The sequence below is a fragment of the Camellia sinensis genome, chromosome 4 (assembly GCF_055761805.1).
Source record: "Camellia sinensis isolate YWXY chromosome 4, ASM5576180v1, whole genome shotgun sequence".
Lineage (NCBI taxonomy): Eukaryota > Viridiplantae > Streptophyta > Magnoliopsida > Ericales > Theaceae > Camellia > Camellia sinensis.
This window is the reverse complement of record NC_138964.1, coordinates 54,820,926-54,893,014: the sequence shown is the minus strand read 5'-3', so window position 1 is coordinate 54,893,014 and position 72,089 is coordinate 54,820,926. Positions and strand designations below refer to the sequence as shown.

The 72,089-nt window shown below is 33.4% G+C and overlaps 3 protein-coding genes across 33 annotated transcripts; 1 reads left to right on the top strand and 2 right to left on the bottom strand.

Moving 5' to 3' along the window:
- Positions 1-3,138: 3,138 nt before the first annotated feature.
- Positions 3,139-7,243, bottom strand: LOC145823769 (uncharacterized). Its single transcript, XM_082923286.1, has 3 exons — positions 6,952-7,243; positions 4,164-4,216; positions 3,139-3,612 (listed from the first exon to the last, which is right to left on the bottom strand). The coding sequence occupies exons 1-3, from the start codon at positions 7,241-7,243 to the stop codon at positions 3,139-3,141; spliced, it is 819 nt and encodes a 272-aa protein (XP_082779412.1).
- A 10,409-nt stretch (positions 7,244-17,652) lies between these two features.
- On the top strand, positions 17,653-43,807 carry LOC114261297 (uncharacterized). Of its 30 annotated transcripts, none has more exons than XR_014366498.1 (15): positions 17,653-17,935; positions 18,846-18,921; positions 34,302-34,574; positions 34,654-34,863; positions 34,949-35,041; positions 35,122-35,236; positions 35,318-35,769; positions 35,874-36,130; positions 36,220-36,294; positions 36,380-36,594; positions 37,130-37,193; positions 37,309-37,404; positions 37,488-37,584; positions 40,766-40,937; positions 43,553-43,807. XR_014366498.1 is itself a non-coding variant. In XM_082924945.1 (14 exons), the coding sequence occupies exons 8-14, from the start codon at positions 36,059-36,061 to the stop codon at positions 43,624-43,626; spliced, it is 693 nt and encodes a 230-aa protein (XP_082781071.1). In that variant the 5' UTR covers positions 17,653-17,935; positions 18,846-18,921; positions 34,302-34,574; positions 34,654-34,863; positions 34,949-35,041; positions 35,122-35,236; positions 35,318-35,769; positions 35,874-36,058; the 3' UTR covers positions 43,627-43,807. The 30 variants fall into 30 exon arrangements, 27 of the variants coding, with proteins under 27 accessions (XP_082781071.1, XP_082781074.1, XP_082781082.1 ...); XR_014366499.1 differs by lacking the exon at positions 43,553-43,807 and adding an exon at positions 43,046-43,344; XM_082924945.1 differs by lacking the exon at positions 40,766-40,937.
- A 7,425-nt stretch (positions 43,808-51,232) lies between these two features.
- LOC114261260 (uncharacterized) lies at positions 51,233-61,923 on the bottom strand. Of its 2 annotated transcripts, XR_014366496.1 has the most exons (3): positions 59,039-61,923; positions 56,391-56,501; positions 51,233-51,364 (listed from the first exon to the last, which is right to left on the bottom strand). XR_014366496.1 is itself a non-coding variant. In XM_082924928.1 (2 exons), exon 1 carries the CDS (start codon positions 61,509-61,511, stop codon positions 59,067-59,069), a length of 2,445 nt encoding a protein of 814 aa, XP_082781054.1. In that variant the 5' UTR covers positions 61,512-61,923; the 3' UTR covers positions 56,241-56,501; positions 59,039-59,066. The 2 variants fall into 2 exon arrangements, 1 of the variants encoding a protein (XP_082781054.1); XM_082924928.1 differs by lacking the exon at positions 51,233-51,364 and having other exon boundaries at positions 56,241-56,501.
- Positions 61,924-72,089: the final 10,166 nt, after the last annotated feature.

Here is a 72,089-nt window from a genome sequence, read left to right as displayed (position 1 = left end):
AAAATATGTAATAACACAAAGTTTTGTACATACAGGATCATTCAAGTCATGGTCAGCCAATCAAAACTATATACAACTGTAATCCAAAGTTCTCACCAATATGACAAAATATAACAAAATAGCAAAAGGGTGAAAACAGGTCTCGTACGTGAGACGTATGGGTTGACTCATCAAAACCTTGACCGTTCCTCACATACTTCACTGAGGCTGGGTTTGGACCTCCCTTGGCTCACCTACAGACACATGAATGAGCATGAGCGAAAGCCCAGTGAATAATATCGAATAAAGAAGATACACGAACGATATTTAGAACAATATACATTAGACAGCCTTGGGCCCAATTCATATTTTTATTTAGTGCATATATATATATATAGGTCAAGTGACTGCGGTTCCAAACACATCAAACGGCCTTGGGCCCAATTCATTCATATCCAACGGCTTTTGGCCCAACCATTCCTGTCCGACGATCGTTGGCCCAATCATATGTGTCAGATGGCCTTCGGTCCATTCATTCATGTCAAACGGCCTTTAGCCCATCCAATTGTATCCAACGGCCTTTGCCCTAATTCATATGGCATAACAGATATTTGTCCCCAATTCAATTTAACAAACTTATAAGACTTACATGGAAGTAGGCAATTGGACATGTAACACATTTCAAATATCTTTATTACGATATTACTTACAGTGTTCTGCCGGTGGATTCACCCTTGAGCTCGACCCTACACATTACATAACACATATGGGTCACAAACGATTCAATCCATTCTTAATTCATATATCCCTCTTAGGCTTCTTTCTTATTCTTTTAATTCATTCATAATGCTCAATGCATGCCTAAGAGTAGTTAGAAGTGAAAGAGAACGGAAAATGAAACACAGAACATTTTTTTAAAATTTCTAAAACAAGGGTCCGCGCTCGAGCATGGCTTTGGCCGCTAGAGCAGACCCCTTGGGTCTGCAAAAATACTGGTTGCCTCATTTTTATGCTCGAGCGTGAATTCGAACGCTCGAGCTGAAAGTCACACTACATGGCTTCTCGCTCGAGCATGAATATCCCCGCTTGAGCGGACATCACTGACTGCAAAACTGCTGGGAGCTCGCATTTTACGCTCGAGCGGCGGTTCCCCCGCTCGAGCGGACTTCATGAATTTTGGGTTTTCCAGAACTGTTCTTGAGGCTCAAACTTGCATTCACACTCAAATAACTTGCATACCATGACTTATACTTCACATGCAAACCTTCTAACATGATACAAATGCTAGATTACAACATTATGAAGCTTAATTTCCATGAATTACTTACATACACACACGATTCATATCAAACCCATCATCAACACTTCAATTTCATGCATCCAACACTCATGCTTCTATGAATTGGACTTGCAAGTGAATTACAACTACCATTTTCAACTTAGATGATACAAATGATGATCAAAAGCATGACGTTTAACCACAATTCTACATGGATCATATTTTTCATGCTCAATTACACAACTTCATGGCAAATTCTTGCATGCATGTACATATAAGCTTTAAATTCTTCAATTTCATTTCAATTCATATTCTTGATTACCCAACTAGCTTGAATACACAAATTTACAAACTTATACTCATAAATCCATGCTCAAATGCTCACCTAGAGGTTCAAATCTTCCAAATTATAGCTAATTCTTGAGTTACACCCCAAGATCTTCAAGCTTCTTGAGCAATTCAACAACTTGAGCTCCCGCTCTCTCTGATCGACCCTCACTCCCTCTCTTTAGAGTGATTTTTAGCTTTGAGCTCAAAAACAAATGCATATAAGTGTATTAGAGCCCCTTTTATAGTCTCTTCCTAATCACATTTGATTGAGGTTAATAATAGTGCTTAATTAATCATTCCGAATCTAATTATTCTGACCCAAATCAATTTTTCAATTAAATTTCACCGTAGGCTCCAAAAATTATGCTAATCACAAAAGCGTAATCAATTTCGATTTCTATAGCCAATAAGGCCTACAATTTTCAGTTTATAACAGTAAGTTGAACAGATATTCCTACGGTGAACAGATAGAAATTTAAAACCACATATATTCATATAAATGGCACCCAAAATCGTATCAAACACATAATCACAATCATAATTAAGATTAATTAACATAATACGGGACAGGGTTATCATAGTACCCCCGTTAGACGTCCGACTGATTAAGTTAATGGTTATATACAGTGGTATACAAGTATCACACATCTGTATATCCAAAACCCCACACATCGGTCTAGTTTTGACCCATGTGCACAGGAGAGTTGATATGCTGTGTAGGATGCTGAGGAATGACAATATTGCTCACACATTGTTTACATTTTTTTAAAACGTTTAGCTAATTACAATTGTATTTGTTCTTGATTCAACGTATTGATCACACACTACAAATTGCGTATCCTATCATTGATGTGGGCTATGATGCTAGTGTTTGTGATCCAGATAGGTTATATGAGGCCATTAAGAGGATGGCACATGTTCTTAAAGTTTAACAGATCGATGAGGCTGGACCTAGTTCTATTCTATTGAGAACATATAGTCGTAGGAGACGAGTAGATGATAGGTTGTAGGTTTTGTGGTAATGTTGTTTTGTTATTTTGTAATGAAAGAGAAGTACTCTTTTAATGTTTTTGTTGTTTTATAATGAACAAAAGTACTCTATCAATATTTTATAATGAACAAGTACTCATGGTTTGTATATTTGGCAATGAACAAGAAGTATTAGAGAAATGCTTTTGATACACCGCAATGAATAAGTAGTACCATGTGCATTAAATGAACTCAAAATGTCAACCCGCAAAAAAAATGTATCGGTAACTATTTCAATTACATAACTACAACTCAACTCGCACACATCATTACTCATCAAGGTTAATACAATTAGATGTCTCTCTAGTAGCTACCTTTGAATGAACAACTTCTTTAAAATGCTCAATTCGGCGACTATAGGCACTATCTCATCTAGCCGCACAAGAATGATGAAACTTACACCAATTAGTAGCTATCGGTAGAATTGGATGACCTGGTAACATGAACACCTACATTGAAAAAACTGTAAGTATGAGATCGATGCAGTACAAAATCATAAATGTATTAAACAAATCATAATGCTATACTTGGAGAAAATGATTCCCATTAATGAACCCAATAGCAATCTCACGCTGTTTAACTTGTGATATTGGCACTGATCGTAGGGGGAGGAATGTAAGGCATTGTTGTGCAGATAAGTGGTACAATACCACTTTATAACATGATGCAATAAGATGACCCATGTCAGGCATAGTTATCCAACGGTCATATCCGAGATTTGGCTCAAAGTATGATAAAATATGGGTCAACTCTTCAATCCTGTTATGTGAACCATATAGCTGAGTGTAATGCACTCTGTGTGTGTGCAATTCCTTTAGGAGATGACGTCTGACTTGACCCCATTCAGCCTCTGTAAGCCCCATCAAGCCAACAATGGCCCTAAAACCACAATTGTCATCTTCATCTACATCCTTGATAAGACGTATGTACGGCTTCAATCCAACTGAGAGAGCATCAACATATGAATAAGTAGTAGTTATACGAGTTCGATATACCTATTCAACAAGGAGGGGATCAACATATGAACAACAAAACACGTAATTTATCATCAACAAAAATGTAAGTAAAAAATGATTACATGTACTTTCTTTTTGGCGGGCCGTTTTTTATGTACTTTGAGAGAATCCTGTGTAGGGATCTGGGTGCCCATAGGTGAGTGGCTATCATGTCCAGACTGAACTTATTTAAATGCACATGGGTCTTGACGCATAGATACCTAAATCTTCTTGTGTCCCTTACCTCGAGGGTTGGGCTTTACATTCGGCTCAATGAGAAAAGTACTTTGCAGATTTGCAATCTTTCTTAACTTATGTAGAATTTCCAACTTCATAGTATAATTAGATGCATTCAATCACTTAAGTATGAGATCGAACTCTAGTTCAAAACTGAATTCCACTTTATCATTCTTCAACTTTTGTACTATCTCAAGAGTCCTTCAGTGCGGATTAATGCTATTAAGTGGTGTTGGATGACCCTGTCGAATGTAATTCGCAATCTCATGGGCACAAGGTAACCCGTGTATTCGTTGAACGACACATCCACATACTGAAACATCAATGCCAACATCATCCACTAGCTTATTCTCTGCCAAGACAAGCTCTAATGCAGTAATACAGATATTGCCTCGAAACTCTATAAATGGGATGGTTTTATAGCAATCTCGGTTTTGACCCGACCTTTGTTACATTCTGGACTCGGGTTTCGTGGTTTAATTTTGTATCTATGTCTTGTTTTCCTCCTTTAACTCTTTGAATTTGAGTTTTGGAACATGTTGGGCGTGTTTGGAACTAGTTGGTTGTTAGTTGGTCTAGATTGTTGTTGCCCAGATTTTAGCTTCTTCGCTCGAGCGAGGCTTCTTGTGCTTGAGCGAGCCTTCTGAAATTTGCTTCTTCGCTCGAGCAAGGTTTCTTATGCTCGAGTGAGATTTGAGAGTTCTTAGGTTTCTTTCCCAGATGTAGAAATTATGGGAAGGTGAAGTTCTTCGCTCGAGTGAGGCTTTTTGCGGTCGAGCGAGCGTGTGCATTTGTAAAACTTCTAAAGCTTTGCATTCTGCGCTCAAGCGACTCCTCTTGCGCTCGAGTGAGGTCATTTGTTGTGTCTGGTCGCTCGAACGACAACTCCTTCGCTCGAGCGAAGGTCGTGTATATTAGTTCGTAACAGAGTTTTATATCACTTTTTGATTTCCTTTTTGCAAGAAACCCTAATTCGGCACCCTCTCTCTCTCTAAAACAGTCCCTCTCTTTACAAATACTCTTTGATCCAAACACTACTACCCTACTTCCTTTGAGAAAAAGGTGGAGCATCTTGTGGGCTTCCATTCCATCTGAACCAAGCTTGGTTTTGTGGCACTTTTAAGGATCTCCTTTTTCTCCTTTAGGCTTCTACACTTGAGGTAGGGACATTTTACACCTTGATATGGTTTTTAACCTAGGCATTTGCTATTTTGTATAAGTGGTGGAATTTGGGAGGATATGGGGGAAGTTAGGGTTTGGGTCTAAATTTTAAAAGAGGGATTTTTACATTGGGTTTCATGAATATATATATGGGGTATTGAATATGGAGTTATATGGGTTAAAATGATGAAATTTGGACTTGGGATTGATATTTGGAAAGGAGGAAAATTGTCCTAATTCGTGTTAAATAATTATTTTGTATAAATAATAAAATTGATATGGGAAATATGAAATTGAGAGGATGTGTGAATGAATGGTGTAGTTGGATATGAACAATTTGATAAATTATCTGTTTGATAAATTGTACATCTGTTTAGAAATATCTATTTTGGGCTATCGGTGGAGGATAACTATGATTGTCGTAGAAACTGTATGAAGACTAGGTAAATTGAAATTGATCATTTGAATTATGTCATTGAATATGACGGTTTGACTAAACCATTGGATATGTGATTTAGATAGTCATTGTATATGATAACGCTTTTAAATACATTGTATATGTATCATTATTTGGGATGAGATAAGGGATGTACTCCATTATTTGGAAGGAGATAGGGTATGAACTCCATTTTAAATTAAGTTGGCCGGAGTGTCTAGGGTGAAAGTCCTGAAATCTTATATGTGTATACTTGGGTGCCGATTCTCTCGGACGAGAATCCGTAAAATAACAAGAAGATTAAAATGTTTGAATCATGATTATTATTGAATTGTGAACGAATGCGTTGTAGTCTCATTTGGGATTGTTTAGATGATAAGGAACTACACCTATGTATTGATTTGAAATGAATGAATGGAGATGGATTAAGATGTGGTTATCAATATTGAATGGTAATGGGGAGAATGTAAGTTAGCCTTGAGTATTGGACTTTCATCTGACATTTATATCTTAGTTAAATCTCATATATTGTGTTAATTTATCTCTATTGGGTTTTGGCTCACTCTACTTGGGAAACCATTTTTAGGTACAGGTAACATGCCTCCTCCAAGGACGTAGCTTGGAAGGACTTAGGGACTGGAGGCTTTGTTTTATTACTTCTATGTTAAATGTTTATTCAAGCCAAGGGCTTTACATGTATGGAGCCTAGGACTCTTTTTGTTGTAACCAAGTGATATCTTGGAAAGATGCAAGTCCGTAGGGCATTTATTTTGTTGTTATCAACTAGTGTTACATGTTGTAGTTTCAGAATGAACATTTATGAAAGTGTAATGTATGTAATATCTCTTGTAATATAAACTCTGATGAAGGAAAGTATAACATTTTTTATTATGTTCATGAATCTCATGGGATGGATTATTCACTTTATTTTGAGGGCGTTACAGGTTTGAACTGGTGTTGTACAACGGTTAAACTCTTCTCAAATTGTGCCTTAATATCAGTGTGTTGCAACTCAAGCAAGCTATGGATCTTGGTCCAAGAACACTCAAAATTGACTTGGTTAGAACCAAGTTGCCGTTTAAGTTTTGCATGTGCACTTTTAACCCTATGTATAATGGAAACAATTAACATAATTAAGTTTAAATAATCAAAATCATAATGATTAATAGTGTAAGGTAGACAAATATATATTACCTGTTGGTTGTAACATTCTCGAAGTGCATACAACTATCGGTCCATAAGGTAACAAACTTTTCCTTATATGAAATTAACCAACTTTGTGACACGTATTGCACTGCCTCAGGATATGTATCAAAATTCGTAAGTTATAACAAGGCGTTCATTGTATTCAAGCTCAGTCGAGGAGAGTACTAAGAAATTCCATGAAGAGATAAACTTGTCCCATTTCTTCTTACTCTTAAACATTTTCTCGCATTTCGTCAGTACATTTCTACTAATATGCCATCGGCATAATAAATGTTGAAATGTAGAAAATATCCTATCACTAGCATTCATCAAAGCAAGCTCACTATTTGTGACAATCACCTCAGGAATAGCAATGTCATCCAAGAGACTACGCAATGTAATTAACACCCATACGTAGTTATCAATCCGCTCAAAATAGAGATATGCAAAGGCTACGAAGAATGACATATCAGTGGATGTCACACCAACTATCTCAAGAAGAGAAAGACAATATCCATTTGTCTTAGTGCAGTCCATGATCAACACCTTTGGAAATAAACGGAGCAAATCTAAACTGACAGGATGTGCCCAAAACAAGTCTGTGACAGCCATCGTGTTGTTGTCACACCTATGCCACTCAATATAATTATGCTTTTCCAATTCACCCAACAATTGTTGCATCTGTGATCTCCCAGCTTTCTCAATTACAACTTTGCTTTGTTAGAGTTTTCCAAAAACACTTTTTAGAAAATTCTACTTTCTTGTTTTCCATTTTTTTTTATTGAATTTTTTTAATATTTTAAGCAATTTTTTTAATTTTTAGACATACCTAACATAAATATACCTAAAAAGTAAACAATTTGTGAAAAAACCTTTTAAAAATTCACTAAATACCAAAACACACAAAAAAAAAATACGAGAATTCAGTACATTTTTTTGTATTTTTATGTATTTATTAATTTTTCAAAATATTTTTTCACAATTTTTTTTTTTACTTTTTAGATACATCTAAGTAAGGTGCATTTAGAAAAGTAAAAAAAAAATGTTTAAAATTTTAAAAATATTCACTAAAAACAAAAAAACACAAAAACCAAAAAACTTAGTTTTCAAAAAAGTTAATCCAAAAAAACTCAAACCAAACACACTATTCCTATGTCGTACATTGTAAATGGTTTTCATAGTGGTTACATTCACAGCATTCTTTTGTTTCAAGGTAACCAAAATTGCATCACTACCTTGTTGAGTCCTCGGAAGGCCCACAACAAAATCCATCGTGACATGTTCTCACTTCTACGCAACTAGGCAAGGGTTGTAACAAACCCGCTGGCCTTTGATGCTCGGTCTTCACTTGTTGACAAGTAAGGCATCTCGATACAAACACGGCTACATCCTTCTTCATACCTCTCCACCAAAACTGGCGACTAAGGTCGTGATACATCTTTGTGCCTCCCAGATGTATCGCAAGGCGTCAATGGTGAAAATTTCGGAGTACTTCCTCTCGGCAAGACTCTGGTACAAAAAGACAGTCACGGTATCTAACACTTGAGTCGGAGTACACATTCAAGTTTCTGTTTACCTTTGCATTGGAGATCTTCTCCTGGAGGGATTCTACCTCAAAGTCACCCTTTTGTGTCTCTATCACTCGGTTCACAAGTGTAAGTTGTGCAACTATCGAAAACAAGGCTGCAGACTCAACGGATTAGCCAAGATGCAAGTCAAACTCACCGATATCACCTAACATCTCCCATTCCCAGATAACAATACAAGCCGCACTACCAATGGATTTCCTATTGAAAGCATCACCCACAACATTGGCCTTCCCCGGATGATAATGTAACTCAAAATCATAATCTTTTATAAACTCCATCCACCGCCTCTGCCTCAAATTCAAATCTTTCTGTATAAACAGATACTTCAGACTCTTATGATCAGAAAATACTTTAAACTTCTCACCATACAAGTAATGCCTCTAAATCTTCAGGGCAAAGATCACCGCCACTAACTCTAGGTCATGAGTAGGGTAGTTCCTCACATGTGTTTTTAACTGTCGCGAGCCATAAGCTACTACATTTCCTTCTTGCATCAACACACAACCAAAACCTTCCCATGAGGCATCACAATACACTGAATAATCAATACTGGAGCAGTGGTAAGTCTAACCTTAAGCTCTTAAAAAGACTTCTCACAAGTCTCATTCTATACAAACTTAACTCCCTTCCTCGTCAGTCTAGTTAACGGTGAAGCTAATCTAGAGAAATTCTTCACGAACCGATGATAATACCCGGCCAATCCCAAGAAACTACAGATTTCAAAAGCATTCTTAGGTTATTTCCAATCTTGTACTATCTCTATCTTGAATGAATTTAAAGTCACCCCTTCCCTAGATACCACATGGCCTAAGAACTTAACTTCCTTCAGCCAGAATTCACATTTCCCAAACTTGGCATTCAATTTATGGGCTCTAAGCAACTTGAGCACCACTCGCAAGTGTTCATCGTGCCCCTTTTCAGAGAATGAGTAAATCAAGATGTCATCCACAAAGATGACCATAAAACGATTTAGGAACTCACGGAAGATCTGGTTCATCAAATCTATAAACACAATCGGTGCATTAGTTAGCCCAAAGGGCATCACTAGAAACTCGTAATGGCCATACCTCGTACGGAATGCCGTCTTCGGGATATCTTCTTCCCTTACTCTCAACTGGTGATAACTCGATCTTAGGTCTATCTTAGAGAAACAACAAGACCCCTTCAACTGATCAAACAAATCATCTATACGAGGCATTGGGTACTTGTTTTTAACAGTTACTCGATTCAACTTCTAGAACTCTATAGAAAGTCACAATGCATCATCTTTCTTTTTGGCAAAAAGAGCAGGTGCTCCCCAAGGTGAAGTACTGGGGCAGATAAAACCTTTATCTAATAATTCTTGGAGTTGAATCTTCAACTCACTCAACTCGGCAGGTGCAAATCTATACGGTGCCATAGAAATCGGTGCCGTGCTAGGCACTAAATCAATAGAGAACTCGATGTCTCAATGAGGTTGTAAACTAGTAAGATCCTTGGGAAAAATGCCCGGGTATTCGCAAACCACCCTTGGCAACTCAACTCGGACTTCATCACACTCGTTACGCAATAAATTGGTAAGAAGACAACTAAGTTCACTCTGCCCATGCGGATCATATACCAGTGATAAGACTCCATCAACCCAGTCCTCTGAGAAATAAAAACAAGCACCGCTCAAGGTACATACAGTAACTTTCTACCAATAGCAATCTATAACAGCCCGATATGATGACAACCAGTCCATACCCAAAATAACATCGAAACTAGACATGTTAATCAACACAAATGCAAAAGAAAGTCGGCGACCGGCAACCTCTATGTCACAATCCCGACACCCCTGCTTCAAAACAATCTCATCACTAATAGGTGACTCTACACAGAGAGGAGATACTAATTGAGCCAACTCTAAGCCCAAAATCGATGCAAATGCAGACGAGATAAATAAATGGGATGCACCCGTATCAATCAACACATTAGCAACTGAATTGCAAAACAAGAAGGTACCTCTCACTATTGAAGGAGCTTGTACTAGGTCTAGCGCGGTAACAGTAAGCACATGCCCTGTAGGTCTTTGCTCAACCTACTTAGCCCTCGGAGCATAAGCCTGATGCACCAACTAAGCTGAAGAGGCTCCCTAATTGGCCCTCGAGGCCTGTGCTGACTGTGCCGGTTAGCGGCTCTGTGTTTGCCTCGAACTAAATGCACCAGGTGTGCGACCCAATTGTGGGCAAAACCTCTTCATGTGCCCTGCCTACCCACACTGATAACAGGTGAGCGACTGGCCTCTTATTTGACTCTAGCCTGAGAACGAGCTGAAGACGATGCAGATCGTTGCCCTCCTCCTCTCTGCGGGCAAGCTAGAGACTTATGGCCCAACTGGCCATACTCGTAACAAGTAATATCTCCCTGACCACCTCTCCCAGACCCTAAACTCGATATTGGAAAAGTGGACCTCGACTGTTCTCCCTGGGACTGTTTGGGATTAGAACCTTTCTGCCTCTTACTGTGTTCCCCAAAACATCTTGACTCCTCCTGGAGCCCTTCATCCTCTCTTCCTCTATTTGCATTACGGTCTCAAGATGAGCCACTGCCTCCATAAGGCGTCTATAGTCTCTAATCATTGACCCGACCACTTTGAACATGAGCCCAGTCCTCAGCTTTTTCTCGAACTCTAAACAACAGCGTTCCTTAGTCGCCATAAGTTTTGGTGCAAACCTCGACAAGCTGGTAAATGTGGCCTCAAACTCGACTACCGGAGTGTTCACCTACACAAGCTTGGAGAATTGATATCTCAACTTCTCCCTAACAGTGGGAGGGAAAAACTTGTCCTAGAAGGCACTGACAAAAGCCTCCTAAGTCACCCCAATGCGTCAACGTGCATACTTCCACCATTGATCCGCATCTCCCTTCAGTTGGAAAAATGCTAAGGTCAGTCGCAATTGGTCGTCCTCGATGTTAAGCATCTCAAATGTTTTCACTATTTGCTCTAGCCACTCACCTGCCTTCAGTGGCTCCTTGGGATTACCTATAAACTCGTCCAGATTTGACCGAAAAAACTCCCACTTCAAGAAAGAAGACCTTGTCTCAGCTACTTGGGCTTGGACTTGATTCTTAGTTCTGAGAATGTCCATAAATTCCCGCAATGCTCTGGCCATTTCGCGGGCTAAGGCACCTATGGCCTCTTGACCAACTGGTACAGTCACATTGGCTTGACCAACCCCTTTTTCCTGTGCCGAAATATCATCCGGTAAAGGCATTTCATGCCTCCTAGGCCTACCACGCCTATCACTATCACGTCGACGTTCTGACATCCTAATGAAGGTAACAGAAAAGATTAGCATATTTACAAATATGCCAAAGCTAACTCACTCGTGTCCTAATGCGGTGGACAACAATAATTCACTCCATGTAAGCACATAGTCACATTAATACATACGAATTTCATTCCTAGATAATGGCCGTCCCACGGTGTTGCCAGAGTTCTAATTAGAAATAGTAGTGATCAAGTGCTCTTCTAATCGGACTTCTAGAAACCCGTAGACCCAATAAATATCTTAGAAACTAAATCCCATACCCATATAATCACATAAGCATGTTGTCACATAGCATACCATACATACTAATGTCTCTATCAAGTGAAACAAAGCCATTGTAGTAGTAACCGCTTTCCACATACCCAAAGTATTCAAATCCGATATGTTTTGATACCAAGTTGTAACACCTCTAAAATAATTACACAATCCAACTCCAAAGAACTATTACAAAGTAATATAAGTGAAAAAGGAAGCTTTCATTAATCAGAGTTAATATACAAAAGGTGACACATGTGATATACATTCATAAATCGTTCATCTTGAATTTACAACATGTGTTACAAGAGGTAATAAGAAATGAAAGCTAAACAGATATTCATGTGCCCTAAAGGCTTACATCTTTCCAAGGCCATGCTTGGTTACAACAAAATGAGTCAGAAGCTCAATACAAATAAAGCCCTAGGCTTGTGCAAAAGTTAAACACAAAATAAACAAGATTGAGCCTTCAGCTCCACAATGCTCCCATGCTAAGTCCTTGGTGAAGGCATATCACCAGCACCCGAAAATGGTTTTTTCCAAGTAAGGTGAGTCAAAGCCCAGTAGAAACAATCTAACACAATATATGAATCTTAATAAAGATACAAGTATGATGTGCATATACAATGCCTGTGATAAAATCATTCATAATTCACAAGATTATAATATGCCAAGTTTTATAGCACAATCTATGTTATCTCAATTCCCTTTTTTGTCTCAATTCATTTTGTCTCAATTCATGAGTTATGTCCATTTCATTCAATCCACCAAATCGATGATACAACTCATTGGGTCTCAAATTAATATAATCATCATGCAAACACATCCACTTGTCATTTTACGGAAATTCCGTCCGCGGGATTAGCACCCATGTATACGTGTGATTTTCAGGACTTTTACCTTGGACACGCAGGCCAACTTAATTTACTGAGTCCATAATCTTTCTCCTCCCAAACATGGAGTGCATCCCTTTTTTTCTTCCAAACATCATATATATACAATGTATTAAAACACAGTTATGTTCAATGACGACCAATAAGAGATTAGTTTCAATTCACTTAATCCTCATGCAATTTCTACAATAAACAAAGCTATCCTCCATCGATAGCCCCAAAACAGATATTTCTAAATAGATATGCAATCTCCAAAACAGATAAATTATCTAAATATCCATAGATAAGAGGTAACACATATCCAACTCCACCATTTATATAAACATCTATTCAATTCACCTTCCCAAAGCCAATTCCATTATTTATGCAAAATAATTATTTGAAACATTTTAGGGCAAAACTTCATTTCCTTTCAAAATCCAATCCACGTGTCAAAAGCAACAAATTTAACATAACGCATCCTCATATTTACACCCATAATTATTTTCAATACTTTCATTTGAAAACCCCTCTTTTGATTTTAAACCAAAATCCTAGGTTTGTCTAAAATCCTCCAAATCCCAACATTATTTACACAAAAACAAATAGCTAAGTTAAAAATCATAGAAGAGTGTAAAAACTCCCCACCTCAAGCTTAGGAGACCAAGGAAGAAATGAGGGAACTTCAAATACGCCGAAACCAAGATCTATTAGGATCAAAACGTAGCCCTCGAGGTGCTTTATCTTTTTAACAAAGGCAAACGGGTAGAGAAACCACTAGATCTAGATGAAAATGTAGAGAAAATGTGAGTTTTACAGAGAGAGGCTCTAGATATAGGGTTTTGAGAGAAAAAATATATGAAAAAGTGATATAGAAAGGTGCCGCTGTGAATTGATATACACACAGTTTACTCGAGCGCAAGAAGTGATACTCTAGCGTCAGACACAATAAGTTGGGTCCGCTTGAGCGCAAGAAGTGACGCTTGAGTGCCAAGACACAATGGAAAGGACGACACCGTTCGAGTGCAAGAAGTGACGCTCGAGCGCAAAATATACACTCCCAGTAGTTTTGCAGACAATAGACCAACGCTCAAGTGCAAGAAAAGCCGCTCGAGCTGAGCCCACTTGAGCCCAGAAAGAACCGTTCAAGCATAGAATGCATTCTCCCAGTAGTTTTGCAGACCTACAAAAATACTGAGAGTTTACAAATCCTGCTCGAGCGTAAGAAGTGCAGCTCGAGCGGAGGAGCAAAATTCTGGGCAACAAGAGTTTGGAAACCGAGCAAGCAATTTGTTCCAAACGCAACCACAACAATCCAATAGCTAAATTTTGAGGAAATACAAGGGAAGTGAAATATGAACAACACTACGAAACCACGAAATCCGAGTCTAAGATACAAAAGGGTCGGGTTAAAACCGGAATCGCTATACATTTGATCCTGAATTTTGAATCTTATTTCAAAAAGGATAATTGAAAATACCATTGCTCAATTTCAAGGGTAAACTCATCAATTTGATAAAATATAAACTAATTTGACAAAAATAATTGTCAAAAAAATATTTTTTAATTTTTAAAAATTATTTTTACCCACTAAAAATAAAATTATGTAAAATTGATAAATCTTTTATACATTTATTTATTTAGTTATTTTACCAAATTAATTTTTATTATCTGTTTGGGTAATGATCATGTAATGAGTGATTGTTAGACTTTTAATGTGTAATCGATATATTTAGTGGTTGTTTGGCATGTACTAAAATAGAACATTCTATTTTAGCACATTATCCTATTTAGGTCACAATCATTTTATTTAAGTCACATCATCTCTCTACTACATCACTACAAACCCAACTCATATTTCACGTTTTTTTTCATAAAAAGTTAAAAAGCATACTAATCTAGCACTTCCCAAACAACCCCTTAATATATGAAATATTTTTAGTTTTAGATTTTTTGATTTAATGGATTGGTTTAATAATAATATCAAAGTTGTCGCTATATTTGACTTTTGAAAAAATATAAACTAATTTAATGAAAATAAAAACAACCACTCATTATATGATCATCATCCAAACACATAATAAAAATTAATTTGGTAAAATAAAAAATAAATAAATGTGTAAAAGATTTATCAATTTTACATAATTTTATCTTTGGTGGGTAGAAATAATTTTTAAAAATTTAAAAATATTTTTTTGATATTTATTTTTATCAAATTAGTTTATATTTTATCAAATTGAAGATTTTGCCATTGAAATTGAGCAATGATGTCTTTAATTATCCTTATTTGGAACAAGATTCAAAATTCAGGGCCAAATATGTCGCAATTGACAAATCAAGAATCAAAGTGACATAAGTTTTAAACAATAGGGACCATTAGTTTAATTCGCACTTTTCATTATAATCATTGGACAAACTATTTCCTTGAATAATTGATTTATTATGGTTGGAAGAATGTGATGGTAGATGATTTTAAGAAGATAAAAAGTTAAATCAATTACTTTGGATGACTTAGTTCAATTGAAATAATCTATTTTTATTTATTTAGTTGGATAGTATTTATTTATTTTAAAGGATTGAGTTTTGCTACAATTGTACTCCCCAATCAGTACTAGTTAATTGACCGAATATAATGAAAATCTATTAAAAATTATTTTTAGAAAAAATATTTAAATTAAAAAATAACATAAGTTATCAAAAATATTTAGGATTCCTAAACACATGTTTTTTAACATTGAGGTTAATCACAACAAGGTTGCTAAGGAACTAAATAGCTTGATTTGTGTAACAAGTGGCCAATTATAAATTGTCACATTGTTTGAGATTTAGAGGAAAATATTTTTCATTTAAAGTTGATGTGATATAAATCATACTAAAGATGAATGTGATTTATTGATACAACTTTTTTTTAGAAAGTGATTTATTCACACGAAAACAATCCCCGACCCCTCGAATCAACTGGCTTGACACATAATGAATGAAGATCCACACGCTCTCTCTCTCATTTTCTGAGATTCTCTGCTCTCTTTCATATGCTCCTCTCTTCTCTCTCTCAAACTCTCCACTTTCTCTCTTGCCCTTGCCTCATCACTGTTGACGCAACAATTAATCATAAATTAATGAGTAATATTAGAGATTTCAAAAGTTTTATTAAAATTTTTATCAAATGTCTTATATAGGTGTAGGACCTACATCATATGGGTTCCATATGGTTGGGATGATCTAAATAAAAGTGTACTTTTGTAGTTAACCCCAAACAACACACAATGTAGAAATTTTAGTAAAACTCTTGAGATTTCTAACATTTTTTAAATCAATTGATCTTTCACCAAGTAACAACTCATGCAAACAAAGTCAGAAAAAGATCTCAGTTTATATGAAAGGGTGATTAAAAATATTACCCTTTTCTATTTAAAAACAAAAACCGAAAAAATCAGTTTAGTTTTTTAATCTCATTTTTTATGAAAAATGTAATTGAAAATGTTATGTTTATTTTTTTAGAGAAATTTTAATATACACCACTTAGGGTTCGTTTTGTATAATATTTTGGAATAAAATAGTTGTATAAGACAAAATAAGTTATTTTAGTCAAATAGGACAAAATGTCACTTCTAACTCATAATCATTTTAGGATTAATTACACTAATAGTCCCTATAGTTTGGAACTTGTGTTACTTTGGTCACTGACTTTTCAATTGTGACACATTTGACCTTGAATTTTGAATCTTGTTCCAAAGAAGGACAATTGAAAATATCATCAGATTTTTCAAGGATAAAATCGTTAATTTGATAAAATATAAACTAATTTGACAAAAATAAATGTCAAAAAAATATTTTTAATTTTTTAAAAATTATTTTTATCCACTAATGATAAAATTATGTAAAATTAATAAAAATTACATGATTAATTTTTTTTAAATTAATTTTACATGATCATTATCCAAACATATAATAAAAATTAATTTGGTAACAAAAATAAATAAATGTCTTAAAGATTTATCAATTTTATATAATTTTATTCTTAGTGGGTAGAAATAATTTTTAAAAATTCAAAAATAATTGTTTGATATTTATTTTTGTCAAATTAGTTTATATTTTATCAAATTGACAATTTTACCCTTGAAAAATCTAATGCTATCTTCAATTGTTCTTATTTGGAACAAGATTCAAAATTCAAGAACAAATGTGTCACAATTGAAAAGTCAGGGATCAAAGTGACATAAACCCCAAACTATAGGGACTATTTGTGAAATTTGCCCATCATTTTATTTTTTCTTTTATAAAAGTTAAAAAAACCAAAACCTAAGTCAAACGAGACTTTTTAACCCCAAATTAAAATAACTAAAAAGTCAAAAAATCAAAAAACTAACCCACATTCTAAACGAGATCATATGCACTATAGTTTTGTCATTTTTTTAATTATGACTAATTTGCTTATTTAATTATCATATTATTTTAGTTATGATTCATAAATTTTTTAGTTATGTCTTGTTTAATTATGATATATATATATTTTAAATTATGATTTAAAAAATTAAAATTATTATTTTTCATTTATTTATTTTTTTAAGTTATATAGTGCACAGCATATCAAGGCAATTTGAGAAACTACTAGGCCTCGTTTGGGAACATGCTAATTTAGTAACTTTTTAATTATTTAGCTAAAATGTGAGTTAAAAAAAATTAGTATGTTTGGGATGACTTTTTAGTTTTTTACGAAAAGATGTAAAAAAAGTAGAAAGAAAAGAGAATTTTTGACTTTTTGACTTTTTTTTAATGACTTTTTGACTAAACGGGTGGCTTCCCAAACGAGGCGAAAGAACTAACTTTTAGCTTTGGTAGTGCTGCATGTATCAATGTACCAATATTAATTATGACATTATTATTGACCCCACTTATTAATCATATTACAAATACGAAAAATCTCTTAAATTATGCAATATCATCGATTGATATACTAATTAATATATTAATTAATACATATAACATTATTCTTTTAGCTTTTACACGTTTTAAATCACATCATCCATTACATATTTTTACACAAAAAAAAAAAAAAAAAAAATTCAAAAATCCAACTTTTAACCAACCTCCCAATTCATCCATTGTTTCGTTATTTTCAGTTCTTATCCATCACAGTTTTTTGATAGATTCTACTCGACTCCGACTCTCGACTCTCGACTCTCGACTCCGCGACTTCTTGCAACAATGGTGGGTTGATTGATGAAAATCACGTAGTCGTTTAACTCTCTCTATCCCCAATTCGAGTAGAAGATTTTGATAGATTCACGATCGGTAAGCATTTTATCTCTCTTATTCGATTTCTAACTCTCTATTTCATTAATCGATTGAACAAAACGAGGAGATTTTTTAGTTTTTCTTGCTAGGGTTACGGGTTAGGGCTTGGTTTCCTTCTCTTGGCTCGATTTCTATCTCTTTCTAGATTTAATTAAAGGACTCTATAGATTAAGGACTGTATAGTTTCATTTACTCAGAATTCTTCGTATTTTGATCATGAATCGAATTGTCCTTGTTATTGTGAATGGCAATGTTACAATTGTTTAATTATTCTTAGTTTCAGAATCATAGAACATTGTGTTAAAAGTTTGATTATTGCTTTCTGAATTGCTGGTATTGTAATCTCCAACTTTGGGCTGCTTGTAATTGCTCCTTTTTATTTTTATAATTAGCATGGAATATAAGGTGAACTACTTGTTGAGGATATTTTTTTTTTTGTCTGTTTCGATGTGATTAGACTTCTAAACTGACTGTTACTTTGTGAGTTTAAAGTCAGAATCTTGAATAATAGAAATTTCTTTTACTTGTTAAAATTGTAATTCCAATATCAATAAAATCCTGCTCTACATTCTGGAGCTTGAGTAAGAGTACTTGGATGGTTGCTGGTAAGCTGGATATGATTGTTTAATCAGCTTTGGTGTTTGAGAGATTTACTGAGATTGGAAGTTTTGGGAAAAACATATCCTTCCTTTTTATATAATAGGGCTCTTAGGGGCATTAGTTATTTGGCTAGGTCCATGTCAGAGACACAACTAAAATTAAAATATGTTTTTTTGTTGATACCTATTTTAAGATTTACTTGTTATTGATGTTTTATTTTTATTTTTATTTTTATTCCCCCCCTCCCCCTCTCTTCAGGGATTGCATGTTTAGTTCACAATACACATTTTGAATGTACGCATGACAGGGTGGGACTTGAAAATTTCTCGAATACGCCGCTTGCAATTGGCTTTGGACTACTTGAAATTTGAGGAGATTGAGAAGTAAGATCCTATATTATATTTTTGCTTCTTCTTCTTCTTCTATATTAGTTTTTAGGGGAAATTACAAAAAAACCTCAAGGTTTGACCATTGTAGCAAAATAAACCCTCACTTTTTAATTTTGTCAATTTAAACCTTCAACTTTTGATTTATTTTCAATCTGAACCATTTTTCTATTAAGTAAAATTGATGGAAAAATGAGTATTTTAGTCATTAAACTTAATGAAAATGGGTATTTTAGACATTTTATATATACTTATATTGAGTTTAATAATTAAAATACTATTTTTTTCGTCGATTTTAGTTAACAAAAATAAGCAAATTGTTTAAATTGACAAAATTAAAAATTCCGGGTTTATTTTGTTATAAGGGTCAAATCTTAGGGTTTTTTTTGGTAATTGTTGCTAGTTTTTATTTTTTTCATTCGATACAAACTTGAATGCCAAGGTTTTAAAGGAAGGTTGATGTCGACAAGTGTGAGGAAACACTCTTCTATGAGTTTTGGTGCCAAAATGGATCTATGGAAGCAGTAGGAATACTCTTTTTAGAGGCTTATTGTAATCCCATTTTTGTGGCTAGTGGGCAGGAAGTATGAATGGTAATGATATGGAGGAGTTGAGGTAACAAGACATGTTTTTGGTGGCTTTAAGAGGATTTTGATTTTAAAATTTGAAACTTAAGATTTTTACTGCTAAAAGCGATATATTAAAACCCAATAACATGACTTGAGCCAAAGTATGACCCATGTGTGATCAATAAAGCCCATGTGTAGAAAATCCATAAATATTGAAAATACCCCTGGCTCAAAAATTATAGAAAACAAATAAAAAGCTAACCTGAATAAAAGTAACACATTAATCTCCTGCTTTCCATCATTTTGAATAACCTGAATATTGAGATATGTCTTTTTGATTTTCTCAATCTGTTGCTTTTCTTGCATACCACATGTTTTTCCCAGGTTATGACCTCAGTAAATTTTCATGACAGTGACTGACATGTATTCACACATATTTGTTTGGACATAGTTATTAATGTGCTACATTGGAATGGGCTAGCCCTTTCTAAATGTATCCCACAAAACTTGGAAAGCTGTCCCTTGTAGTATTTTTTCAATATTTTGTCTTGGGAAGTTAATATTGCTCTTAGTGAATATATTGCATTAATGAAAGTTGATGTAGTTTAATTCTATCATCACTTTGTGAGGAATGAATTTGTAGCTTAATCAGGTGGTTAGACTATGCTATGATTTGTTAAACATGTAAATAATATTTCAGAATAACTCCATTATTGGTTTCTGGTTGGGCAGCCCTTCTCCCTCCAGCCTTTTTTATTCTTGTAAATTCACATTATACCTACAATGTCAATTGAATCAAATTGTAATGACCCGAAATTTAGTTTTAAAGCATTTCACAAATTAATTGAATGGTTTAATGGACCATGTGGTTAGTAATTGTTTTAATTTTAAAAGATCATTTGTAGAATAGTTTATGATGATTGAAACAAAACTTTTAGTTTATGATGATCTGAAATTTCAATTTGTATCTCTTGAATTAGAGATCTTACCTTTATGAATTTTTAAAAATAGTCTCACAATTCAGAAGCTTATGAAGTTTTTATACAAGGTTCATATATGAGTATAATAAACTTATTAAAAATTTTAGATCAAAACTCTTACAGATGAATTCTATAAAATTCTTGGACCGATTGGCATTCGGATTGGGTGCTGTGCAGATTTTCCTCGTAAAAATTTTACGATTTTGTATTTTTTGAAATAGTTTCTCTTCTCAGAAAATTGTTAAATTTTTATATGTTATTCCCATATAAGTCTAGTACATTGGATAAAATTTTCAGAGTGAAAGAATTTGTATTTAATTTTAGAAAATTCCCAACTGATTGGTGTTTAGTAGATTGCCATAGCCAAGTTTTATGCTCTCCAATTTCAGTTTTGTGTTGGTTTTGAGTGTTAAGACCCTAACTTGAGATAAAGTTCGTTGGATCTAATTTAATGCATAATTAGGCCATATTTACTTCATGAATGAGAATTTAATACAAGATCCGTAACTCAAAAACTATTTTTGAGACCCATTTATTTGTCGATCACTTAGAAAATGAAAGAAAGAAACTTGTCCTTTTTCCCAAGCTTGTTTGCTGGCAGCACACAGCCCCAGCATAGACGTCCTCTTCCAGCAACATGATTTCTTTACAATAACTTAAAAGGAATAGTAAATTATTTAGAAGCTGTTTTTGTCCCATCTCCACACTTGGTTTGCCTATATTTTCTTAAAAACCAAATGGATGGTAACGAGAATTGTTTTGTTACATGTGTATGTGGATTTGTTTGAGCTGTCAGTAGTATCAGTTTGGGTGGAAAGTCAAGTTCAAAATCTAGACTTCCTTTTTGCTCAGTTTCTCAGCCACCAAAAATAGCCCTCTTTCAATAATCTAAAAGTAAATAAAAAGATCAAATTTTTAAGTAAATGGTTTCTCATTTGTGTGCCTGGGTTTGCAAAAGGAGAAAAACCTCACCATATCTCCATATAACATTGATAACATCAAAACAAAAATAGACAAAAACATTGCCACACCACAAATCCTTCCCATTCAAAACCCAAAAACTCAACTCTTTTTTGCTGCATATATGTCAAAGTAGAAATTAGTTATAAGGAGGTATTTGGGAAGTTGGCTATTTTAGCAGGCCATTTTAGTTTTTTTGCTATTTTAGTAGGCTAAAATAGTTGTGTTTGGGAAGAGGGTTGGATTTTTTTGTAATTAGATGTAATATTTGTGAGAGAAAAAGTGAAATGATTATGGATTTGATATGACATCTTATTGACTATTTTAGCCTATTTTGTCTTTTAGAAAAAGTGAAATGATTTTGGTCTCGTACCGAGTCACGAATTGAATCGAATCGTGAATCATAAAATTCGGTCACTTTTTCTAAATTACTTAGAAAAATATATTTACACACTTGAATGTTAAGTATATCTTATGAATATGAAATATTTAGACTTAAATCAATGAAAATGTTATTTTAAATGATAATTATGTAATTTAATAGGTAAGAAGTTAACAAAGACTTCTATGTAAGATCAGCATTTTACCTTTTTCCGTTTTTAGATTTTTCTTATCAATCATTCTTAATATAAACTAAAGACAAAATCTCAATTTCCGAAGTAATAATAATTTGACAACGATAATATTTGGACAATAAGCATATGTATTTTTCCAAGTAACAATGACCAAATAATAAGAAAACATTATTTAAGATCTTTTATTTTAAAGTCTAAAATATTTTAAAATGTATAACTAACCTCACTCATATAATATTCAGCTATATTTAATTCAATAAAATAGCCATAGATAATTTATGGTGTACATTACTTTAATCTTAAACATTTTTAAAAGATATATTATGATTTTTTAAAGGAAAAAAATGAGAAGAAAGGTTAACAACATGTTGGGTATAACTGAATCTGATTAGATTCTATTGAAAACTCTATGATCATTAAAATAACAACAAATCATATATATGTTGGCTATTTTGGTGCTAAACGCTATGAGAAGTTGTATTATGTCATTTTCAAGAAAAAGATAGAGAAATAAAGGCTTCGTTTGGTAAGACTTTCTAACTATAATTTGAGAATATGAGTTGTATTTTGAGTTTGTGTGTCTTGAAATTATGATTTGAGTGTAGAAAATTTATTTGGTTATGATTTTTGAATAGAGTGTTGAATTGAGTTTTGAAAGTTTGATTTGACATGTAAAGTAAGAAAATTTGTTTGGTTATGAGTTTTGGAAAGAGTTTTCAAAACTTAATTCAAATTGTTATAACTCATAACAAAAATACTACTTTCATACTATTGAAAATTCTGATCAATACTCATAACCAAACTCTTTTTAAAATTCAATTAAAAAAATTTATTATTAACAGAAAATAACATTAATCAATTTTTTAATTGAAAATACTACAAAGGAAATAATTGTTTTTGAAAATAAATATTCAAAAAATTTAAATCATAAATATTTAAATCATTTAAATAATCTAAAAAATTTAATAAGTAAAAAATTAAAATAAATATTCAAAAAATTTAAATAATTTAAATATTTAAAAAATTTAATAATTCAAAACTTTAATATTTTAAATTTAAAAACAACTCTACACTCAAATCGTAACTAAACACATAAAACTAAACTCAATTAAGAAATTATTTTTAAAACTCATAACCAAACACATAATTCGAAACTTCATACTATTTTTACAACTCTACACTCAAACCGTAACCAAATACAAAACAAAAAAACTAAAATATTTAAAAATATTTTTATAAAATAGAGTTTGAATTTATTTTTATAAAATATTTTAAAATTTAAAAAATTAAAATCGTAACATTTAAAAATTAAAATATTTAAAAATATTTAAAAAATTAAAAATTTAAAAAAATGGTAACATATTTACATATTAAAATATTTAAAATCTTAACAAAATTAAAATATTTAAATATTTAAAATATTTAAAAAATTAAAATATTGATTTGAATTGAGTTTTGAAAAGAATTTTAAATTATGTGTTTGGTTATGAGTTTTGAAAAATAATGATTATGCTTTGAATTGAGTTTTGAGAAATGGGTGTAGAATTATGATTTGAAAATTCAAAACAAACACCACACTCAAATCAATGGGTGGAACTATAATTTGAGAGGCTTACCAAACGGAGCCAAAGAGTCAAAAATATGTCAGATACGGTAGTTTCAAGAATTGCATGAATTGTAAAAAGTATATTGAATTGTGAATCGATTGTGAATCGTGCAAGTCACTAGAGATTCACTTCCGAAATAGATTCATTCAAAGATTCGTATTGATTTTGCAAAAATTGTGAATCGAATCGCGAATCGCGAATCGCAAATCGTAAGATTCTGATAATAGATTATAAGTACTCATCATAGCTTCACTTCTTTTTGTTTAATAAATAGATAGTTTTTTGGTTGACTTGATTGATTATATTTTTGTCACTCCAAGTTTATAGAGAGAATTGGTGCCCTTGATTGCTTGAGCTAATCATGATGTCATTGTTTTATATGAAGTTGAATTTATCAACGGGCAAGGTCGTGTCAATAGGTAAACAAACTTTTCTACTTACTCAATTTAAACTTTTCTTCATTATTATTTAAGTGCTTTTATTGATTAAATGTTTGACACTTTAGCAAATTAGTACATGTGAATCAGGGAGTCTGTGGGTAGTGAAGAGGAGTTGTTGCATGCGACACAGGTTGATGAGCAGGTGTATCTCTTTCACGTTGATATATATATACATGTAGACAGTCACACACACGATGAGGTTAGGGGTGAGTCTACTGAAAACCCATAGTGGTGTTAGAGGTTTAGGGTGAGCCTACTGAAAACTCGGATATGTTATATTTGTTGTGTGGGTTACTGGTAGAGGTTGCGGTTGAACCTATTGAAAACCCAGATATATTGTTTTATCAACATTATTGTATCAAGCTTTGTGATATTGGTTTAAAAGAACTTTGAAAAAAGGCCTGCCATAATAGGTTTTACTAAAATTCATTCAAAATGGATAAATCTTGGATTCTCAACGATAGAAGATCAAAAGACTATGATTTATGCGAATGATCTTCAATCCATATGATGTCCATGTAGTGTATGTGAACTTGTTTAAGAGATTAGAAATCATCTATTTGTTAATGGCATTGATCAAAGTTACTTCAAGTGGATATGGCATGGAGAAGAAGTAGCCACTAGTGGGGCAACAACATTTGCACAAGATGTTTTTGATCAACAATTTAACCGTCTCCCTTAGGCGATGTACATGAAACAATAGAAATGGTTCAAGATGCATGCAATCATTGTACAACTGATCTTGAAGAGTTTAAAAAATTGCTTGAAGATGCCGAAAAACCATTGTATCTTGGTTGCACAAAGTTTACGAAGTTATCTGCATTAGTCAAACTGTTTAACTTCAAAGCTAGTAGTGGGTTGTCTCAGACGGGTTTTTCAGATATACTCACATTGTTGGGTGACATACTACCAATCAATAATGAAATACCAGTATCCATGTACGAGGTTGGAAAGACCTTTGCTGCAATGGGAATGAGACACAAGAAAATATATGCATGTCCCTATGATTGAATACTCTATAGAAAGGACAAAGATGCAAATTCTTGTCCGACATGTAAAACATCAAGACGGAAGTTAAAGAAGAAATCAACTGAAACAAGAAAGGGTGTGCCAGCAAAAGTTTTATGGTACGTCTCGCCTATCCTGAGATTTCGAAGGATATTCCAATCAACACAAATAGCAAAGTACTTGACATGGCATACTCACCAAAGAGATTTTGATGGCAAACTAAATCACCCAATAGAATCTCTATCATAGAAGTTAGTAGACCACAAGTGGCCAGATTTCGCTACAGAGCCAAGGAACCTTCGGCTAGCTATTTTTGCAGATGGAATAAATCCACGTGGGTTCTTGAGCAGTAGGTATAGTTATTGGCCAGTCATAATGGTTACCTACAATCTTCCACCATGGTTGTATATGAAGAGAGAATTTATAGTATTATCATTGTTGATATCAGGTCCACAATAACCTAGTAATGATATTGATGTTTTCTTGGCACCATTGATTGATGATTTGAAGATGTTATGGGAAGTAGGCATTGAAGCTTACGATGCTTACTGACAACAACACTTTAGGTTGAAGGTTGTATTATTATGGACGATAAGTGACTTTCCAGCATATGGCAATTTTAGTAGTTGTTCTGTGAAGGTATATTATGTGTGTCCAATTTGCAATGATGGAACGCATTCCCATATATTGAAATGCGTTAAGAAGAACACATGCAAACCACATAAAATTTCTTCCATGCTACCATCCACATTGAAAGCAAAAGAAGGGTTTTAATGGTGAACAGGATTTTGGATTGCTTCCATTATCATTAAGTGGAAAGCAGATACTTGAGAAAGTTGAAGGGATTATACCTAAATGGGAAAGAAGAATAAAAAATCATTGGATGTTGGCACTACAAATTGTTGGAAGAAGTCGATATTCTTTGATCTTAAATATTGGAAATACTTGCATGTTCGACATACCTTGGATTTTATGCACATTGAGAAGAATGTGTGTCGGCATCGTTGGCACATTGCTTCATATTCTAGGAAAAACAAAGGATGGAATTAATTCTCGCCTAGATCTTGTGGACATGGGTTTACATAAAGATTTGGCACCACAAATTGGAGAGAAAAGAACGTACTTGCCTCTGACTTGTTATACATCGTCTAAGTGAGGGGAAAAGAAAGGTTTGCATGTTGAATATAGAAATCAAAATATTATGTTTGAATATGGAAATTAGAATAGGAATTATTTTGATTTTAGGAATCTTACCTTGTGTATATTGTTTCCGAAACTATATCATGAATATATTATATATACAGGACCTTTACCTAGTTGATTGGTGAGCCAAATAATTCTCTTCATTTAATTGGGTATCAAAGGTTGGTTGGGCCTGTGACTGGTGTGTCGTTTGTCCGGCTAGTGTATATTGTGGTTCAGGAGGGTGTGTTGGAATTTGTCCCATATTGCCTGAAGTTGCCCCATCTGTGCTAATTATAAGGTTTTAGTTTCCCTTTCCTTAATACCTGAGTTTTAAGGAGAAATGTGGTCTGGGCTTTCCTATTTTTTGGTATCAGAGCCTCCCTAACCGTCTCTTTCTCAACCACCCATCACTACTGACTGCCTTTTTTCTTTCTTTTTCCCTTCTCTCTAGCCTCCGACAGCCCTTTCCAACTCCTTTTCTCCCTCCGACAATCTTAGTCCAGCCTCAACCTAGCCTTCACAGCCCCTTTCCTTCCTTGTCTTGACCTCAGTAGGCCTTCTTTAGGTGGTCTGTGGCTGTTCTTTTCCCCTTGTTGGGGTGATTGGACTGATGTATTAAGTCCCTTTGTTTGTCCTTTTATTCTTTTGGGCTACTGAGTTTATTCGGCAACATCTATTTAGATAAGCTGTTGAGTTTTTTTTTTTGGCGTCTTATTTTTTCTGGATTGTGTTGCTATGTTTATGTCTTTTAGCCCCTCTTCTTCCACCATGACTGATCCATCATTTGCTGATATACCCACCTAGCCTGTTCCAATTAGTTCTGATTTTTCTCTTTCTCATCACACTTTTGGTTCTTGGGTTCTACTGGTTCAGTTATTTATTATTGTGGCGTTTCTGGTCATGTTAAGGCTCGTTGCTTCAAACTGCATCCTGAGTTGAGGCAACGTTCCTTTCGCCCCTGTGGTGCTGGCACCCCTCGTACTACGGCTCTAGTGGATTCTGCTACTCCTGCTTCTGGGTCTCCTCATTTCCCTAATTTACAGGAGTTACAGACTCAGATTGGTCAGCTTTAGTCTTAGCTTGGATCTGTTACTGCCAGTTCTCCTAACCTCTCATCTACCACTGTTGCCACCCTTGCAACAAGTATTTCTACTGCTTTCCATGTTCGGTGTGCTAGTCCCTCATGGGTTCTGGATTTTGGGGCTAATGATCATATGACGGGTGAGTTTTCCTTTCTTTCTTTGTCAGTCCCTACTACTATTACCCAATCTGTGTCTTGTTGATGGTTCGTTATTCTCTGTTCGTCATAAGGGTGTAGTGTCGTTATCCCCTACTGTTACTGTATCATCTGTTTTACAAGTTTCAAATTTTGCATAAAATCTCTTATCTGTCAGTCGTTTTGCCACACAATTTAATTGTGCTATTATCTTCTACCCTCCTTTTATCTTTTATAGGGCCTGAGTTCGAAGAGGATTTTTGGCAAGGGCTATGAGCGTGATGGGTTGTACTACTTTGGGGATTCACCGGACGAGCCTTCCTCTTCTTCCTTAGCTAGTTTTCAGGCCTCTGTTTTGCCTGCTTCCATGTCTTGTGTTTTTAATATTCAAACTTTAGAATTATGGTACGCTCGTATGGGTCATGTTAATTTTCAGTATTTATGTCAACTTGTTCCTTCATTTGATAAAGCTTGCAAAGATTTTAAGTTTTATTGTATGGTTTGTGAGTTGTCTAAGCATACCTATAATAGCTATATTCCTCATATGACTCGTGCTCCTAGTGTTTTTGATCTTGTACATTCTGATGTCTGGGGCCCTTCCCTATCACTTATTTTTTTGGTCATAAATATTATGTGACTTTTATTGATAATCACACTAGGTGCACTTAGGTTTATCTAATTCGTTGTAGGTTTGATGTCTTTCCCTTTTTGTCCAATTTTTATAGATGGTTAAAACTCAGTTTCATGCAGTTGTTAAGACTATCTGTTGATAATGGTGGGGAATATATTTCTAATGTATTTCGTTCCCATCTTAATTAACCCGGTATTCTTCAACAACTTGTCCTCAGATCCCTGAAAAAAATGGTGTTGCTGAATGCAATGACCATCATATTATGTCAAGGTTGTTAAAATTGGGATCCCAGGTAGGATCGTTGGGAGGGACTAATGGATCAGATTGTAGAATCGGATTGAGAATCATAAGATCCTACTTTTAATGCAAAATAAAATGAAAAATTATCAATAGTGATAAATTTTGTTACATAATTTTAAAAAGATAAAAGAAAATTGATAAATTTGATATAATGTATATTCTATGTTAACATAAATTAGAGAAGACATTTGAAAAATGCGTTTATAGTCAAATTTTTTGTATCGATATACACATATATATAAGAAATAGATAGTAACAAAAAAAATTAGTAGGATTGAGATCAAAGTAGAATCGGGATCATATGCGATTCTACATCTTTTGATGACTAAGATCGTAGTGACTTTAAGATTCTACTAAATTTAAGATCCTAGTGTGATTCGGATTGTTTGGCCCAACTGGATCGTACAATCATAAGATCCTACGATCCGGATCGGGATTCTGCTAGCCATGTATTATGTCTGTTGTCCAGTGTCTTCTTCAAGGTATGGGTGTTCCTAAGTCTTATTGGCATAGGGCTGTCCTTCTATGTTACATGGACTCGGCACTTTGGGACGAAGTACCCGTGTCGACACAACACGACACGGGTGCGGGTGTGGGATCTGTGTCAGATTTGCCTCTCCTCTCTCGGACACGGCTAATCAAAAAGGAAGAAGGTTGAGATACTTACATTGATGTATGGATTCAAGATCTTGATCGTGTCTTTCAATCTTCTTCTCTGTTTCGATCTCCTTCTCTCTCTATCACGATCTCCTTCTCTCCCTCGATATCTCTTTCGATCGTGCTGTGCATGTGTAAGAGAAGAGAAGAGAAGAGAAGAGAAGAGATAGACCCATCGTGTTGCTATGCGTGTGAGAGAGAAGCGAAGAGGAGACAGGCCCATTGTGTTGTTGCTGTGCGTGTGAGACAGACATGTCAAAGCTGCTGCTTCTGTTTGTATCAAACCCTAATGGCTGGATGCTGTGCGTGTGAGACAGACATGTCAAAGCTGCTGCTGCTGTTTGTATCAAACCCTAATGGCTGGACCTAATAAATAAATAAAAGGCTTGTGGGCTGGACCTAATAAATAAATAAAAGGCTTGGGCTATTGGCTAGTAAATATTATAAATCTTAATGGGCTGGACCCAAATAAATAAATAAGAGGTTCGGGCACTGATTTGTATCATAAATTAATATTTTAAACTATAATGGGCTGGACCCAAAAAAATAAAGAAAAAATTTACACCTATTGGCTGGTTTGTATCATAATAAATCTTAATGGGTTGGATCCAAATAAGTAAATAAAATATTTGGGCCTGTTAGCAAACTCTATTCAACAATAACATGGGTTATTATATGACTTATCCATATGTTTGATTTTATTTATAAAAAAAAATTATTAGGTCAACTTTTTTTAACTCATCTTCATATAATAAATATATTTAAAAAATAACTATTTAACTCATTTTTATATAATAAATATATATTTAAAATAACTATTTAACGTATCTCTGTACCCGTATCCACATTTGGATCCATATCTATGTATCCTTAATTTTTAATTTTGAAGTGTCCGACCCCCAGATACGCACCCCGCACCCAATACCCGCACCTGAGTCCGTGGAACATAGCTGTCCTTATTGCTGTTTACCTCATTAATAGGACCCCTAGTCGTGTGTTGCATGGACTCACTCCGTTTCATACCCTTATGCCCACCACCACTCTGTTTCCAGTCTTACCTTGTGTCTTTGGGTGTGCCTGTTTTATTCAAAATCGGAGTCCCACTTGCACAAAGTTAAATGACAAATCTATTCGTTGTTTCTTCTGAGGGTACTCTTCCATGTGCAAAGGATATAGGTGTTATGACCCTGTGTCTCGTCACTTTCACCACACTTTGGATGTTACGTTTTGTGAGGATCTTCCTTTCGTTAGTACTAACCCATCTTTGCAGGCTCCTTTACTTGTTACTTCCACTGTTTGCCCGGTGACCATTTTAGATGAGGTTGAGAATGAGGCTGTCCCCTTTCCTCCTTCTCCACCTTCGTTTCCTCCTCCATTGCAAGTATACTCCTGTTACCCACACATTTAGCCCCCTTTGCCATCTCTCCGATCTTTAAGTAGGTATCTCTTCTCCTTTAGCTTCTCCTCCACCTTTTCGTCGTAACCCACATTGGGATCGACATCCTCCAAATCGTTTGAGTTATTTGAGTAGTACTCATCATCCTATTTCCTAGTATCTTTTCTATGACATGGTTTCCCTTTCTTACTGTTCTTTTCTTGGCAAGCTTGAGTCGGAGTCCATTTCTCGTTCTGTATCTGAGGCCTTTCAAAATCTCAAATGGGTAGCGGCTATGCAGACTGAGACGGCGGCCTTAGAACAAAATCACACTTGGGATCTTGTATCTTTACTTCCTGGGGAAAGAACAGTTGGTTGCAAATGGATGTTCACTATAAAGTACCTCACTGATGGCTCAGTTGACCGTTACAAAGCCCGCTTGGTGGCCAAAGGTTTCACACAGATTCCTGACAAGGATTTTGGTACCACTTTTGCCCCTGTCACCAGGCTTACTTTTGTACGTCTCTTTATCTCTCTTGCAGTATCTCATTCTTGGCCTCTTGATTAGCTTGATGTCAAGAATGCATTTCTCCATGGAGATCTTGAGACAATTTATGTCTTCTCTATCTGGTTTTCGGGCTGAGGAGGAGTATTTGGGGAAAGTGTGCCGGTTACGCAAATCCTTGTATGGTCTGAAACAGTCTCCATGGGCATGATTTGGTTGCTTCAGTTCTGTTATTATATCTACGGGCTTTGTTCAGTGCCACTCCAATCATACTTGTTTCATTCACTGGAATTTTGCAGGTCAGTGTATAGTCTTGTTAGTTTATGTGGATGATATTATTCTCACAGGTGATGACTCTATCGTCATTGGTCAAGTAAAGAAGGACTTGGGCTAAACTTTTGATATTAAGGATTTGGGATGTCTCAAATATTTTTTGGAAATTGAGGTGGCTCGCTCAAGGGAGGGGATCTCCTTATCTCAAAGAAAGTACACTCTTGACTTGCTTTTAGGATATTGGTATGTTAGGGTGTAAACCTGCTTTTACTTCTATGGATCCTAATGTCAAACTCACATTAGAGTCCGGTGAGTTGTTGGATGACCCAGACATGTATCAACGTCTTGTTGGACACCACATTTATTTGACCAACGCTAGACCTGATTTGACATTTGCAGTGCATGAACCTCGTAAAGAGCACCTTGACGCAGTTCATCATATTTTGAGGTATTTAAAAGCTTCTCTTGGTTTGGGATTGTTCTTTACCGCTGGTCTCCAATCTGGGCTCTCCTGTTTCACCGATGCAGACTACGCAGGATCTAGGACTGATTGGCATTCCACTTCTGGCTTCTGTACTTTCTATGGTGATCATCTTATCTCATGGAAAAGTAAGAAGCAAGCGGTGGTTTCTAAGTCTTTTGTAGAGGCTGAGTATTGGGCTATGGCACATGGGACATGTGAGATTCTTTGGATTTGCTCTATTCTGGCAGAGTTAGGTTTTGAGGAGACTGTTCCTTCCTTTTTATTTTGTGATAACAAATCTTCCATAATATTTTCCTCTAATTCTGTACTTCATAAGCGTACCAAGCATATCGAGGTTGACATACATTTCATTCGAGAAAAGGTTCGGATTGGCGTTGTGCGTCCATCCTTTATCTTTTCTTCTTAGTAGTTGGCAGATATGTTCACAAAATCTGGGGGACCAACTTTGCTCCAGTCTTCCATTGACAAGCTACGCTTGTTGAATATCTTCAAGCTAGCTTGAGAGGGAGTGTTTAATATAGAAATCAAATATTATGTTTGAATATGGAAATTAGAATAGGAATTATTGTGATTATAGGAATCTTGCTTCGTGTATATTATTTCTTAAATTGTATCATGAATATATTATATATACATGGTCTCTACTTCGTTGATTGGTAAGCCAAATAATTCTTTTCATTATTTTATGTACACAATTGTTCGTACTCAAGGTTCTAGAAGGATACTCTTCAAATTTTATTAGTCATGTATTAATGCAAGATTTGAAACTTTATGGTTTGAAGTCACATGATTGTCATATATTGATGCAACAATTATTACCTATGGCAATACGATCCGTGTTGCCTAAGCATGTGAGATATGCCATTATGAGATTATGTTTCTTTTTCAATGCTATTTGAAGCAAAGTGGTGGATGTGTCAAAATTAGATGAAATTCATTAAGATCTTGTGATCACATCATGTGTACTTGAAAATTCTTTCCACCATCATTTTTTGATATCATGGTTCATTTGATAGTGCATCTTGTTAGAGAAGTGAAACTTTGTGGATTGATTCACTTTAGATGGATGTACCAATTTGAGAGGTTCATGAATGTGTTAAAAGGGTATGTTTGTAATCGTAATTTTCCATAAGGTTGCATTGCTGAAAGTTATATTGTAGAAGAAGCTGTTGAGTTTTGTGCAGAGTACTTATTTGGAGTGGATATAATTGAGATTCCTCCTACTAGGAACATGACAGTTGATAATGATACAAAAATTGGAAGGGCTTTACCAGTTTGTCATGTTGTTGTTGTTGATCGTGAAGAATGGGAGCAAGCACATCGTTATGTGTTTGAAAACACAAAGTGTTGTTCAACCTTACATTGAGTAAGAACTACTCGTCTCCATTTTTGTGACAACTGTATTGTCTCACAATAGTTGTGATGTATTTGCTAACTGATCATATTTTACTTATCTATAATTTTATGATAGGGAGAATATGGCTTTTTTGAAGCTAGAATATCCTTATCAATCAAAAAGTTAGAAATGGTTACAAATTCAACACAATAACACATTTATTTATTGGCTACGTGAAAAGGTATTGAAACAATTAAATGTGTATTTTTTACTTCTTGTATATCACTAATAAACTTATTGCTAACAGTTCAGCCGTATATTAGGTTTCAGATGAATTAAATGCCCAGAATAATATCTCAAATACCTTGAAGTGGCACAAGGATCTCGTTTTGATGTTACAAAATGTTATGGCTATGTCATTAATAGTTGTCGTTATTACAACAAAAACTGCAATAATTTATGAGTCAATCAGAACAATGGAGTTAGTTTAGTGGTGACAGCAACGCAAGTTTCAATCTACAAAGATAAGAGTCCTGTGTTCGCAGAAATGAGTTTTTATGGGGTTATTGTTGAGATATGGTAGCTTGATTATCATATGTTCAAGATTCTTGTATTCTAGTGTGATTGGTTGACAACAAGAAGGGAATTAAAGTGGATGAACTTGGTTTTACATTAGTTGAGCTTGGAAGGATAGGCCACAAATCTGATTATTTCATTTTGGCTTCCCAATCGAAACAAGTTTTTTATGTAGAAGATCAACTTGATCCGAGATGGTCAATTGTGCTGGAACCTCCTCAAAGACAATATCCTTGTGAAAGGGATGATGAGCTCAATGATTGTTCCATACAGCATCATGGATTAATAAATGTATTGCCAGAAGTTGAATCATTTGATGAAGTTGATGAGTCTATGTCATCTTACATGCGAGGAGACTGTAAGGGAACGTGGGTTGATAATACATGATATATTTTTCTATTTTTTGTGTTGGATGTAACATTGAACTTATGCATTGTTGAGTGGATATATTTTTACTTTTCTTTTGCTTTTTGGTCCTTGTTCCTTTCGAGTGGGAACAAGTTAAGTCTATTCTGTCTTTATGATAAAATGAAGTGAATCTCATTTTTGTTTATTTGTATCTAAGAATGTACGAGATTGTTGCTTTTTTCTATTTATATTTGTGGATGGCTTTGCATTATTCAATAGTTTTCTTTTCTTTTCTTTATTTTCATAATCTAATAGTGTGCTAATGTGATTTTCTTCCAATTTCATGACACAGATGGATTCATCTTACGAAGAGGATGCAAGGTTGTCACCAACAAAATCGAAAAAAGGGAAAGGTAGAGGTTCAACAACCCTACCAGGGATCATAAAGGATGAAAGTTATGGTGTGCAAAAAATCATTCACTATAATGAGTTGGGTCAACCGATAGGGGACGTACAATACCCGAGCTGTCGTGGAGTTTTGGCTCGAACAATGGTCCCAATAGTCTATAAAGATTGGCATAAGATTCCAAAAGAATTGAAAGAGAAATTGTGGAGTTGTGTGGAGGTAAGTAGGCCTCATATGTCTACATACTTTTAATTTCACTTAAATTTTTTGTTTATAACTTCATTTCTTAATTGCTCAGTCAGCATACAATGTGGATCCAAGTAGAAAAAAGAAGACTTTGTCTTCAATTGGAGAGAAATGGAGGACATTCAAAAAATACCTTAGCAAGCACATCCGTCAATACAAGTCAAATCCTAAGTTCCTTTCAATACCCCCAGAAATTTATCCTTTTATTGAACAAAGACATTGGAATTCATTTATGAGGGATAGACTGACAGAAAAATTTGAGGTACATGTCAGAACGATTTACTTATTTTGTTAGTGGATATTTAATGTTATACAATTGAATTTAATTTTGTGTTATAATTTAAAAGGTACAAAGTAATATTCAGAGAGCGAGGCAAAGCAGAAGTATATATAACCATAGGCTTGGTCGAAAGGGCTATGCTCGGTTTCAAGAAGAACTTGTAAGTATTTGTAGATTTTGTAATTTAATATACATTCAAAATTTGGTATGACTATTTCTAATTTTATGTTTGATTGATAGAAACAAAAGACTTGATCAAGTGAGAATTTGGATAGGAGCGTTCTATGGAAGAAGGCTCATCAAAATAAAAGGAGAGTGTGATGATGTGAAAATTATGCAACAAGTTGCAAAAATTGTAACCTCCGTGCACTTATCATAATGATTTTATATTGAAACAATATTGTTCATTCATCTTATATATCATTGTATACTATAGGATGAGTTGACCAAACAAACAATGGATGGGAGTTTGTCCACCCAAGGAAGCACCGACATCCTTACCATGGCATTGGGTATGGTTGAACATTCGGGGCGGGTAAGGGGTGTAGGAAATTTTATCACACCAAACAGTACTTCCACGTTCCTAGACGTGGAAATCGTTCAATTTGTGAAGAGAAGTTGAAATCTTTTGAGTCAATCTTGTTACAAATGCAAGCTCAAATCAATACAATGGCACAACAAAGACCCCAAACATCGCAATTTGATGATGCAAACTCAAACACCTTGAAAAGCGATAATATAGGCAATCCACAACTTGTTCCTAACTCAAAGGAAAGTAGGCTGCTTTTCAAGAATGACACGTCATCTTCAAATCCTAAGCAAAATATTAGACCTCCAAATCCTAAGAAGAATATCAAACCTCTAGTTTTCAAGCTAAATAGTAGAAAGGTATATTGTTTTTATTTCAATTTTAAGTTCTATTATTTTGTAAATTATGAATTGAATCCTTAGTTGTAATAACAATTATTTTATTTTATTTTTATTTCTTACAGAGCAAACCATGCAAACTAGTGGTGGGATCTCTTGAAAACATTGTTGCCCATGGTACGATGTATGAAAGAACTGGACCTCAAGAAGTTATTCACACGGTACCATTGGGGAAATTCAATGTATGAGTGTCTTTTGATGTTGCTATAGTTAAAGATATGCCCCTCTTCCCATTCCTATCCCGGAAGAGATGACTATTGTTGGAGAGGCAATAGGATGTCAGGTGGCTTGGCCCAAAAAATTCACATTGGTCAACAATGAGGTACAAATATCTTTTCTAGAAGTGTTACTATATTTTCCTTCAACTAAAATTGACCTGTGTATTTTTGCATTGTAACATTTCAAATTTAGGGAGCTTTAAAAGATGTTGATTGTGAAAAACGTTTGGAGTGCATTCCAGCTTTTGCTTCATTGGTCGGCAATGAGGTACAACTATCTTTTCTAGTGGTGTTGTTACATTTTCTTGCACTGAAATTGACATATTTTTGCATTGGGAATTTTCTAAACTTAGAGAAATTCAAAAAATGTTGATTTTGAAAAAAAATTGGAGTCCATACATGCTTTTGAATCATTGGTCGAGCATTTCAAGTATGATGAAGCCATTAACATTCCACTAGAGAAGGACATATTTGGGAAGGAGATCAGTGTACAACTTCAAAGAGTAGACATGGAGTGTGTATGTCAAATGAAAGAGCTATCCATTACATGCATCATGTTGTACATAAGGTAAGACTAAATTATTACATGCTTTGTGAGAAGCTGAGGTTTTTATCAATCACAAAGTTTCTTATGACAATTATTTCTTCTTTTATTAGTCATTTCCATCAAGTGTTAAAAACGTCGAATTTGGACAGAAGATTTGAATTTGTTACCCCATATGTTGTTAGTGGGAAATGTTAGACTGGTGGAAATTCAAAATCAACATTGATTGCTAGAAGATTAGATGATGCCAAGCCTAACCAACTAATATTTTTTCCTTATAATATTGGGTAATTGTCGTAGTGTTATTTATTTCACGTGTTTGAAAAATAATTACTTGTTGAGCTCATATTTGTGATTTGTTCAATTTTAGGTACCATTAGGTATTATTAGTCATTGATCTATCATCGATGATAGTGTACTATCTTGATTCATTTTATCATGGTGAAATCAACACAAGTTTAAAAATTATAATAAACATGGAAGTTTATTACTTTTGTACATTTCTTTGCAATAGAGCTATTCTAATTATAATGTACTAATCTTTGTTCTTTTTATAAAGTGGTCTTTGGATTTATGGAATAACTAAAGGGATGAATAGAAAGCCAATTTGGCAAGTAGTTGAGGTAATCAATATAGTTTTTTTTTTTTTGAGCTATATATTTAATGTTAATGATGATTCATCTTGAGTATAATTGTTATATGTAGTTTTCTAATAAAAAGCACATTATTTGTATGTAGTGCCCACAACAATTGACAAGCGTGGAATGTGGATTTTATGTAATGAGGTACATGAAAGACCTTATTAGAGATCAAAGCATCCTAAGCAAAACAAACGTAAGATCAATTTTAGTAGTTGTTTACTAATTATTTACGAATGACCTTTCATTTACTAATTGGTTCTTAATGACCTCTTGTAGTTTAATGGGAAGAAGACTTGCATGGAATTTGAACTTGATGAAGTGCGTGTGGAGTGGATTAATTTCATCCTAGATAACATGCGATTATCTTCTATATGTAAGTATAAAAAAGAAGGGAAAAGTAAAAACAATTTAGCTTCTACTTAACTTGATTAATGACTTTTGTGTTTCATTGTTATTTCCCATCAATAATTGTCTAGTAATTACTTTATCATTTGGTGCAAGGATAAGATCACCTCCTAAAAAAAAAAATTGTTGTTGTAATGGATTGTAGAAACCATTCACATTTCTTTTCTTTAGAAGTTATGGTAATGGATCCCCAATTGATGGTTTAGTTTTGGCATGTGATTAACTAGTTCATATCATGAACTTTTTCAATGATACATGAAAATTCCACTTTTAAACAAGATTTCTTTGTAAGTTTTTTTTGGTGCAACAGTTTGGACATGGTAGGTATGGAATATTGAATTTTCAAATTTTTGGCATGAGCTTCACAGTTTGTTAGAAATTATGAATGTTAGTGATACAAAATTTGAAATTTTGATGCAATAGTCTAAGGAATGTAGATTTGGAATTTTGATCTAACTTGAGATATGTGGGAGAGAAATATGCTAGTGGGTGAGAGTTTAGAGTAAGGACAGAGAGTAGAGTGAGAATCATAAAATGTTTTGTTTGGAGATGGTTATAGACTTGGGTGATGATGCACGATGGTTCAAACCAATGATGGAGGGGTGATTGTGATTTGTAATTAGGTGGCAGAGAGAGGTCAGTGTCATTTAAACTTGTGGGGATGTCTCCATCTTGTCAAAAGCCTCAATAGATAGGTCAGTGTAATTTACCCAATTATTTTAAAAAAATCTTGGACTATATCATATTTCTTAATTTTTTGCATATAGTATTAACGAAACTAGATTCAGTTTTCAGCTTTTTGTTTGTGGATTTTGATGTAATTTGTAGTTTAGAGCTTGTGACAGCCATTTATCTATTATTTTCTACTAAAATATTTATTGATTGCCAAATGGAATTCTAAGAAAAATGCTGCTAGTATAGCTTACATATGGACCTCCTCTTTGCTCTCTAAATATTTTATCCCTTTGGGTATGTTTAATTGACAGGATTAGAGTATGGGATTGAGATTATTAATCCGTGGGCCCAGTACTTTTGCGTTTGTTTTAAGATTATTAATCTAATGGATAATTAATCTAACAAATTTGTAGGATTATTAGTAATGGGATAAGGGTGGGATTATATATCCTGAGCTGGGAAATAAAATAAAAAGACTCTTTTACCTTTGATTAAAAATTAAAACCCTTAGGGCTGGTTTGGGGTGTCCTAAAAAAGTGCACTTTTTGTCTTTTTGGACTAAAAAAGTTGAGAAAAAAATATGGAGGTTTGGGTTAATTTTTTGACTTTTTATAGAAAAATGTGTATTAAAAAATTATATAAAAAAAGTGTGTAAGAGATGATTAAAGAGAGGTGGGCCCCAGTCGTACAACCGGCTGGAGTGAATTGGGGTTGGAAATTATTGGCTAATTTTTGTACAAAGCACTGGACGGTTTTGTTTGGCCCGTGGGGGTCATCATGGGTCCCATTTTAATAATCTGAACCGTTCAATGTGTGTAACTCGTCGAACACTATGTACCTATAAAAAATCACGTTAATCGGATATCGATAGCTATCTGATCAGATTTATTTATTTTTCAATCATTAATTATAACACCATCCATTTGTTGTACATAACTGATTTGATCATATAGTTATCGATATCCGATCAATTTGATTTTTTGCAGACATAGTACTTGACGATTTCTACATATTGAACGGTTCAGATTATCAAAACGGGACCCGTGATGACCTCCATGGGACGAACAACGGTGTGTGTAAAAACCACACCCAATCATTTCTTTTTCCTCTACTGCCGCACACAGCACTGCCGCACACATCAATTCGGTGAATAGTGATTTTGAAGAAAATTGATTTTTTTTTATTTTTTTTTTGGTGAATAGTGATATATTTTTGGATTTTGGAGTAACTTTTTGACTTTTTGACTTATATAGGATAAGCCAAACCAGTCTTTATTATTTTTCTATAATTTTATATTTTAGAAGGCCAAAAATAATTTTTAAAAATTTGAAAATATTTTTTGATATTTATTTTATCAAATTAATTTATATTTAAAAAAAACCAAACATGGCTTTTGTATTTTTATTTTCCTTTTATTTATTTATTTATAATTTTTTTCAAAACCACGTTTGTGAAGAAATTTTGATAAAGTAAAGATTGTGAAGAAACATTGATGGAGGGTAAGATTAGAAAAGCAAATAAATATAGTTGTAATTCTACATTTATATATTTTCTTATCCAATGCAAATCAAACAATGAACAAGGGGATAATTTATCCTACTAATCTAATTGGATAGTAAATACCACACTAATTTGATGAGATTATTAATACCTTTACTATTAGTTTTGTGAATCAAACATGGCCTTTGATCCTTTCAAATTTTTGGGAGTTCTGTTATGACTCTTTGGCTTTGTAGTCCATTCTTATTCTCTATTTTTAACAAGCTTGATCTCAAGGATGGTTATATGATGCTATTTGTGGAATGACGGACTTTCTCTATTTTTAACAAGCTTGATATCAAGTATAGTTATATGATGCTATTTGTGGAATGACTAACTTTTTCGGAAAAGTTCATTTAATCCTCTCCATGATATTAGTGTTTTTTAATATAATGACTCGGATTTTAAATTCACATTGGATTGATGTATAGTGGTGCCCGTCACCTTAAAACTTGTATGGTTGTCGGACTCTTGATATTGATGGGTTAATAATTGAACTTTAAATATTATAATTGAGGATCATTGGGTGATGTTTGGAACATCATTTTTTTTTTTAATTTTGGGGCATCGATTGAGGTGGTAACATGATGGTAGAGAAAGATTGGACCAAAAACTTTAATTCGAACAATTTGCCTATGATCAGCCGTCACTCTTTTTGCCTTTTTCTTTTTCCACACTTTGTATTTGGATGTGAGGCTAGAACCATTGGAAAGCTTATTTCCGGGGCTTCAATTTGGACACAAGAACGACCTAAAACGAAGTCCGGATGAGAGAGTTATACCCGTTTGAAGTTTTCATATCTGTGCTGGAAGCAGGTCCGCACAAGCGGAAAAAGCGGCGCACGTGCGGGACTGTGCGATTCAGCAGCTTCAAAAACGTGATTTTTAGATCATTTCTTACATTTTCTTTTCCTCTCTTCTTTCCTCTCATTCTAGGTCCGAAAACCTAACCCTAAAAACCTTGATTTCCTCCACTTTAATCAACAAATCCATCATGGATCTTGCATCAAGGATGGAGAACAAGAGAAGATCAACATTTTCAACCGATTGAGGCTCGGATTTGTGATGGATTCTCATCAAAGCTTCGCTAGTTTGCTTCATTCTTGAGGTAGGGGTCCTAGTTCTCCTTCAATACTTACATTAATAGATAGATTTATGGTATTTTGGAGTATATAAATGCAAAATCTACATTTTGAGCATATAGTGTTAATCGTGAAATTTTGGGGTTAGGGTTTGAAATGTTGGGGTTCTATTATTGGGTTTAGATTATGGATTATGGATTATGGACTTAGGGTGTATAATAAATGGGAAGATTGGAACAAAAAGTAAATGTTTAAGAAGTTTGAATTTTTTTTTAAAATTCGAGATTTTTCTTGAAAACCCTAAGTTAATTCATGATGATAAATAATGAGTTTGCCCAAATTGAAAGTAGAATCATGAAATTGAGGTATTGAATTGTATATATACAAGTTTAATTGAATTTTGGAAGTGTTTGAAAATCATGTTAAAAATTAGCGATTGGACCTTATTTATGGATATTGTAAATTATGCTATGATATGAAATGAAACTTGGGAAAAAAGATTAGTTAATGATATGGATAACATGAGTCTTGGGATGAAATGATAAAATGAAAATTTAGTACACTTTGAATTATAATTAGTGGTGTTGAGTTAAGATATGTTGAATTGTGGTGATTATGTGGAATTGTATTGACTATGTTGATTTTGATTTTTGTGACCTAAAATGTGGAGTTTTCAAAAATGAGTTTAATCCCAAATCATTTTACTAAATACTTGTGGGTTTGCTTGGTTATTAAAATCAAGAGAATGATTTAATGGGGTCTCTTTATGGGGATGAGAAATGTTTGGTTTATGGTGAAAACCCTAGACATTCAGGGATTTTTGGAAAAATGTGAAAGATGTCCATACAATTCCTTTCTATCTTGAAATCGAAGTGATTGATTATAAATTCCATAATGTGTTTGCAAGAATGGTAATCTTCTATTTATATAAATTCCTTTGATAAGTTGGTCTGAGTCTCCAGGGTGAAAGACTCGAAAGCCGCGCGGATAGGTGTCGAGCCTTCCGGTTAACACCGGTGAAAATGATAGTGCTTGTTGAGCCTACTTGCAGACACTAGCCTAGGGATTACCAGTGTCGTATTTACCGCCCCTATTGAATTAATATTGGAAGTTTGAAATTGATGAAATCACATGATAATGTTGAGAACATGGCGATTTTGAAACAATGTATTGAACTGAATATTTTTCCTCATTGATTACCCTTGGCATAGCATTGCATTTACATTTACTTTTGTGTTGAGGAAAAAGTATAACTATATATACTTTGTGAGAATTCTCTTCAGAACATGGAAATTAATTACAAAAATGGTTGGTTTTCGAAAATGAATTGGGTGCCCGCTATCCCGCTGTAGTAAGTCGGCAAAAGGTGGATTGTGTTGGGCTATGTGTTGAGAAGTGTGTTGAGTTGATGATGTTATTTGTTGCTTGTGATGAATTTGTGAAATTTCATATTGATGTGTAGTTTGGTTCAAAGAGGAAACATGCATAGGCATTATTTGTAAATAATGGAAACCAAAAATGGATGTGGGAATTATAGACCATGATGGTAAACTTAATGAAGTAGTTGTGTTAATAAAAGTAAATTGTGAGCGTTGTTCTATAATTAAATAAAGGATTGGATTGAAGGGGTTATTAATATTGTGTTATCTTGAAATGAAACTTTGTGGGTGTAATTAACGGTGTGAATTGAGTACAGGAGAATTGTTGGCAAGTCAAAAAGGAACCTAAACTTGAAGTTATGGGGTTTTAAATTGAAAACGAGGAGTAGAAAAGAAGAATGAAAGGAAAAGAGAAGTATTAAAAATGGAAAATTGAACGAGAAATATTTTGGGAATTGGTTAATAACCTTTAAATGATGTTGTTTCTTAAATATGGTTGTTTCACAAGGATCTATGGTTTTCTAAAGTTAAGGGATGATTTTAATGGCTGAAGGTTTTTCTTAGAAGTATTTCAATAGTTTTTGAGAAAAAGATACCTTTCATATGATATTTTGAGATTATGAAATGTCGCCCTACTGTATGGTATCGCCCTGCATGCATGATCATTTATATCTGTGTGTTAGTTATTGATTTAGAGCTATGAGATTCCTATTGGGCATTAGTGCTCATCCCGTTCTTGTTTTATCTTTTTACAGGAAGAAAGTTTAGATTATTTTATTGAAGATTTATAGAGTTCTTGAGTCCATTTGTATAACTTCATAGTAGATGTAAATGAAGTGAATTTTGTATTTGTATTTATTTATTTGTAGCACAGTAGGAGATTGGCATGTATGGTTGTCATTGTAATATTCATTGAGAGAGAAAACATGTGTTATTGTATTTCTATTACTCAAGTGTAATAGATATTTGTATGTGTAAAAAAAAAAAAAATGGACCTAAATTACAGGCTTAAATAATGTTTTTGAGTAATAAAAATTCGGGACGTGACATTTAACAATTAGGATTACTTCATTTTTCTTGCTGTATTGAATTTAAGGAATTGGTTGTGCTATATGCTCCTATCATCATATTTGATGGTTGGTGTTATATCTTTGTTTTGTGATTTTTGCCCCTGTTCTTTTCTCAAATCATTTTTCTTGTTTAGCTTTTATTTTCACGTTAATTTGATTTTTTATTGAAGCATTTTGGGTGTTAATTTGTAGGGTTCAAGAGGGAATTTGGAGGGAAATATATAGAAAGATGGAGGGAGAGAAAAATGGTGGCGCTACTTGCATAACGACGTTGCCAAATTATAGTAGTCCATAGGTTCCTTTATTTTTCTTTGCTCAATCAAAATTTGTTTTGTCGTAGGAATGACTCATTTTTTGTTGATAGAGCTTCTATGAATGTAGCAGCAGATATTTGAAAATTGAAATCAGTTTGTGTAATTAAAGTTTAATGCTTTGATTTACTAGGAATATATTTGTTGTTTGTTTTTTTCAAATGTAAATAATCATGTTTTTAAATTTAAAAAGTCCGAGATTTTTTTATTATCAAATACCAATTGTAACGCCCTCAAAATAAAATCATAAATCATTCATTCATAATATCTATAGACATAGAAGAATAACATATATTCGTTCATCAGAGTGTTTTTTACAAAAGGTATTACATGTTGATAACGAAAGTAAATGCTCTACGGGTTTACAATTTTCCAAGTCAACACTTGGTTACAACAAAAGAGGGTCAGAAGCCCGTTACAATTAAAAGCCCTCGGCTTGGAAATGAAAACATAGAGCATAAAAATTAAACAACCAAAACGAAAACTTCAGCGCCATAACCTCCTAAGCTAATTTCTTGGGGGCGGCGTGTCACCTGTACTTGAAAATGGTGTCCCATATAGGATGAGCCAAAGCCCAGTAGAGATATGTTAAACATAATATGAGAATTAACTAAAACATTAGCATTCAATAAATGCTCAACACATGTAAACCAACATATATCCATATTCCAATCCATTTCTGTTTATATATCCAAATCAGTTCATTAGCATGGATCATTATTTATCTCAACAAATCACAATGAGACTACAACTCATATTGTCAATACTTCAATCATCAACAATTCAATACTTCAATCATTAACAATTCAAAATGAGACTACAACTCATATTATCAATACTTCAATCATCTACGTTATTCAAACGTATTTAAGATTTCGGGACTTTCACCCTAGACACTCCGGTCAACTTAGTTATCAATGGAGTCCATTCCCTATCTTCTCCCAAACCATAGAGTACATCCCCTATCTCCTCCCAAACCATTAAGTACATCCCCTATCTCTTACCAAACCATTAAATACATCCCCTTTCTCCTCCAAAACAAAATACTTATGCAATGTATCTAAATATTCTATCATATACAATGATCAATTAAAGCACATATTCAATGTGTTAGCGCAACCGTCATATTCAATGACATAACTCGATTGATTAGTTTCAATTTTTCCTAATCAACATGCAGTGTCTACAACAGTCAAGATTATCTTCCACCGATAGCCCAAAGCAGTTATTTCTAAGCAGATAATAAATTTACCAAACAGATAAATTATCAACTTTTCATTGGTGAGTGATTAATCAATCCAGCTATACCATTCAATCTCATATTTTCCCAATTTCATAATTCTCAATTAAATTTCATATTTCCATAATCCAGCAAATTAATTATACAAATTAATTATTTAAAGTTAATTAGGGCTTTAATCCCCTATCCTTAAATATTGCCCCTAAGGCCAAATTTCATTCACGTTCCACAATCAATCCCAATTTCAAGTCTCATATATATATATATATATATATCAATCTCAAAAATGGAAAACCCCTCTCTTACATATTTCAAATTTAAAACCCTAGCTTTCCAAAATTTCCATAATTTCACCATTTAATCAAAATGACTAAAATTTATGTTAAAGCTCATAAAGATGAGTAGTTTATCCCTACCTCAAATGAAGAGATGCAAAGGAGAAGATGAAGAAATTTGAAAGTGCTCCAAATCCACGATTTTTCGGATCAAAACGAAGCCCACACCAAGCTCTAACTTTCTTACAAAGGGACTAGGGTAAAGAGACCCAAGAACAAGGGATATTTGTAGAAAGAGAGTGTATGGAGAGAGAGGAGTAGCCGGATCTAGGGTTGCAATGAGGGAGATGGTGAAAAAGTGATGTATAACACGCTGTTGTCAATTGATATATTCGAGGCTCGCTCGAGCGAAGAAATGGTCGCTCGAGCGACCAGACACAAAAGAACCTCGCTCGAGCGCAAGAATCATCGCTCAAGTGAACAAAGCGAAGCTTCAGGTCTGCAACCTAGAAGCATGCTCGAGCGCAGGAGTCCTCGCTCGAGCAAAGAAACACAATCCATAGAGTTTGCTTGTTTGAGCAAAAGAAAGCTCGCTCGAGCGAAGAAACACAACCTTCAGGTCTAAACTAGACGCAGAACGCACCCTCGAGCGCAAGACTTCTCGCTCGAGCCAAGAGACACATCAAAGAAAGCTCGCTCGAGCACAAGAACCTTCGCTTGAGCGAAGAAGCAAAAACCCAAGGCTTGCTCGAGCGCAAAAAGCCTCGCTCGAGCGAATATGCCAAATTCTAGATAGCAACTATTTATGTCAAATCACAACCAACCTGTTTCAAACTTGCCCAACACATTCCAAAACTCAAATACAAATAATCAAAGGATGGAAATGAGATACAGACAACAACGTACAACCAATAGATTCGAGTCCGGAATACAATATATGACGGGGAAAACCGGGATCGTTATAGCCTCCCCCCATTAAAGAATTTCGCCCCCGAAATTAGATATAAGTTTCAAGAGAACAACGTTACAAAATATAGCTCATTATGCATTATCAACATGCATTCCTTTGAAATTCATCAACTTCAACACATATATCCCATAATTCCATAACATATTCAATGTTAATAATATATTTGCATTTCTAAAACACATTCAACATATACAATGTTAAACTAAACTTGCATCATTCTTATAACTCTCATGATCTCAAAACATATACAACGCGGAAGCTGACATAATATTCTATATTATCTGATATTCATAATGAAAATAAATCTTCTTTTTGTATTCTTCATTTCATCAAGTAAGATGTACAAAATAAATCACATGCATTACACATTCATAACTCTTAAGCCTAAATCTACAACAAGTGATACTATTACAAAACAATTTCATGTCTCAAATTAAAAATAACCCCAAGGGCTTACATCTTTCAAGGAATATAACCTTGTTATAAAAAGAGGGGTTTGATTAAAATTTCTTTGATTTAGTTAAAACGATTTCTCTGGTTTAAAATTATTGTGCTAAAATTTATTTGGTTTGGTTAAAACAATTTCCTCTGGTTTAAAATTGTGAACAAACATAGAGAAATTTGTGAACAAAGCCATAGAAATTCTCTGTGAATAGAGCTAGAGAAATTTCAATTCTCTGTGAACAAAGCCAAAAAAATTTCAATTTATCTGGTTTGAATCGAGAGAAATTATTTGGGAAGTCTAGAATTTCTCTGGGATCGAAATTTCTCTGGATCGATGTTGAAGGACCTTAGACATTATGAAAATATTAGATATTCTTTATGCTATAAAATCTTAATACCAGGGATCCTTAAAAAAAATCCCCTTGAATCTATTATTCATTAAATATGTATATCTTGATTCAAATTAAATATTTTGAATCCTTGTTTATTTTCAAGGAGCTTGATGAGAAGAAACTCTCACATCCGGTTCTGTTGAAGAGATGGAATTTAGAAAAAACCATCAACTATAACCCCAAAAGAACTAGATTCCGTAAACATCATAGAGGCAGAATGAAAGAAATATCTTATCGTGGTAATCATATTTGTTTCGGAAAATATGCTCTTCAAGCACTTGAACCCACTTGAATCACATCTAGACAAATAGAAGTAGGGCGTCGAACAATGACACGAAATGCAGATAAATTAAGGGGTAAAATTGAAAACAAAATGTCCTTCAAAACAAATAAAAAGACTTCTCACCAAACTATTTCACAAAGGATGGATCTCTTACCAATAAAAAATACACACTGGACCTAATGTCTTATATCATCCTTAGATTAGATTTATCACCAAATTACTATTTTATTTATTTATTATTATTCATTTAGAATGGTCTTCAATAAAAAATAATTTCCTAGAGTTCAATAGGGAAAAATATGCACCATGTAATTATCTACACGGTAATTAAACTTCTGGAAAAATGTAACCACATAACTGAACCCAATTATAGTTTCCCTCCAATGAATATCACCCTTTGGGAATCTCCATAATGCATTTTATTTGAAAGGCCAAATTTTATTTTGATCCATATGCAGATTATACTCCTCTTATTTGAAAATAATCATATAGTCCTTTTATAATTTGTAAACTGAAATATACTATTAGGTCAATTAAAAATTTAATTAAAGAAAACTAAAATATTCTTATATATAAGAAATCTAAGAATTTGAACTACGAATATTTTTGTTGTTTGCTTCGGAAGCAAAATACACTTTAACCACTTATCCTTTATTCCATATGCTCCTTAAATTTTAAAAATGAGTACATAATCTCTTTATATTTGACATATGTTTCACATTTACTGTTAAGTATATTTAACGGTTTATTTTAGTTCACAAATCATAAAGGGTTATGTGATTATTTTCAAACGAGATGAGTAATTTGTACATAGACAAAGATAAGAGAATAAAGTGAAATTTATCATATTTAAGAATAGTTATAGTTGTACTTTATTATAATTTCTACAGTGTAATTATGTACAAGGTAGTTAAATTTTTTTTTTCCTCTCATGCATTCTTTTTCTTTTTCTCAATTAAATTTAGATACAACAAAGTAGAAAACTGAACCTCACCCCCATCTATAATAGAAAGCTTGGAGAAGAAAACCAAGGAGAACAACCGTTTAAACTCCATGAAAAACAAGAGTTGAGAAGCTTCCATGCTTGACCTAGGATTGATCTATTAGTGAAATGCAAGATAAAATCAAGCACAAATGAAAAATCCAAAACCAAAGATTTAAAACTTAGGTCTCATTTGGGAATAGGTTATTTTAGTAACTTTTTAATTTTTTTAGCTAAAATATGAGATAAAAAAATTAGTATGTTTAGAATGACTTTTTTGATTTTTTACGAAAAGATGTGCAAAAAGTAGAGAGAAAAGAAAATATTTGACTTTTTAATATAGGTTGTTGACTTTTTAGTTTTTTTTTAGTGATTTTTTGACTTTTAAGTTAAAATATTGAATTGCTAAACGGGTTAATAGCCAGTACATCCCTTTTCTAGTCTCTCTCCACCATTGCCACCACATCTCCCCTCCTAAACCACCCCCGTTGCCGCCTTCTCTCCCCTAAACCAACCCCGTCTCGAGGAGATGGCACATCAAACAAATTTGAAAATTTTTAAGTTTTCAATTCATTTTGCTTGTTTATTTTACTCTCTATTTATTATTATTATTATTATTATTATTATTATTTTATTTTTTTTATTTTTATTTTTTGTAATCTATTGCAGAAGGATCGTCCCTAAGCACATATGTGATTGTCTTGTAGATATGGACTCACATATCTCCAACCTAGATTCTAATTGACCACCAAAATTAGTGGAATTAAACACCATTAAATTTGAAATTAAGTTTAAGAGTTAAATGAATATAATTTCTAATTAAGTTAAGAAAATAAGGGCTTGTTTGGTTTGTTTTTCAAAAAAAATTTTGGGAAAAATTCTCTACAAATAAATTTTCATGAGTGATCAAACCAAACAAATTTTTCCAAAAAAAATCTCAAAATTTTGTTTGGTTACCTACTTGCCAAAATCACTCCCTCTCTCATACACATCAAATCAATTATTTTTTTTATAAAACTCGCTCCCCAAAACAATTTTTCAAAACCATTTATGAAAAATGAAAACCAAACAAGTTTTCATACTTTTTATCTCAAAAATTACTCTACAAACACAAACCAAACAAGCACCAAGTCTTTCAAATTTAAGTTTAAAAGATAGTAAATTGGAGTTAAATTGATACTTATAAGGTTTGAAATTAGGGTTTGGCTTCCCTTCAGTTCGTGATCGGACTGGAGGATGCTGTTGGGCCCATAGGGGCCCACCACGGGTTCCGTTTTGATAATCTGAACCGTTTTATGTGTAAAACTCGGCGAGTACTATATACTTGTAAAAAATCATGTTGATCGGATATCAATAGCTACGTGATCAAATCAGTTTTGTATAATAAAAAAATAGACGCTAAAAAAATAAACGGTTGACAGAAATCTGATCCGATAAAATAGCTATCGATATCTGATCACGTGATCTTTTAAAGACATAGTACTCGACGAGTTTTACACATTGAGCGGTTCGGATTATCGAAACGGGACCCTTGGTGGGCCCCCACGAGTCCAACAGCACCCTCCAGTCCGATCACAAACTGGAGGGAAACCAATCCCTTAAAATTATACATATATATATATATATATGCAAGAATATTGTAAAAGAAGACGAAAGAGGATGTAAACGAATTTTTCTTGTTAACTTTAACGATGTTAATGTTGCAATTTCACCCAAGTTTATAGGGAAAGTCTCTACTTATATTTGAACAATAAAAGGGTAAACTGCTCAGGCCTTTAACTACTAGGGATGGACATCAGCCCATTGGCCTGCCCAACCTGCTCCGCTCAGTCTTACTTTTCTAGGACTTAAGAAGGTTGTTTTAACCCATAAGGCCTGGCTAGACCAACATTTTTAGCCCGAAATATTAATGGGTTAGGTTTGGAATTTATACTTTCAATCCAGTTTGGCCTAGCCGACGCGCTATTTATTTATTTATTTATAATACATTAAAATATATCTTTTTTTTGTTAGGATTTAGACTTTGTTTTTGTTGATTTTATTGAAACTCACATTTATGGTGATATGTGATTGAATTTATTTAAGAAATCTTTCAATTTATACACAAAATCCTTCAATTTATAATGATATCAATATATTTATTTAAGAAATATAATGTGCAATTGAATTTACTTATGGAATGATTTAACTTTTTTTTAACATATAGCCCGACGGGTGAGTTCAGGATTTATAATTATTTTTTGGACCGGATTTGGACAGATCATAAAGGACCGATGTTAGAACTGGGCTAGATTTGAGCAAATACAAAATATCTTATTATACAATATTGGTATATTTCGAAACTGGCCCGGCCCGATGTTTGTCTACCCCTATTAACCACAAGGGGATAAAATTAATTTTATCCTAATTTTTATATTTACCATACTAAATTTCTACAATAATAAAATATAGGGTTAATTACACTTTTCACCCTAGTAGTTTGATTCAAATTTCACTTTAGTTCCTATAGTTTGTAAACTTCACTTTACCCCATGTAGTTTGGGTTATGTGCGGTTTACCCCTAACGTTTGGAAATGACCACATAACTCTCATATGGTTTGTGGACTGAAGTGCACCGTTAAACATTCCATCTAACTTAACAGCAAGTGTGAAACATGTAACATAAGGTGGTTATATGTCCATTTTCAAATTTCAATAGGGTAAATTGCTTGCTCATTTTCAAATTTCAAGGGGGTAAATTGCACATAAAATAAACAAATTTCAAGGGGGTAAATTGCACATAAAATGTAACGCCCTCAAAAAAAAAAAAAAACATTAAACCACCAATTAAGACATTCATTGACATACAAAATATCCCCATTTCTTCTATTAATTAGAGTCTCATTACAAAAGTATTACATGTTAACAACAAAAGCAAATGCCCCACGGGCTTACAGCTTTCCAAGTTAACACTTGGTTACAACAAAAGAGTACTACTCAGTAACACCTTAAGCCCTTGGCTTGAATTTACATGTAATACACAAAAAAAAAATAAAATAAAACGACAAAAAGTATGTCCGCCTCTAGCCTCCCAAGCTATGCCCTTGGAGGTGGCATGCTACCTGCACCTGAAAATGATATTCCCATATAGGGTGAGCCACAACCCAGTAGAAATACACTAAACCAACCATGAACAATGACTAAAAGATTAGCAATTGATAGATGGCCAACACTGATACATCCACATAAATCACAATTTATGTCATACGACTTATGAGTCCAAGTTACTTTTCATTTTCCCTTTTTCGACAGATAAGCCTATTAGCTACATCCACATTTCAACAGATATGTATAAAAACTATATCCCACATTCACAGATAAGCATATAAGTCCTATCTTCACTTCTCTAGACAAGCATATGAGCTGTGTCTACACTTCTCAAAGATAAGCATATGAGCTCTATCTTCATTTCTCTAGACAAGCATATGAGCTATATCTACGGAGTTCATCCCCTATCTTCTCCCAACACTATCCGGTTTAGAGGTACATCCCCCATCTTCCCCTAAACCGCGGAGTACATCCCCCATCTCCTCCTCTACACATAACGTATATAAACACATTGGTTCTATATACAATCATTCAATACATACAGTTAATGTATTCAATCCACCGTCATACTCTATGACACATTCCATCGATTAGTTTTAGTTTGCCTAATCATCATGCATTGTCTACAACAATCACGACTATCCTCCACCGATAGCCCAAAGCAGTTATTTCTAAACAGAAAATAAATGCACAAATGGATATTCAATCGACATTTCATTTCGGTGAGTGATAAATAATTCAACTACACCCTTTAGCCCCATACATTTCCAATCTCAACCTTCCCATTTCATTTCCTCATTTCTTACAATTAATTATCCCAATTAATCAAACAATGTAATTAGGTCATTTTCCATAATTAACATTGCAACCCTTAATGATTCAACATTTATTCCATTTCTCTATGCCAAACATGCATCTAAGTTTATTATAAATAAAACCCCAACTTTTGTAAAATTACACAAAAGCCCCAAACTTTCACGAAATTACCAAACCAACCCCAACATCTCAAAATACTAAAATTTAAAGACAAAATCCATAGAGAGGAGTAGGATATCCCTACCTCAAATCTGGAGCCCCAAAGGAGAAGAAGACAAAACCCAACGTGCTCCAAAACCCGAAATTTTCAGATCAAAACGACGCCCTCGACGATCAACACGACTTTTACAAAGACCGAAGGTGAGGAACTCACCCTAGCTAGATCAAAATCTAGAGAGAAGGCAAGATTTTAGAGAGAGGAGCTCTCAAAATAGCTTTTAGGAAAAGTAGGAGAGAGAAAGAAAAGCAAAAAGTGATTTGAAATCACCCAGCAGATAACTCATATACGTATGACCCGCTCGAGCGGAGAACACAACGCTCGAGCGCCAAGAACAAAACTCTGGACACGCTCGAGCGCAATAAGGCCCGCTTGAGCGCCAAGACACAAGAATAAAGCACTTCCGCTTGAGCGTCAAAACCAGTCCGCTCGAGCGCAGATTTCCACCTCCCAGAACTTACGTCCAGAAAGCACTACCCGCTCGAGCGCCAACAAACCCGCTTGAGCGCCACCGCTCGAGTGTAAACAAACCCGCTCGAGCGCAGAAATCCCATCTGCAGAAGTTTTGCAGGAACCCGAAAATACTGGAAGTGTGCAATCCCCGCTCGAGCGCAAGAAGACCCGCTCGAGCGGATCGCCTAAAAACTGAACAGCAAGGAATTGGAACCAAGGCCTAACCAACCTGTAACCACCCTGCCCAAAACATCCTAAAACTCAATCTAGTGGAATTAAAGGACACAACCAGATAGATACCACTACCAACTTCACGGAACCGAGTCCGGAATACAACAGAATAATAAAGGGATAACCGGGATCGCTATATAAAATAATCACAAGGGGTTATAGTGCAATTTATTGTCCAAACAAATGTCGAAAATACAAGGGTATTTTAACTTTTTTTTATTAAATCGTTAACGGCCTAATGGTGCACTTCAGTCCACAAATCACAAGAGGATTATGTGGTCATTTCCAAATGTTAAGGGGTAAACCGCATATGGTCCAAATCACAAGAGGGTAAAGTGAAGTTTGCCCTAGTTTCAATTTGAATAATATATTTGATCTCTACACTTTAAGTCTAGTTTTAATTTGGTTATCCCATCTAAATTTGTGATAATTTTGTCTACATGTACAACTTAGAAATTTGATAAATGTTCCAAAATAATTAATTTTAACATTCAATTTAAACGGAAGAACCAAATTGAAACCTTAAAAAATTGACAATTGTTCCAAAATTGTTAATTAATTGTCAATTTTAATCTTCAATTTAGACATAGTACCAAATTAAAACTAAACTTAAAATGTAAGAACTAAATTTTTTAAATTAAAATTTTATGGATTAAAATAAAATTTAAATCAAATTACAAGAGTGAAAAGTGTAATAAACCCTAAAATATATAATACACTAGTGAAGTTGCCTTTCAAATTACAATAACTCATATCTAAAAAAAAAAATTTACAATGATAATTCATAATTAACCCAACAATGGGTCATAATCAAATAACACAAATATCATAATTAGAGTTGCATATGACACACCATATAATTTTCCTACTAATAAACATTATACATTTAGGTGGATTGTCAAAAAAAAAAGGGGGGGGGGGCGGAGGGGATTAATTGTTGATAAATCCAATATAAGGAGGGTATAAAGCATTAGATCCAAGAGATATATATATATATATATATATTTGTTGATTAGAGGTCCACACTTTGTGTAATCGTTTGGTGGAGAACATTTTGTTTTAAATTTTACCCTTTGATTTTTTTAATCTGTTTGACTTTTCGTTGACTATCTGTTGAAATTGTTGAAAATTATTTTTATCTATTGAAATTTTTTATCTATTAGAATTCTTATCTATTCAATTTTTTTACCTATTGAAATTTTCTATCTGTTCATTTTTTATTTGTTCAAATAACAAATCATCACCAAAGAAATCTTTTACTTTCAGATTTAGATCTGGCTAATTGCTAATCAGAGACCTCCATTGACAAAAACAAAAAAAATCCTAAAACATCTTTAACAAGCTTTCTGTTTCATCTCTATCAATTCGCATATCAATTTTATCTAAAATTGACTGTTCCATTCTTTCCTGGCCACCAGAGAGAGAGAGAGAGAGGTAAATTTATCTACATCAAAACAATAGCAGAAAGAATCATGAAACACTATTATCACCTCGGTTCAATTACAGTGCTTCCAAAGACAAATGCATACTACTATACACAAGGTTTTAAAGAGCAGCCGCAACCGTTTCGTAACGCTGTTATATAATGCCGTTACGTAACGGTTGTGGTTGTTACCGCCACCCGTTACGGCTGTTATAGTGGTGTGACGGAAATTCACATGTGTAACGGCCGTTTCGGTGTTACGTAATAGCCGCAGCGGTACCGTAACGGCTGTAATGGTCCATTATACACCGCTACACCATTTTATAATATTCTGAATAACTTCTTTTTCCAAAAAAATAAAATAAAATAAAAGCTTACAAAAAAGAATAAATACTCAAGTGATTCAAGCTCAAAGAAAAAATCTTATATGAATTTATTTTCTTTATAATTTTTTTTTAATTTTTATTTCATTACATTAGCATGTAAAATAAAAAATATATATAAACGGTAGTTGCTTTTATTTTTACAATCATTTTATTTAATGTTTAATTATAAATATTTTTTATTTTGTTACTGTGATGTGTTTCTAAAAAATGTCTTTCAAAAACTCAAAAATATTTTTTTGTTTATGGCACAAATTTTATTTTTATAATCATTTCATTTAATATTTAATTATAAATAATTTTATTTAGTTACCTGTAAAGTGTTGTCTAAAAAAAAGCCTCAAAAATAATTTTTGTTTATGACACAATTTTTATTTTTATAATCATTTCATTTAATAATTGTGAATATTTTTTTATTCAATTAGTTCAAGTATTGGTCAAAAATAATTTGTAGACATTTAAAATCAATTATTCTTAAAGTCATTAACTATTGAAATGAAATGTAAAAAGATCATTTTATAGTGATTTGAAAATATGAAATATATTGGATTATACTTAAAATTAACAAAAATTGATCAAAATCTATTTTAAACCATAATAAATGCGATTCTAGAAAAAAAAAAAATGTGTATTGGTAAGTTTTCTTCAAATTGTGCGAAAAATAAAAAAAATCACGGTTCCAGTTACCGCAACCATTACGCTACGGCCTTTATACCCTGCAATCGCAACTGGGTCACCGCAACCGTTATGACGACTGCAACTGCTTTTCGAAACCTTGACTATACACTATTATTGACCAGCTAATCATAGAAGTTACAATCCCAAGAGTCAGAAAACAAAATATAAAAAATCACTCCCTAGTCTATGAATCTCAAGAGTTTTAAGGCTCCAAGCAAATACTATTAAGCACTAAAAATGAATGATTTTATCATATAGGAGTGTATCACCTGCTCTTGTTATTCCCTTAAGAGCTTTCTAAAATAATGCATAAATTACGAGTTTATCAATTTTGTCTATTGCTTACTGATTATTCAAATACACAAACAACTATTCAACAAATCAAATATATATAAACATATATAGCACTAAGGTAATATATTAGATCTATAGACATATTTTTCTATATATGGTGGTAGTGGTGGCCGTGGTGATGGCAGTGTGGTGGTGGAAGTGAGACTGGCAGTGGTAGTGTAATGATATTAATAAGACTTTAGTCTAAAAAATATTTGATACCTTTTGAAAGTGAAACATTTCATGCCCAAATAAGCTTGTTTTTTTGTTGATCATGAAAAATATTTTTTGTTGATTTTCGTTTTCCATTATATCAAACACTAGAAAATACGAACCAGGAAAAAGGCTCGAACCCAAAATCATCAATATGAGAAACATCTTTACTACTTGAGCAGCACATAACATATTTATTTTTAAATCAAAATTAAAATTTATATTTTACAGATTTAACAGCACACTCATCGATAGACACACCTACTAATATATATATGTACATACAAATACATTCTAACCTTTGATGCTGTATCTTCAACTTCCCAACATTATGTAATACATTAGCTTGACCACAATTCGCCATGACTCCAAAAGCTGCGCCGCCTAGATCAAATTGAAATGCATTGCAACTACAACACACAAAACAAAGATAGCTATAGTTACTGAATTCTGTGAACATGCTAGATTTGATATGCATGTCACCCAAATATCCTTTGAAAACCACATACGCTTATTAGATGGCTTCAATTAATGAATGAAAATGATGGGAAAAAAAAATGAAAACACTTCTGGTGTTTCTCAATTTTAATGGGGAAGGATTTTCTTCCATCCACTATTTTACTAGAGGGCTGTTTTACTAGAGGTAGGGCCGGCCCTGGGCATAAGCCCACCAGGCCATGTCTTAGGGCCTCTCAAAATAGACCCAAAAAAGGAGCCCCTTTATTATAGGTTAGTGTAATATATTAGGTATATTTTAAGTCAAAAAAAAATTAAAAAAGGTCTAAACTAACTTAAAATAAATGGACTTATTAAAAATTAAAAGGCCCATTCAAAATTAAAAAGGCTCGTTCAAAATTAAAATGGCCCATTCTCTCTCTCTATCCAATTCCTAATCCTAACTCTTAATTCAATTTTCTAAAAAATTTGAGAGAAGCGGTACAATGAATTTCTTAAAAATTTAGAGCAAGTATAATTGATTTATTTGCTTCTAAAAATGCAAGACGAGCGAGGATCAAGTTATACTTATTAGTTGTTGTAATGTAATGCTAAGTATTTTATGTCATTTTGACACAAATCTTTTGTCCTTTACCTTCAATTTTTTTTTCTTTGAATGAAAAAAAAAAAAATATGTGAAGAGCCCCAAATGATCTAGTGATGTTTATTAGTTGATTATCGGCTTTGGACCCTGAAAATCTTAGGGCCGGGCTTGACTAGAGGGGTGCTTGTTGGGGTTTATAGAGCCACCACATGTCTTATTTTGATATAATTTAAAAAAATTGGATTTATTTGATAATCATAATTATATGTTTTCATTACATTTGTTTAAAGAAAATGAATAATAGGTATAATTTTGAAATTATCCATTCATTTTTTTAAAGACCAATGTGAAAAAAATTATATGGATAAAAATATGGCATCAATCTAAATTTTATCATGCATGATTTAGACAAAAAAAAAACAAAAAAAACAAAAATCATACAAATTATACGATTCGGATCGTTGAAATGAGAATTATAATGTATTTGACGAACCAATTATCACACTTGTATTTCAACAGTAAATTAGATAGAGCTCCTTCCCATATTAATAATAAAAAGTAAAAACATGAAAGGGGGCTTGTTTTCTTCAAATTTTAAGAGATGTCTATATAATTTACTCTAAACTATACAACCGAACGCATATTTGTTTTATTCATTATTTGAGAAGAGGGGTAGAAGGGAATATAGGTGTTTGGCTGTAGAGTGTGAGCTATCTAATATTGTTTCATATAGTGTTAATAAGAAAATAGGGGTTTAGCTATACGATTTAAATTTTCTAAATTCTTAAATTAATATTTTTACACATTGGATTAAATTTTCACTATTACTGATTTGCAGAGATTGTCTTCAATTAGACTACATGAACTAAAATAAGAAGCAATAGGGACCAAATAGATGCATCTATTAATTTAGGAATGAAGTAAAAAAAATGTGACTATAGTTTAGGGCATAACAAAATATGACAATTAAAAAAAAAATTCGTTAAATACAACAAAATATGAAAATGTATTGAATTTTCGTATTTTTTTTATTATTTGGTGAATTTTTAAAGTTTTTGTTTCACAATATTACTTTTTAAGTGTATATAGATTAGGTGTATATAAGAAATAAAAAAATTTCGTAAAATATTAAAAAAATCACTAAAAAAGAAAACAAAAGAAACTCATATTTCTAAAAAATAAATTAAACCAAATAAGGTAAATATAATTTTTTTCATCCATATAACTAACGAATACTGATGCAAATAAGCTAAGTATAACACCCACTGTAATTAGGAGAGGTTGGTGTAAATTTACCTAGCCAAGCTCTCATTCTTTTATTCAATATTTGAAGTAGCGAGAAATATGGGTGTTTGGTTGTAGAGGGTAAGTTGTCTAATATTGTGTCAGTAAGAAAATAGTTACACAATTTAAGTTGTCTAAATTGTAAAATTATTTTTTTAACCATTAGATTAGATTTTTCTCATTAATGATTTGGACAGATTGTCTCCAATAATCAGACCATTTGAACTAAAATCATAAACAGTAAAGACTAAATATATGTAATTAATAATTTAAGAATGAAATAGAAAAAGTGACTATAAAGTAAATTTCAACAAAAATAAAATAAATAAAGACTACTAAAAAAGGGCCCAAGTCTTATACCTCTTTCAATTGCAGCCATTAGAGTCGATAGCCTTTATTTTCACTACACATTTATTACTTCCAGATTTTATTATTTTTTATTTTTCGCAAGATGATTTCCAATCAAGTGCTTTTTATAAACATCAAAGGAAATAAAATAGCTTTATTTTGTATGATACAAATAAAGTGCTAAGAAACTGAAAGAGGACTAGATAGCAACCATAACCAAGCTATAGTTTTTCATGATCAAGTAAAAGAATGCAGAAATTGATTGTAAATACTTACCAAAGGACACCACTTGTATTGGCTAATTTCACCTTGCTCTGTTCCTGTGAGAATGTTTTTTAAATCTCTTTCCGCTTTTGTTTCGTTCTCCTTTAATAATCCTCACAAGCCATTTAGGTTTTCCTCTAGAGAGTATAAAATATCCCATAACAAGTCCCCACACCAGCCCACATATATAACCCGGTAATATGACTTCCCAAGTGAATCCACTTGAAGTATTGTCTTCTTGTTGAAACATCAAGGGTGGTGGTTGTGGTGTCCTTGGATTGCATGCATTTAACAATGGAGGTCCACATAATGCCAAGTTGTCAATGTAGGAACCATTTAAAAATGTATCAAATTGGTTGCCTTGTGGTATTGGTCCTACTAGTTGATTCCGCGAAAGGTTTAAGACTTCAAGGAATTTCAAATTCCTCAGTTGTTGAGGGATCTTCCCAGTGAGTTTGTTGGAAGAGAGGTCTAACCATTCGAGCATTGTCAAATTAGCAAGAGATGCTGGTATATGACCTGTAAGGCTATTGTGAGACAAGTTGAGCCCTTGAATTGAATTTAATTTTCCAATGATCTGTGGAATCTGACCTTCGAAATTGTTTTTCGAAAAATCAATTGCAATGAAAATGGTTAGGACTTTTACCATTTCTGTTGTTGATCCTTTGATTACTATAGTCAAACAATCATTATAGTAATATAGTGAATAACCAGACATCCCTATGTATTGCAATTCAAAACTAGCTTCGTCAACATTCATCATAGCATTGAGATTCTTGAAATATTTTCTTGGCAATGGACCAGTAAAATAATTGTTTGATAAATCCATAACTCGCAAGTTGGGGAAGGGAAATTTGAACTTGGAATTCGGTATAGGTCCATGGAATTTGTTAGATCTCAAAATTAGAACTTGTAGTGAAGTTAAATTTTCCAACCAATATGGAAATTTATCGGAGAACATGTTATGTCCAAGGTCTAGCACTTGTAGGCATTTGCAATTCTCTAAAGATTTTGGTACTGGCCCCTCAAATCCATTGCTATCAAGGTTGATAGTTTCGAAGGAATTTTCCTTTGCAAATGTATCAGGAATGGTGCCAGAAAAATTGTTCTTCCGCAGATCAAGTATAGATAAATATATGTTGAAATTTCCTAAACATTGTGGAATAGAACCATTAAAGCTATTACTAGATAGGACAAGAATTCGAAGGAAAATTGCATGACAAAGCATGTCTAGCTCACCACTAAAGTTATTTGATGAAAGAATGAGACTATCAAGGTTCGCGAGTTTGAAGGTTGAACTTGGAAACCTACCATGTAGGTTGTTATTGCTCAAATCAACAATAGCTAAAAGAGTGGATTTGAACTCTTTTACATGGCCAGTCAATTTGTTATTACTGATGTTGAAGTAATACAATGCTGGTAAGCTGAAGACCCAAGATGGAATTGTACCGTCGATTAAGTTATCACCTAAACCTAAACTCGTTAGATTTGGAAGTCCAATTATTTGTGATGGAAGACGTCCTCTTAGCTGATTATTCGACAAATCTAACTCAACAAGTTTTGTTAGGTTTAAAAGTGAAGATGGGAGCATGCCAGTGAAATTGTTATATCCGATGCCTAAATGAGTCATTTCCGTAAGGTTTCCGAGCGACGTAGGGATGGATCCATAAAATTTACAATAATAGGCAAACAACATTTTCAAGGACTTCAAATTCCCAATTGAGTCAGGTAGTTCTCCAGAGAAATTAGTGTGTGAAAGGTGCAAGTACTGGAGAGGACTGCTCGAGTTTATAAACTCTGGAAAATAACCAGTGAGAGCAAAATTAAAATCTATACTCAGGTCATTCAGATGTGGTAAATGGAATATTCCGTCAGGAAATTTTCCACTCAATCCACAAAAAGAAAGATCGAGACGTGTTAAAGAAGTCATTTCCGTAAGGTTTCCAAGCGACGTAGGGATGGATCCATAAAATTTACAAGAAGAGGCAACCAGCGTTTTCAAGGACTTCAAATTCCCAATTGAGTCAGGTAGTTCTCCAGAGAAATTAGTGCGTGAAAGCACCAAGTATTGGAGAGGACTGCTCGAGTTTATAAACTCGGGAAAATAACCAGTGAGAGCAAGATTCTCCCATATAATCAGCTCATTCAGATGTGGTAATTGGAATATTCCGTCAGGAAATTTTCCAAGCAATTCACACGAACTAAGATCGAGATGTGTTAAAGAAGTGAGATTGAGCAAGGAATTCGAAACCACTGAAGATATGTTTACATATCTAAGATTAAGTTCTCTTACCTTGGTTAAGTTTTGAACAAGTAATTCAAATCCCGGTTCTTCCAACCACAAGTAATTGTAAGAGAGATCAAGCGAGACCAATTTGCTCAGAAAGGAGACTTCTATAGGGACTTCGCCAGAAAAACCAGAGGCAGAGAGGTTGAGGTGTGTCAATCTGGTGAATCGACTAAATTCAGATGAGATTGGAGACATACCAAAGTAATTGAAAGCAAGGTTGAGGCTTTGGAGGTGAGGAAAGTAGTAGAAGATGGTGGTATTTGGGGTGGATGGTGCCGTTGAGCCAGCTGCAAGTGAGGTCGAGGCCAATTACTTGACTTGTGTTGTTGTCACACTCGACCCCATCCCATGAGCAACAATCAGAACCCTCCTTCCACGACTCCATCTTCGGGTAAGAATGGATTCCGAAATAATCACAGTTAAAGTAGGAAGCAGATTTATTGAAGGAAAATTGTTGCTTAAATTGGAGCAATGCAGAGGTCTGTTGTTGAGTGCAGAGTTGGGCACGCAAACAAGTAATCTGGAAAAAACAAAGAAACAAAAAGAGGTGAAAGAGTTGATTGTTAGAGACCATCTTTGCTCGTAGATTCAAAAACAAAGGTTGTAATGCTTGTTGAGTATTAACAGGGGAGAGGCCAAATGCTTTATAGGCAAATGTAGGTGCAATGCAAAGCCTACAAACAAGTAAAGTGACTTTGACTACTCAGTCTTTCATTGATGCCTACAGAGCTGGACCCCCATAACGTGTTTTTCACTCATCAAGGAAGACTTGACTTCATAAATGTTGATCATAATCAACCACTTAAAATGCTATACGAAATAAAGTTTAACACAGTGTATATACTTAAAAAGACAATACATCACAACATAAATCAGTTTGACAAAAATAAATGTCAAAATTTATTTTTAAATTTTTAAAAATTATTTCTACTCACCAAAGATAAAATTATATAAAAATAATAAATCTTTTACATTTTTATTTTTTACCAAATTAATTTTTAGCATGTGTTTGGATGATGATCATGTAATACGTGGTTATTTTTGTTAATATTTTTGGATGGTTATCATGTAATAGATAGTTGCATTTATTGTTAACAGATATTTTTGGATGGTTATCATGTAATGGAAAGTTATTAGATTTTTAATGTATAATCGATATGTTTAATATATGAAATATTTTTAATTTTTAATTTTTTTATTTAATGGATTGGTTTAATAATGACGTCAAAGTTGTTGCTATATTTGATTTTTGAAAAAATAAAACAAATTTAATGAAAATAAATATCAAAAAAAATTATTTTAAAAAATTATTTCTACTCTCCCAAAAGATAAAATTATATAAAAATGATGTGTTTTTAAATTTTTTCAATAATTTAATTTTTAGTTTCTTAGAAAATTTTTCTGAAAATAGATTTTGAAAACCAAACTAAACAAAACTTTATAACCAAAAAAGTTGCAACATTATTCATTAAAAAAATGCCATTCGGTGTGTTTGGTTAAAGTTTTATGAATTTAGTTTTTTGAAAATTGAGTTTTTTGTTTTTTGTTTATTGTGTGTTTTTTTTTTAGTGAATATTTTTAAAATTTTAAGCATCTTTTTTACTCTTTTAGATGCACCTTACTTAGATGTATCTAAAACGTAAAATATTTGTGAAAAAATATTTCAAAAAATTAATAAATACACAAAAATACGAAAACTATATAGAATTTTCATTTTGTTTTTGTATTTTTGGTATTTAGTAAAAAAAAATTCATGAAAATTATACTTTTTAAGTGTATTTATATTAGGTGTGTCTAAAAATAAAAAAATTTTAGTAAAAACTAAAAAATACGGAAAACAAGAAAGTAAATTTTTCTAAAAAGTGTTTTTAGAAAACCCAAACGAAGCAAAGTGATTATATTTCAAACAGCATATAAGTTAAGTAATACAAAATAAGTTGTATGACTACTTTATCCTTCAAATTGAGCAACAATGTCTTCAATTGTCCTGATTTGAAATGAGATTTAAAATTCATGATTAAATGTATCACAATTGAAAAGTCAATGACCAAAATAATAAAGGCCCAAATTATAAAGATTGTTAGTGTAATTCGCCCCAAAAGTTATTAAAGACAAAAAAAAAAAAAAGGAAAAAATTTGAGGCGTTTTTATGACAACCTCATCCTTAAAAGACATACACCAAGATCTAGAAAATTCTATAATACACGCTCATTTTTGGGTATGTAACTCATGTCTAGTTATAACTTTTGTGATTTTTTATTTTGATCTATTGTGGTGTTGGTTATAACGTAGTTATAACTCATTGTTGTGTTAGTCTCTTCTTTTTTTATTTTGGTTATTACTAAAGAGTTTTTTTTTGTTATGCCTTAAGTGATTTTGATTATAATCTTTGGTCATAACTCATCGTGATATTAGTTATGAATTATTATGGTTATTATTTTGGTTACAATTGAAGATGTGTTTTCCTATACCTCAAGTAGTGTTTGGTTAAGACCTATTATTATTTTTAATTATGACTTAAAATTATTTTGTTATGACATTTGTGATGTAGAATAACCCCAAGGGAATTCTATAGTACATTGTGCATCTTGTTACGCATTTTTGTGATGCATGTTATGTAATTTTTGTAGTAAATATAATGTATTTTTTTAGTAGAGTTACGATAATTTGTTATTCAAAAATGAAGTTATGTATTTTATGGTAATGTTATTGGTAATGCTACACATTTTTTAGCAAACAAATATGTAACATTATCACAAAAATATGTAACATTATCACGAAATTCATAATATTATTTCTGAACTACAAATTGTAGTAGCTCTATTAAAAAATTGCGTAACATGACCATAAAAATATATAACATACATAACAAAAATATGTGATATACATACGTATATTGTACATAGCATGCATTAAGTGAGCGACGACTAGTAAAAGATAAGCTCGAGTGGAAAAATCCTCTCTAGTCCACTTTTTACATTGAAAGATGTTTGGATATGTGAGATTTTAACGGGTCAAATTTTGGTGATTTGCATTATTTATTTTGTACACATTAATTTAAAAAATTAAATTAATTTGATAATTGACCACATGACTTTATGATATTTATTTTCAAAAATGAATGTCATTAACATTTGTTTTCTTAAAACAAATATGATAAAATTATTTGGATATAATTATCAATTTTTATTTTTATTTTTTTCATAGAGCATTTGACACCCCATAATGTGAATAATGGAGAAAGTAGAATGCCTTATACCCAATATGGAAAATGCTATGGTGTGCACTCCTTTAGAGGTGTATACCATATGCACCCTATAAAATGTATAATTTTATTTTAAAATTTTGTAACATTAATTATAAAATATATAATCTCGTCACAAATTAGTGTAACAAAAAATATCGTAACCAAGCCATAAACTATTGCAATATAAACCACAAATTTTTGAACATTTTATTATGTTAATTTATGACGAGATTATACATTTTGTAATTGATATTACGAATTTTATAATAAAATTAAATATTTTTATGATAAAATACATATGGTATACACCCCTAAAATAGTACACATGATTTTCCACCAAAATATTGATGCAATGCAAAACCAACAAGTGACTTTGACTAGCTATCTTCACTGATGTCTACATCATGATTATCAAAATTCTAATTATGATACTAAATGATTTTGACTGGCTAGTTTTCACCGATATATATAGTATGGTTATTAGAATTCCAATTTTACTAGTAGGATTTTAAAATTCTACGATTGATACAATGCAAACCGACAAATGACTTTGAGTAACTAGTCTTCACACTGATGTCTACATCATGATTATCAAAATTTCAATTATGATACTAAATGACTTTGACTAGCTAGTTTTCATCAGTATATACAATATAGTTATCAGAATTCCAATTTTACTAGTAGGATTTTAAAATTCTACGATTGATGTAATGCAAACCGACAAGTGACTTTGACTGACTAGTCTTCACTAATGTCTACATCATGATTATCAAAATTCCAATTATGATACTAAATGATTTTGACTAGCTAGTCTTCACCGGTATATACAATATGGCTATCAAAATTCCAATTTTACTAGTAGGATTTTAAAATTCTACGATTGATGCAATGCAGGCCGACAAGTGACTTTGACTAGCTAGTCTTCACTAATGTCTTATCAAAATTTCAATTATGATACTAAATGACTTTGACTAGCTAGTCTTCACTGATATCTACAGTACGGTTATTAGAATTCGAATTTTGCTAGTAGAATTAGTTAGATCAAATGATTCAAATCATACTAAGATTTTAAATATTATAGAATCTTAAAATTATTACGATTATAGTTATAAAATCATATAGAATTACACTAGGATCCTGAATCTATTATGATCTTGATCCTATCAATTTTTTTTTCTTGTTAGTTATTTCTTATATATTTATATATATGTGTATATTTGTACAAGCAAGAAATAATCTGTCGCGTATAATCCTATTGATCAAGTTTGCACTCCTCCAAATGTTGTCGTCTTATCACCTGAAAACACAAACTTGAGCTAGCCGGCTGGTGTATGCCGGGAACCCCTTTGATGCCTAAGTTAGCAAGTAGACAATAGACAAAAAGCTCTGTGTATTCGAGAGTCAGAATTTCAATATCTGAGATTAAGGTTTGGTTAGAGCTTTTGTAGATTCCGCATGGCACAATCCTAATAGGACTCTAATTCTCCAATTTAGAGTCCTTCTAGGAATCACATTCCTAAAAGATAATGCTTATCCTTTAACACCCTCCTCACTGCAAGCCAAGTGAGATGGCATAAGTCTTTGCTTGGCTTTTTGCCGTGCAACCGGACTACATTTGCTCTGTCTGACAATGGCTTAGCTGTGCAACACGCAACGTGAAAGTTGACATTGCATGGCTCTCCTCCTAGCTCGGTTCTCCTCTCTGTTTGACTACTTTGCTTGGTAGCTCGGCCGTAGCGTTGACCGCCACTGGGAAGTAGCTAGGTCCAAAAATATGGGCATTTACTAGTTCAGTCAAACATCTTTGACTGCCACTAGGAAATAGCCAGGTCCCGTAGCTAGGTCCTGTAGCTAGGCCTCGTAACTAGGCCTTGTAGTAATCTAGAATTTTTCCTTCTGCTCGAGCGGGGGAGTTGATGCTCGAGCAGACTTATGAGGCTTCTGGTATTTTTGCAGTCTGTTCGAAATTCTGAGAGTTGTGAATTCCCGCTTGAGCGTAGGAGTGGTCGCTCGAGCGGCTGGCTTTGTTGGTCTGCGCGCTCAAGCGTGAGATTGGGCGCTCGAGCGGTCTGCCTGGTTGAGTTTGAATTTCTGAGGCTAGTGGGATTATTTTTTTTAACATTTTATTATTATGTTTGGAGCCTCCATATTTTATTTTGCGTCATTGATTGAAGTGGTAACATGATAGTAAAGTAAGATTGGATCAAAAACTTTAATTCGAATAATCTTCTTACGAACAGCCGTCACTCTTTTGCCCTTTTCTTTTTCCACAATTTGAATTTGGGTGTGATGCTAGAACCATTGGAAAGCTTGTTTCTTGGGCTTCAATTTGGACACAAGAATGATCTAAAACGGAGTCCAGATGAGAGAGTTATACCTGTTTGAAGTTTTGGAATCTATGCTGGAAGCAGGTACGCTCGAGCGGTAAAATCTACGCTCGAGCGGACCGCGCGAATTTAGCAAATTTAAAGAGACTTTTCTAGATCATTCATCACACTTTCCTCTCCTCTCTTCATCCCTCTCACCCTAGGTCCGAAAACCCTAGGTTTTTTATCTCAAATACCTTCCATTTCCCTAAGGATTGGCCAAGATCCCTTACAAGAAAGTGAAGAGGCTTGAAGATGAACATTTTCTACCGATTGGAATTTCGGATTTGTGAAGGAATCTCATCAAAGCTTTGCTCCTTTGCTTGATTCTTGAGGTAGGGGTCCTAGTTCTTCTTCAATACTTACATTTATAGATAGATTTGTGGTATTTTGGTTATATACATACTAAATCTACATTTTTGAGCATGTAGTATTAAATCATGAAATTTGGGGGTTTACAGTTTGAAGTGTAGGGTTTAATTGTTGGGTTAAGATTGTGGATTATGAATCTTAGGTGTACAATCAATGGGAAATTTGAAATAAAAAGTGGTGGTGTGAGAAGTTTTAATTTTTCTTGAAAACCTTAAATTTTCTTGAAAACCCTAAGTTGATTCATGATGATAATTAATGATTTTGCCCAAATTGGAAGTAGAATCATGAAATTGAGGTATTGAATTATATATATATATATATAAGTTTAATTGAATTTTGGAAATGTTTGAAAATTATGTTAAAAATTAGGGAATGAGCATTGGCATGGGCATTGTAAATCATGTTGTAATGTGAAATGAAATTGGGAGGAAAGGATTTGTTGATGATGTGGATGATATAAACTTGGTTATGGAATGTTGAAATGGAATTTAAGAATTTACCTTGAATTATGTTGAATTATATCTAGTGGTGTTGAATTGAATCATGTTGAATAGTGTTGATTATGTTGAATTGTGTTGACTATGTTGACTTGTGTTGAATTAAGTTGAGTTGTGTTGGGTTGTATTGATTTTGGGTTGATATAAATAAAGGAAGTTTTTCCCTAATTGGATCAAATTGTTATTTTGTATAAACAATTAAAATTGTCATTGTAAATGTGAAATCGGAGGATTATTAATGATGATGATGGAGTTTGATATGCATTATCACTCCCATATGAGACTTTGGAAAAAACATATCTTTACAGGAAATTATGTATTGGTTTAGATATATTTGTTTTGGGCTATCGGTGGGGGATAGCTACAATTGTTGTAAAACTTGCATGTTGACTAGGCAAACCAGACTATTTATAAATCATGCATGTCATGGAGAATGCAATGGATTTTGAGGATTTAAACTGTATGTTTTGGAAAGAGATTTTGAAAATTCTTGTGTTATGTTTTAAGTGCATTTGTTTCATTTTGAAAATCATATTTTGGATCACATGTATTGTGCTAGTTGAAAAGAATAAATAATATGATAAGTCTGAGAAATGGTTGTCATTGAATATGACAGTGTGTTTTAATACATTGTATATGTATGATTGTTTTGGAGGAGAAAGGGGATGTACTCCATGTGTGATTGTGTGATTAAATAAATTGTATATGTATGTTTGTTTGGGAGGAGAAAGTGGATGAACTCCACTGTTTGGGAGGAGAAAGGGGATGGACTCCATTATAACTAAGTTGGCCGGAGTGTCCTAGGTGAAAGTCCCGAAATTTATACATGGGTGCCGATCCTGCGGACGAAATTTCCGTAAAATGGCAGTTTGAAGTGTTTATGTGTGTTTTGTATGATTGGAAAACCACTGAGTTGTAGTCTCAGTTGGTTGTTGTGAAATAATGAAATTGACTCATGAATTGAGAAGAATAAATGAATTGAAAATGAACTTAAGGAAAATGGACTAAGGATTGGAAATTGGCATCATGTGGGTAATTGGATTGAGGGTTAGTGATGATGAACACAATGGATTGCTTTTGACAAAAGGGAGGATTATGAGTTTTGTTTTGTAAGTAATTGGGAAATTGAATTAAAAAGGGGTTTGTAATTCTTGTGTTATGTTGAACCCTAATCCTTTGGATTCTGATGTTATGGAGTATGGTAATTAGAAATGGAAATGAAATGTGTAATGTTAGAATGTAAATGAAATATGGGATATTAAAATGGAAACGAAATGAGGAATAATTTCGAATCGGGTTGATAAATTTAAGATGATGTTCTTCTTTAAGTGTACTTGTTTTCAAAGAGAATTTATGACTTTCTAATGATGAGAGACTACATCTATGGCAGGGAGTTTTCTTAAATGTTCAAGTGAAATTTAAGAAAAGATACTTTTCGTGTAATATTTTGAACTTACAAAATGTCACCTTACTATATGGTATCACTCTGCATGCATGATCATTTCTATCTATGTGTTAGTTATTGTTGTAGAACTATGAGATTCCTACTAGGTATTAGTGCTCACCCCTCGTTGTTTTATTCTTTTTTAGGAAGAGAATTTTGGATTCATTAGTTGAAGAGTATGGATTCCATGTACCTTTTTGTATGAATTTTATCATAGATGTTAAGGTAATGAAAAATGTATCTTGTGGTTTGTAAATATTTATTTGTAGCTTCGCAGCAGAAGCTTGGCATGTATTATTACATTGTTATTTTCAATGAGAGAGAGAACATGTATTATTATGTTTCTATCACCCAAGGGTAATAGACAAAAAAAAAAAGGACCTAAATTATAGGCTTTGGTAATGTTTCCGATTAATTAAAATTGGGGCGTGACAGGTCTCGTAGCTAGGCCTCATAGCTAGGCCCCGTAGCTAGGTCCTGTAGCTCGGTCCTCTAGCTAGGTCCCGTAGCTGGGTCTCGTAGCTAGGTCCCGTAGCTGGGTCTCGTAGCTAGGTCCCATAGCTGGGTCTCGTAGCTAGGTCCCATAGCTAGGTCTCGTAGCTAGGTCTCGTAGCTAGGTCCAGAAATATGGGCATTTATTAGTTCGGTCAAACATCTTTTATCGCCACTCCAACTTAGCTCGGCCCAATTTGGCTACACAAATTACCCTCTCAATATCTATATAAAAAATTTGACTATAAATTATTTTTTAAACATCTCATCTAATTTATATTATCATAAAAGATACATTATATCAAATTTATCATGAGTGATCATGCCATAGGTCCATTTTATAGACTTTTAAGGGGATAGATTCAAGCACCTTTTGTTTGGGTCATAAGGACAAACACATATTTTTCTTGGGTTAGGCATTATCTATACAAATTATGTACAGTATATGTATTATTGTTATCCTTACCATTAGGTAGTGGCAATGTTATCCTCGCCATCATCGTTCACATTTTACAATTCGTCGAACACGTCATCCGTATAAAAAATCAAGTCGATTAGATAATGGCAATCATCCAATCGACTTGATTTTTTGCAAGGATGATATACTCGACGAATCCTAAAATGTGAACGGTTCGGATTATTGAAATGCAACCTAAAAGTGGACCCACTAGATCAGAATGAATGGTCCAATCCTATTACGAACCGGAGATAGTCGAATCCCAAAAGTATAATCAATCCTTCAATGTATCACACCACTCATTTTAGTTTTCTTAAAGCTTGAATTGTCACGCCCTGGATTTACGAGGTCCGGATCACGTGAGTAAACCACCCGACGATAGACGATCACTAACAACACCCATGCATATATATATAATATAAGCACACAGTATATGTGTTATTCCAATTTTATACATTCTTAGATACAACATCTAAGTCAAATGGATGCTCTATAACAAAAACATACAAAGATGTTATAAATCGAATTAAGATGCCCAAAGGCTTATATCATATACAAAGGGTGTAACCCTTACAAGAATCGCACAAGACCAACAAATACATAAATGGCCCTTGGCCGACAAATAAAGGAACCACTCCCTACACTGTTCCAAACACAACTTCAACGTCTCAATCCACATTTGCATAAGCATACTTGAAAAATATTTTCAGCCACGTAGGGTGAGCATAAAGCCCAGTAGGAAATATTTCAAAAACTAAATATGCTCCACTAGTGTAAATGATCATAAATGCAATACATACATATATACTAAGCTCAATGCATTCTCAACTCCACTTTCCTTCTCAATAAAAACCCTTTCTTTATGTGATGTACAAAAGAATAGGAACACCAAATAGACCTCTAACCTTTGTTTATTTTTTTTTAAGTTAAATTTAACAATATTATTACATTAATCACATTTTTTAATCACATTTTATTCGCCATAATAAGAACTCGCAAATATTCGATCTAAGAGTGTCTCTTGTAGAGTGGTGTCCTTTATAAGACTCAAGTTTCTTATACTAATTGGATATTAATGAGATTCATACAAATTCCATTAAAGACTTTGTTTCACTTTAATACATAATTGAGTTGATAGGTACCACCCCCCCTCCCCCCAAAATTTTTTTTTATGATTTCTCTTTTATTTATATGTTAAAGTTGAATGGATGTAACATTTATTCTGTTCATGTTAAATTTTTTTTTTTAGTATTAAATATTGGTTTATTTCTCATTTTTTAAATTAAAATATGACAATGTATACAATTGATAAATAAAAAAATAATACATATCTTGGCCCTCGAAATTGAAATCTCTTAGTTTCGTCCCTGATCAAATCCTTCTTTTCCTAGGACGATGGCAATGAAGATCATTGAGGAAGAATTAGATTCCTCTATAGAAACATATTTTAGCCACCTCAGAGGAACCTGTCACTGGAGCTTCATTTGATCAGGTGGCTTTTATTTGTCGATTGGTAAACTTATATATTTTTTGAGAAATAATTGATGGGGTGCTAATAACAGCACTCCCAAAGAATAGGTTGTAATAGGGTTTTGTCACTTTTCATCGTTTAAAATGGTGTTAAAAAATAAGGTATCAAACAATTATTTTGGGATGCATTTAGATGCTCCCTCAGTTCGCTTGTCATTGAGGTTGCATGTCATTCAGGTTTTAAGAAAACTAAAATAAGTGGTGTGATACATTGAAGGATTGATTATACTTTTGGGATTCGATTGTCTCTGGTCCGTAATAGGATTTGGCTGTTCAGTCCAATTCAGTGGGTCCACTTTTAGGTCACATTTCAATAATCCGAACCGTTCACATTTTAAGGTTCATCGAGTATATTATCCCAGCAAAAA

Bases quoted from the DNA above. Each gene is read 5' to 3' on its own strand.
- LOC145823769 (XM_082923286.1), bottom strand. From the start codon at position 7,243: ATGGCTGTCACAGACTTGTTTTGGGCACATCCTGTCAGTTTAGATTTG. The intron at 4,217-6,951 runs GTGATAGGATAT...TTACTGCATTAG, and splicing joins GCTTGCTTTGATGAATGCTA to AGCTTGTCTTGGCAGAGAAT. The intron at 3,613-4,163 runs GTATGTGGATGT...CTTGTTGAATAG, and splicing joins ATGTTGGCATTGATGTTTCA to GTATATCGAACTCGTATAAC.
- LOC114261297 (XM_082924933.1), top strand. From the start codon at position 36,059: ATGACTATTGTTGGAGAGGCAATAGGATGTCAGGTGGCTTGGCCCAAA. The intron at 37,194-37,308 runs GTAATCAATATA...ATTTGTATGTAG, and splicing joins CAATTTGGCAAGTAGTTGAG to TGCCCACAACAATTGACAAG. The intron at 37,405-37,487 runs GTAAGATCAATT...GACCTCTTGTAG, and splicing joins GCATCCTAAGCAAAACAAAC to TTTAATGGGAAGAAGACTTG.
- LOC114261260 (XM_082924928.1), bottom strand. From the start codon at position 61,511: ATGTCTCCAATCTCATCTGAATTTAGTCGATTCACCAGATTGACACAC.